Source organism: Camelus dromedarius, chromosome 14, assembly GCF_036321535.1.
Source record: "Camelus dromedarius isolate mCamDro1 chromosome 14, mCamDro1.pat, whole genome shotgun sequence".
NCBI lineage: Eukaryota > Metazoa > Chordata > Mammalia > Artiodactyla > Camelidae > Camelus > Camelus dromedarius.
The window spans coordinates 4,415,787-4,487,875 of NC_087449.1; the positions used below are offsets into that span (position 1 = coordinate 4,415,787).

At 40.2% G+C, this 72,089-nt stretch overlaps 1 long non-coding RNA gene across 1 annotated transcript; it reads left to right on the forward strand.

Annotated features, from left to right (window-relative positions):
- The first annotated feature begins 22,661 nt into the window (after positions 1-22,661).
- On the forward strand, positions 22,662-32,158 carry LOC116156949 (uncharacterized). Its single transcript, XR_004140910.2, has 3 exons — positions 22,662-22,687; positions 28,689-28,970; positions 29,811-32,158. It is a non-coding gene; the product is annotated as an uncharacterized LOC116156949 (long non-coding RNA).
- The last annotated feature ends 39,931 nt before the right edge of the window (positions 32,159-72,089 follow it).

Sequence of the window (72,089 nt, forward strand, 5' to 3'; positions counted from 1 at the left end):
TCGTGCAGCAGAAATCAAGAGGATCCAGGTAGGAATAAACACATCGCCCAGCTGGGAGGACATCAGTTTCAGAGAAAGACGAGACTCTGTTTCATGCACTGCAGTGCAGCTAGGAAGCACATGATGCCCCATGACGTGTCTTTATGCTGTTTTCTGGGGGCCTGAGGGCCCTGAAATGACGTGTCGGAAAAGGGAAGAGAGTAGCCCCTTTGTGAGAACTCAGGGGCAGAGTTACCTCTCAGTAAAGCTGTGAAGTAAGGTGGTATTTATTTTTGGCACCCTCTGACTTCTTTTTTTAGTGCCCCATTTCTCTTTCTAAGGGTTCTCCTTTCTACTTTCAGCTACAATCAGTTAAGGTCCACTAAGATTAGCTGAAAATGGATTATTCTGCCTTTTTGGAGGGATATTTGCAATTTAGTTAAAGTGTTTTGATGACCCCAAACTTCAAAGTAGAAAAAATAATGCATTTCTAATGGTAGAGTTTCAAACTTCATGCTTGACACATAGGTAGAGAGGGAGATAATTTTCAGATGAAATAACAAGTTGAAACGGGCTCTGCTTGGGCAGGACTGCCCCCGGGAAACCCAGCACACATGCCCGAGAATAGACACAGTGACCAAGGGGGCCAGAGTTGGTTTCTTCTGTGTTGATTGTGGTGGGTCTTAGGTTGGGTGACAGGCAATTTATCATGCAAATTTATGGAAATCTGGCCATCCTGGCGCACCTGGAGAACTCTAAGGGCCATTTTAGACCCAGAGCCCTCATGGAGTCCGCTGCGGTTGGCCAGGTCTGCATCACACCTTGACTTTTCCCTCTGCCCACAAGTCCCTTCCAGCCATTCTGGTCCCTTGGACACTCCGTAATCAACACCCTGCACACTAGACTCTGTCTCAGGATCTGCTTCCTGGAGAACTGAGCTGTCCTGGACCAGAAACTGATCTGCGGACTCAGAAATCCTATTGTTTCCCTGAAGTGTGAGGTGTTGGGTGACAAAGGGAGCCCTCAGAATGGGGCAAGGGAGGCCGTCAGGGCGACTGCTGGCTGCCCAGACAGGGGCCTCAGGAGAAAGAAGTGGGGGTGCCACGAAGTCCATTTAGAAAAAGCAAATGCCGGGTTAAAAACTGGCTCTGTGACTTTCTGGTCTGGTCACTGGGTAAGTAACTTAGCCTCTCAGTGCCTCAGCTTTCTCATTAGTGCAGTGGAGATGAGAACAATGATGATGATGATAACAGACTTGAATTAATACAGAGATAAAGAATTTATAATGGCCCCTGGCATAGAGTAAGTGCTAAATAAAAATCTGCCAATATTTAATATTGTTATTTCTCCATAATGGTTCACATTAGGAAAAGTTCCACAGAAGGAGAGCAATTCTCAGGGGGTAGTTTAGATTTCTGAGCTTTTTTTCTTGTTTCTCTGACTAGATCGCTCACAAATGTTACCACTGCTACTTAAATCTGTAAGTTTTGAAGACACCTTATGAGGATACAGTGTTGATAACTCTGATGCTTTTCTCAAATACTACTTCTCAACTATTGATAGACTTTAATGTTAACTTGACCAATAATCTGTGCTAGAAAAAAAGAAAATCAATCAGTGTATTTAAGTCTTAGGCTCATTTCAAAAGATTCGGGAGACTTGTGAATGCACACTTTTCTTTTTTTTAAGCTAAAGTCCATATTCTAACCAAACTTCCTCCCTTTTTTACCCAATGTCCTTTTTGCGCTCTGGGATCCCATCCATTTTACCACATGCATTTGGTCATGATGTCTCCCTGAGCTCCTCTGGGCTGTGGCAGTCTCTCAGACTGTCCCTGTTTTTGACGACCTTGACAGTTTTGAGGAGTGCTGGTCAGGTATCTTGCAGACTGTCCCTCAGTTGGGATGTGTCTCATGTTCTTCTCATGATTAGGCTGAGATTATTATGGAGTTTTGGAAAGAAGACCAGAGAAGTAAAGTGCCATTCTCAGTACGTCACTTCTCAGGGCGTCGCCTCAGAGGTGCATACTCTCCGCACGACTCATCACTCTGGACGTTGACCTTGGCTGCCTGACCTGGCTGAGGAAGTGCTGGTCAGATTTCTCCATCGTCAAGTTACTCTTTGGTCCACTTCCTGCACTGACTCTTCGGAGGGAGGTACCTTGCGTAGCCCACACTCAAGAAGTAAAGAGTTACATTTCATCTCCTTGTGGAGGGAAAATCTGTGTAAATTATCTAGAATTCTTCTGCAGGGGAGACTTGTCTCCCCCCCCCCATTTATTTATTCAATCAATCATTTATTTACATCCATATGGGTATCTGCTCTCTATGGGTACCTGCTCTCTATGCTGGATTATAATCCAATGCTACTTTATTTATTTTGTTGTCAAATTTATTTTCATTTTTGATTTTTGGTTTTAAGACACAGATGTTTAAGTGAGAATGAGATGATTTATTTTCTCCATGGCTTGTGGATCTCAAAGAACCTGGAGAGAGAAGGGAATGCATGCGGCAAGTTTTCCTTTTCTCTCTAGACAACTAGCACTTTTAAATAAAGACGATGGCTTCTTTTAATTAGTAATATTTCTTACTGAATTAGAAACGATTTGTTTTTTCTCTTTCACAACCCAAGGTTCTGCCTATTTGATTTGAATTGTATTGCAAGTAGCTTTGCTGGTGTGTAGACATTTTTATTATTTGGAAGAATTAAGTAGCTTAGGCTTTGGTAAATATTAGGGCGACGATTATGAAATAGCATGATTGAATTGGTTGCCACCCAGGGGTGACTTAAAGGTAAATGTTAAGAGGGATGCTTACGAATTTAATTATGCTTAGTACAATTAACAGGTTTAGGCTGCTACTCTAGAAAGTGTATTATGAACACTTAATTCTAGTTGCAGTGGTGCAACATTTCTGACATAGTCTATAACCTTGAATGTTTTTATGCTGATAATGCAGAGAACATGCATGTTTATAAATGACCTAACTTACTGATAAATTGCCACCTAATTAATACCAATTTTTCACTGCATATCTGCAAAGTTTGTAGAGCACCTTTCAATGCTAGTTTTTATTAACATGTTTGGAACATGGCAGACATATATTCCTGGGTATTTAAAATTAAAAGACATACTTACAGGTATTTGAAATTAAACATGAATATCTGCTTCTACGAGGTGATATAAGCAAAACTCAGTGTTGACACTTTAGATAAGCACAGTTTGCTGGAATTACTTGGAAATTATCCATAATTCTGAGTGGTTTTATGGATATTGAATTTCTTATAGTATTTCAGTGCCCCAAACATCAACTATAATGATAATAATAGCATTTGCTTTTTTTGAGTGTCTGAGATGTACTGGGCATCATGGAGGGACTCTGCAAACAAAATCTCTAACAACAATCCTGCAAAATTGGCATCATTATTACACCCATCTCACACCTGAAGGTATTTGCCACTCAGAGGGAGTAAGTGCCATGGCCTTACTTCTTTTCTTTAAACACACCAGACTTGCTGCACCTTGGGACCACTGTCCTTTTCCCCTTTGCTTTAAATAATCGGCCCCATCCCAGCCTTGGTGTTACCGGCCCTCCACGTCACTGGACCTCCAGTGGGGGCATCGTCTGCTCCTTGAGGCCCTCCCTGAGTTATCACACATCATCCCACACCAGCAGCCACTCCATTCATCCTTTACAGACTTAACACCATCTGAAGTGGTTTTCTTCCTTTCTTTGATTATTTTCTTCTCCTCATCTAGAGAATTTAACCTTCACGAAATAGGGATTTGAGTCTTGCCACCACCATTGTAATCTGCAGCCCAGAGTAGCTGGTACAGTACATATCTATTGACTGAATTAATAGATAAACCTTATAAAGCTTGTGAAGGATTGTGCTGGGATTCGAACCCAGGTTTGGCTTTCTACTCTATCACTTTGTTTTCCAGCTGGGTCTAGTAGTTAATGTCTGAATAAATATCAAATATCCAGCCTTGATCCATGATATTTGATGAGAAATACATTTAAGTTTTAGCAAATAATTAATTCTACTAAAAATAAAAGAGCTGATTGCTTCAAAGATTCCACATTATGCTTCTCTTTGCTGGTGAGGATGTGGCCCTAGTTGGCAGTCAATTGCCATGATAATGCTAAGTATTTGTTACATTTTTATAAACATACTATATATTTCACAGACTCTGATTCAAAAAGTGACTCTTTGTTAGCTTGATTTGAGATGTTATGGATGTATTAAAGTGGGAAAAAAAAACCAGTTTGTATTTTTTAAAAAAAATCTTTCACAACTCAGAGCTTTCACAATTTGGGGTAATCCCTGCCAAGAGTTAGGTGGAATTAGTGAGGTTTCACTTAATTTCTAACCTCTTTTTCTCACCAACAGATGTGTACAAATGTCTCTTTGAGGGGAACGTAAACCCTCATGGTTTCAGGAAACTAGACCATGGTTGAGACATTTGAAGGAAGACAAAGTGTCAAAGAACAGCTGACAGCGTAACTAAGAAATCAATCATTGTCCAGGCTGCTTTATTGGCATAATTGGCAATGATTTATAGAATGATGGCAGGAGGCCAGCTGGGCATGTGTATCCTTAATACCATTATAGTTCTCTGCCATGGGATCTTAGTTAAGAAGACATAATCAGACTGGGCAAGAAGTTTTAGAGATACCAATTTAAATTAGCTAATAACCAACAACAAAATATTTCCCATGAATTTATTTTGTCTAACAGTGTGAAAATTTGTGAGATATTTTAATGAAACCCTGAAGCAAATGGTACTTAATGCTAATAAATCAGACAATATCTCTCAAGTGCTTGCATAATATCTAGTGTTTTGCATGCATCTAGTGTGAATTGCTGTATTAATCAATATTGTCGTACGAAGAAAAGTTATGTACAGAAGATAATTATGTCTGCTGAGTGCTAAAGACACGAGAAGGGGCTGAGGGGCCGCGAGTGTGCAACTGGCCAACAGATAGGTGTGGCTCATTTAAAAGGAGTAACGTAAGGTTTATCTACTGTGCTGCATCTTGTAACTTACTTGTTACATTTATTCCGGAAAGATAGCTTTAGTGATTTTTCTGGAAACTAACGAGTGGGTTGTGAGAGGTAATTAACAACACTTCCTGTTTCTTCTCTTGGAACAGATGGATATTTTTGAAATGCAGCAGAACGCTGAGCTCAGTTTGAGGGCATGCAGAGTTGAATCGCTTCTATTTGTATAATGAGGTGCTACTTGCTTGTATTCCAGAGGTCTGCAGCCTCTCATCTGCACAGTCATACAACTGGTTTCCACGGAACTAAGCAGCTAAATGCAGCAGCCAACACTGGCTCCAGAACTAGACTTTTAAGGATATTGCCCCAAACAGTTTTTTTCCTCCCTGTTGTTTTATTTCTACCTGATAAAACACATCTCGTCTTCCTTATTATCTTAGCTCTGTGGGTGCCAGCAACTCAAAGTGGCCCCAGCTCTCTGGGTTAAACTTACTGAAAGGACAGACGTGAAACAAAGGTTCATTGCCCAAGTGCCGGGGATGTGAATCTAGAATCAGTAAAATAGTGAGAAGGCAGGGAGCACGCGAGGGAGGACAGACCAGGCAGGAAATCCTGTTGACTGAATATTCAGATGGTTTTGGCAAATGTGGGTGATTATGGCAGAAAGCAGGGGCTTTGAATGGTCCTCTGTGTTTTTGTTATTTTTTTTTATAACCAAATGGCTAATGTAGGTGTAATTTTAGTGCTAAGTCTTGAAAGTACATTGCATGTTTGTACACTTGCTCTTCACAAGAGGAGAATTTACCACGAAACTAATAAAGCTCGGCCCTTCATTTGTAAGGAAGCTTGTAAGTTCTTCCAAGGAGCAAAGCTAGGAATCTATATGCATAAGTTTGTATTCTGCTTTCTTCAGGAGTCCTTCCCTTCCCTTAAATGAGTAAGGTCCACGTCCATGTCCACACAACCTGAATCTGCTCATGTTTATGCGAAGGAGGTAGAAAGGGCTTTTGGGCTTTTAGGAGACAAATGATATTTTAATAGTTTCTGTGGGAGAAGAAACATGGGTTGCCTTAAGCCACTGCCTTTAACTTACTTGCCAACTGAATGAGAAGCCCAGGGAAGGGGCTGGTGAAACGTGGAAAAGAATCCAGGGTTCCCATGAGACTGGGTGCCTTTTCAGTTTCACCTTCCTTGAATGATAACAGAGAAAAATATGATAGGGCTTGTGACTTTAGACTGCGAGCTCCTTGAGGGCAAGTGGAACAAATGTTGAACTGAATTTGGAAAGAGTGCCGACTAGGAATCCATATTTAAAATAAGCCATAGCGGCTCATTTACATAACTCAGGTCCTTAACTGAAAGAGAAGCAGAGCTGAGGTTGCTTCAAGCCAAGTGACATATTTCCTGACGTATTCAGTACAATAAAGAGTAGGAATCTACATTTTGGGTAAAGCACACGTATAGTCAGGTCTCTTCCCTGCTCAGAATCTTGGGTAGTGTATTTATTGTTTAAAAATGCAAGTCCTTACTGTGGTGTCAGGCTGTGACATACTGTTTCAGTTTTATCTTCTACCACCCAGAGCTTCTTCTATATTGTCCCCTTCTCATCACAATACACAGCAGCCCCAAATATTCTGATTTATTTTCACACTGATTCCTGAGGTTGAATGCCTTTGCTTCCTGCCTGCCAAGTATGCGATCTTGCACACAGTAAACCTGCAATGAAAGTTTTTGTCACATTATTACTTCATCTGCAGAAAAAAATCAGAACTTGCTCCAAGAAGGTGTAAAGGATTAGCTCCCATACTGCGCATAGTTCCCTCTGCTGGTTTCAGGAGAAAGTCCACTTTCTTTGACGCAGTAAGTTGAAAATGTCTTTGAATCTGACCTTGGTTTCCTTCTTCTGTTTCATCTCTTGCCCTCTTCATTTGTGGTTCATGACAGGTCCAGCCTCCTGGTCTTCACACATCTTGTTCCGAACACCCGGAATATTCTGTTATCCTCTCTACCTCACCTTCCTTCCCCTGGCTGATTTGTGCTGGTCCTTTGAGTTTCAGCTCAGAAGTCACCTTCCCAGGAAGCCATCTCTCACCTAAACTGCCCATCCTTTTCCACGGGGTTCACTTTTTCTTTTATATGAACTTTTGGCCTCTTATGGTTATTCCATGATGGTGTTAATCATGTTTTTTGGAAACTGGCTGTTTATTTATTTAGGGCATGCTGTCTTGTTCGCTGTGGTATCCCTGGGCAAAATGTAGTGCTCAGCACAAATGTCTGTTGAATAAGTATATTTCAGTCATCTGTAAACAGCTAGTAATGGGAGTTATAGACACGTAGAAATAGGTTTGCTTACATATCCCTGAGTTCATTAGAAGCCCGCTAAAGTGGAGAAACGTCGCTGCAGCATTTACTCTGCCCAGAGTGTAAGCTACATGTCAAGGAGACGCTCTTACAAAGTACAGGCACACATCCCTTCTCGCTCTCCTGAGGAAGAGAAAGCCTGTCTCCTGCTGTTACAACTCTCACAGTAATACGTTAATATCAAAGTGGGTAAGATGTCTTAAAAGAATCAGAAATGGTCCAAGGACACAAGGAAAATTGCTACTGAAAATCATTTAAGCTTTTTTTTTTTTTTTACAGCGAAGCTTTTAAGATATCACCTAAATTTTAAAAAATGTTTCTAAAGCAATGTAAGTTCAAGAGCTACATTCTACATGAAAATGAAAAATAACAACAGAAGAAGAAGAACACTCTATTCATTCTTTTATTTTTTAAGAAAAGGAAAACCTGGATGCATTTTGCCCTTTGTATCTTATTTTACAGTGGTAAAATACTGAAATATTTACACTTGTGTTTTGGTGTTACTTAAGTTGTCCAACATATTCTTGTGTTTAAAAGTAGCATTGCCGAGATATGGGTGTGGCTGTTTTATTTCAACTCTGTCACCCAAGGGAAACTTCAAGAGTTCTGGTAAGATGGCAGACTGAACACGAAGGTCTGGAAATAAAAGAAAATATAGGAAGTACAAGGGAACACAAGAAAAATAGAAGGATGTCATTTGTGAATCTGGCATGTCAACTAATTTGTGGAAGATGGAAGCCTGTTGATGGACTTTTTCTTTTTTAATTGAGAAAATACCAGTCAAGGAAGCAGGGACTCAAACAATGGAAAGAACTGACCTGCCAGGAAAACCTCTAGAGGAACTTCAGTTCAGATACAGTGAATCCATCCAGATACTTAACCTTAACTAATCAATGTACCAGAAAGCCAGAGCAGTAGGAAAAAATTGATCAAAACAATAGAAGAAAAATATCCAGAGCTGAAGAGAAAGGCAAGTCTTTCTCACTGAAAAATCCCACCTGATGTTGAGATAAATGAGCATGAGAAGACACATCTAAACACAGCATCATGAAACTTCAGATGTCAAGAATAAGCAGTATGTTGGAGAAGCTCCCAGAGCAAAAATCCAGGTCAAAAAGGAGGGAACGCCAATCAGGCTGACATTTGGTCATCCCAAATGTGTAGGATCTTCAAGACAAGAGAGCAAAACAAAGGCTGCAAAATTCTGAGAAAAAGTTACAACCAGTCAAAGTAGGAAAGGGGAAAAAAAAAACTTCTTCAAATATACAAGGACTTGGAACATTTACTTGCAGGCACTTTTGCTTAGAAAATTAGTTTATGTTGTACCCTGGAACAATAAGGGTAAAATCCATGGAAGAGAAAAATGGGGCATAAAAGGAACTATGGAATTCAACCAAGAGTGCAAGGAAATGACACTGCAGCAGGACAGTTGTCCTAGAAGCTTCTGGGTCTCCCCTTAAAGCATGACTCAAAAAGAAAGAAGAAAGGAACAGATTCCAAAAATTAGAATAGATTAAAAGTTGATGTCATGAATGACAGGATGAAGCAGGAATGTTTCTTCTCTTAAGATAACAGGAAAGAAAATTAGAAAAGGACAAACGAAAAGCTGTACAGGGACATCACAATACAAACAGAAAGCAAACTAAAATGCAGCATGATTCTGAGCAATTACTGTAGAGTTAGAAAACGTAAGGCTTTGACCTTGGTGCTAGGACTGTTTTCCTCTGAGTTGCTGGGGTTACAGCGTTGGAGCCTGTATCACTTAGGATTTGGCTACAAGTAACAGATACCTCCAAACCACAGAGGCTTAAGATAGATTTTTTTTCTCCCACATGAAAGAAGGGAACTTCAGGGCTGAGATGGTGGCTTTGAGATCATTGAGGAACCCAGGACCTTTCCGTCTGTTGCTCTGTCAACCTCCACCTATGGCTTTCATATAACGATAATTGTTGGAAAAACAAAAATCATAAACTATTAAAAGAGGATGCTTCTGGAATTAGAGCTAGGATGGAGAGGGTTTGGACAGCAGTTTTTTTGTTAGCAAATATATTTACCACATACAGGTATTATTTTGATTTAAAATAATGTAAAGGATGAGGGAGATTGTAAAGGAAAAGATTCATTTCATATTCTTTTAGTTCACATGTCACCTTCTCAAAGCAATTGTGCTGATCACCTTTCTAAAATTCCACAGTCACTCGTCTTACCCCCAAGAAACTCTCCAGTTCATCATCTTATTTTTGTTTGTCTTCATTAGCAGTTATCATTATCTGCAAGCTTGACATTTATTTGTTTATGTGAAAATTGATACCTCCTTTAACGAAATGTAGGTTCCATAAGGCAAGGGACCTTTAAAAAATTGTTCACTTCTATGTCTCCAAAACTCACAATAGTACGTGGAAAACAGCAGGCAGTTGGTAAGTATTTATTGAATAAATAAAGTCCCAAATAGATAGACATTATTAGAATCCAAGAAGCTTGGACAGGAGCTATATCATTAAGAAACTCAGAGCTTACATTTGTATTAAGAAAATATTGTGAGAAATCCCTTAAATCCGACTTTCACAAGTTGTGTTCCAGTTTGTTGAGATATTTTTGCAAAATGGCTTCCATGATTGAAATAGCTTTGGGAAATACACCCTAAGAGATTTATAATGTGTATTGACAAACAAAAATTCTGATGAGAATCACAATAAACAAATTTGCTTAATGCAGCATTGACATGTAACTTTTATGTCATAATAATTTTATTGACATCTCGTAGGGCTAGACTTCTGGAGAGCACATTTTCAGAAATGCTGCTAAATGTGTTCACTTAAAGATAATATAGAGCAAACAATACATAAGTTTTGAGGAATTCAAAGAAATCGGATTTGAATGTGGTTGGATGAACTGTTGTGACTGGAGAGAACATTGGGATGGAATTACGTGGCTGTGTGTACAAAACAGCGTGTCTTCCTCAGGCGCCCAGAGGGCCATGCTGCTGTCTACCTGCTGCACTTGGAAGAGAAGTGTAGAGTCGAACACTGTGCATATTAAACTCAATGGACTTTTTAACCTTTTCATTGTTAAGTCACTCAGCTAGGAGCACATCAAGTAGAACTGAGGCTCCAGAAAGACATGAGAAAGGCTAACACTTAGTCAGAAACCCTTAACCATTCTGACCAACTTTGTACTCCTCCCAGACAGCCACAAAAGCTTTGTCCTAAACCTATGTTTATTCCTAAAGATATCAAATGAAGCTAATGTATTTTAAAAGTATACATTTCTTTGATTTTAATTTTCTTAGCACATGGGAATTGGCTTTTTTTCCTTTTTCTTTAGCAATGGAAATAGGTGGTTACCTTCTAAACTCTGCCAGACTTCTTGCTGTGCTATATTAATCATAATTCCCACTCATCGTGGTCGTACTTTCTGTGGATACCCACTTTACGAATACTAATTACAGCATTAAGTACTTACTAGGTACTGCTCAAGGACCTTTTCCTTGCTTCTAACTTTTGGGCTAAATCAGGATTAGTTTTTCCACTTCACAGTAAGGAACAAAAATCTTCGAACATTCCAGTTAAATTTGGTCCATTAAAAAATCCACAGAGGCATTATCTAATAACATCAAACCTATTCTTAAATGCTGCCATGTTTAACTGTTATTGACTAATTTACAAGCAGTGGAAAAACAGTGTAGATTAAAAAGGGCTTCTTATTTTTTTCCCCGTGAGTGGACTCCGCTGGTTGACTCACTGAAGAGTCACTGGTACCACCTTCTTGGCCTTTTACATCAAAACACTGTGTACATGGAAATGCAGTTTGAGTCTTCAGTTAGGGCTCACTCTAGACCGACCTGGAATCAAATCTCTGACTTCTTGGGTCACTTCTCAATGTGACCAATGCATATATATTGAAAAACCTGAAATTCTCATTTTTTTGTTGGCCAACACTGGTTGACTCTCAGCAGTCTAACATAGGTCAGCACAATAGAGGCAGAGTCCAGGAAGCGTTTTAGTCACATTTGGCCCCAGGACAAACTGGTCTCGCTTGCCAGTCAGCTCTAGGCGGGATCCGCTCAGTTGGCACACTCAACAACAGCAGCAAGGAAGAAGTGATAGAACTCGTTCTGGCATAAAATCGTACTTAATTTTCCAGTTTTGCTAAAAAACAAGAAGGCAATGTGTTCGTTTGGTGGGTAGAGTGAAAATGGAAACCTAATGGTGTGACCAACTAGCGGATCTTTGAATTGACAAATACCACTTTTGACTGTTGAGCGAAAAAATCCAAATCAGTAAGTTAAAGAAAGAACTTCAAAGAGAAATTGTACAAGGCCTATCCTGTCTTACTCTGGGTTAAGAAAAATACTTAAAAATCTAATGCAATTGATGACATTCTGTTCGAATGTCTAGAGTATGGCAGAAATACTGCTGTGTGAACTCCTCCAGATTCAACTGGGTTGCTGATATGTGTGCACGCGGGCTTGACGCCAGGTCACGTGAAATACGAACGTCCTGTCACATTATTCAGCTAAACTCAAGGGGAAAAGCATCTGAAACATCAGTATTTTTGGTCAATCTTTCCTAAGCTTTGGTCATAGAAGAGAATGTTCCATCAATAACTATTTCAATAACTATTATATACCTTCTGGCTCCATGAAGATTTGCAAGATGGCGAGCAGAGAACCATCTCCTTGTTGAACAAGAGAATGGTACGATCAGATCTCTTTCTGGGAGCAGTGAGAAAAATAGATTGACTGTGAGAGAGATTTGAGCTATGAGGTCAGTGTGGCAAATTGTATTATACAAAGATAAATGCAATAATATCTTCCCACCCCAAGTTTTACCACCATGCTGCTCCCCTATCAAGAGGTGAAGTGTACGCCCCGTCCCCTAGAAAACGGATAGGTCTGTGACTCTCTGGACAAATCGAGCCCAGTGGAAATGACACTCTGAATTCTGAGGACAGCATTTCTAAAACGCTGTGCACTTGCCCCATGGGACCCTCGCTCCTGGAATCCAGACATCACGGTGTGAGGACGTCCAGGAAGACCCTGGAGAGGCCCCACAGGAGAAGGACTGAGCACCCTGGCCCACAGTCCTGGTGCAGCTCCAGCCAATAAAGAGCCAGCACCCATTTGCTGGCAGGCCAGGGAATCCTTGAGAAAGTGGATCACCCAGCCCCAGGCGAGCTGTTGCAGCTGAGGCCACGTGGAGCAGCAAAGAGCCATCCTCACCGAAGTCCTACCAAATCACAGACCCAGGAGCGAAATAAATGATTATTATTGCTTTAAGCCATTCTGTTTTAGAGTGAATTGTTAATGTGGTAACAGATAACTAAAACAGCTAATTCAATCAGGCGCTAGTTGAGGCACAGACGTCAATATAAAAGGAGCAAACTGTGAATCCTCCGCAACGTATTTTCCCCTTTGCTTTCTGTCCCTAATCTAAACACCCCAGCTCCCTTTGCCTTTCCTTATACGCCTACTTATTTTTCATTGTTTTGATTACAGTTCCCTAAATCCCCTCTCAGGTTTTAAGACCCCAAGCTAGACACATTATGTTAATAAAGGCTTGATTAAAGCTGAGAGTAATTAGAGGATTAAGTATAATTCTTACATTCTATTATCTTATTTATAGAACTTGATAGCAGACTCTAAATTTTAACAGCAAGTGCTGAATTTAGGACTTAAACTGACATTGAGTTCCTTCTAACTTCAACAGACTTCAGTATTTTTTATTTACATTAAAGGATGCTGGGCACCCAGAAAGTTACCGAGAGGACTGCAACAAACACTCACCCAGTCTCTCTCGTATTAACTCTTAACCTTTTACCGTTTTTGCTACAGATTAAAAAATTACAATACTCAGTTGTGGATACAATTGACTAGCCCTCCCAATGCTGTTCCCTCCCACCAAAAAAACTCCTGTCCTAAATTGCTTGTTCATCATTGCCGTGAATGTTTTGTGCCATCTTGCATGTATGTGTCAATAAATAGTGTATAATATTGCTTTGCTTTAAACTTTATATAAATGGAATTCTTACATATCTCTCTGCTTTTTATTGTATAAATTATTATAGCTTCTATATGTATTTTATCATATGAGTATAACCATAATTAATTGAATTTACTGTTGATGAATACTTAGGTAATAACCAGATATTTGCTGTTACAAATCTAACTGCAAAGAACGCTCTTATACACGTCCCCTTGTGCACATGTGAAGGTTCCCTGGGGGCTGTACCTAGAAGATGAATGGCAGAGAGTAAGGAAACACACAGCTTTGACTTCAGTGTTCTGTCAATTCAATTTCCATCAGCAGTGTTAAAAATTCTTTTTCCTTCACATCTTTACCAAAAATTGGAATTACTGGACTTTCTCTTTTTTGCCAATGAAATGAACATGAGATGAAATTTAATGAGTTTTGCATTTCTCTCGTTACTAATATGGTTGAGTATCTTTTGTACATTCATATTCTTTGTCTATTTTTCTAATGCACTTTGTCTTTTTCCTATGCATTTTGAGGATTTCTATACAAGTATTGTATGTTAACTTTTTGTTACTTGTGTGTGGCAAATACGTTCTCCCAGTCTTGTCGATTGCATTTTAACTTTATATAGTGTCTTTCATTGAACGGAAATTTTAAAATTTAATGTCAAATTTATTAATATTTTCTTTTATCATTTGTGCTTTTTTCTCTTCTACTAAGCAGATCTGTCCTTACCTGGAAATCATTAAGGTATAGTCTCCATTTTTTCTCAAATGTTTTAACATTTGCTTTTTGCATTTGAGTCTTTCATTTAGTCCCAATTTATTTTTGATATGATGTGAAGTAGGGGTTCATTTTTCTCTACCTGGATAACTTACTAGTATTGACCACATTTTTTGAATAGTTAGTCCTTTTTCACTGGTTTGTAACATAATCTCAGACACAAACAACTTTTCTATATAGGTTTATGTCAGTTGTCGTCTTTTCTGTTTTCCTGTCCTGTTTGTCTAGCTTTGTGTCCAAATCATGCTATCTTAACTAATATAACTTTATTTTAAGTTCTAATACATGGTAGAATAAATCTATGCACCTTATTTTTCAAACTTATTTAGTGATTCTTGGTCCTTTACTTTTCCCTGTGAATTTTAGCATCAGCTTGTCAAGTTTCTCAAAAACACCCCTTGGGATTTTGCTGGAATTAATTTGTGATAAAATCAACATCTTTGTAATTTTATATAATGATAATTTTTTACAATTATAATATAATTTATGACCATATTTTATTTCCATTTCTTGTTTCTTTCAGTTTTATTGAGATATAATCACCATATAGTGCTGTATAAGTTTAAGGTGCACAGCACAATGATTGGACTTACATACATCATGAAATGATTATCACTGTAAGTTCAGTGAACATCATCTCATAAAGAGACAAAATTAAGGCAATAGAAAATACATATTTTTTCTTGTGATGAGAACTCTTAGGATTTGCTCTCTTAACAACTTTCACATATGGCATACAGAAGTGTTAATTGTATCTATCATGTTGCACATGACATCCCTAGTATTTATTTATCTTATACCTGGGAATTTGTATCCTTCAACTGCCTTCATCCATTTAGGTCTTTTTTTTTTTTTAGGTCCTTTTATAAGGTCTTGTAATTTTCTCCGTAAATACAGCTGGTCCTCTTTATTCACAGATTCCATATTTGTGGAATTCCTGGATTCACCTACTTCCTAAACTGTATTTGTGACTCCAGTGTCAGTACTCAGTGTAATTTCATGATCATTTGTGAATGTGTGGAGTGGCAAAAAAAATTTGAGTTGCTTGACACGCATGCATGTGCTCAGCTGAGTTCCAGCAAACTCAGTTCCAACAAAGTGAGGCTGTGTCTTGCTGTTTGACTTCTCGTATTGTAAATATATGTCTTTTTTGTAGCTTATTTAGTGCCATGTTTTTCACATATTTGCATATTTGTGATTTTTTTTGTTGTTCGTGATTCTACCTCCAAGCAGAGCGCTGAACTGCTATGTGATGGCCCTAAGTACAAGAAGGCTGTGCTAGCCTTATGGAGAAAATACATATGTTAGATAAGCTTTGTTCAGGCATGAGTTACGGTGCTGTTGGCTGTGAGTTCTGTGTTAATGAATCAACAGTATATATTAAATAAGGTCCTTTAAAACAGAAACACACATGAAACAAGCTTATATATTAATCAGTTGGTGAAAATGTTGTGACCAGAGACTTGCAGGAACTAAACATGCATTTCCCCTGGGAGCAATGGTTCACTATTTGCTCCTTGAGCATTTGCCATAACTTTATAGAACATAATTATCACCAAGAATGAGAATTGACTGTACTGTGAACATTTTTTATTGTGTTTATTTCAAGGCACCTTGTAGTTTATGTATCTGAATAGCATCTGTTTAAACGTTACGTTTTGCGACTTATTTGTAGTGAGGGCGAGTCTGTTGATTTTGGATGCTGATCTTTGTGGCTTTACTAGCTGTGTGATCCTCGGCAAGTTCACTGCTTTGCTAGGGCTGCTAAAGGGGTTTTAAAGTTAAATTTGGATGAGTATTAAATACTTTTCCCTTGCATTTCTTAAGATAATTATGTTTCATTCTCCAATATTGAGCTCCTAAGGGTAGCAATCAGCAGCAATTGAACGTTCAGGCTGTGGGTGAGGAGGTGAGTGGCAACCAGTTTGGAATCAGACTGGGCTGGGGACCAAGGGAGATGCACAAATTACATCCAAAGACTGTTTGCCTGTATTGTTTCGTGGATGAAAACGATGTGAATGTGGAGGACTAGCTTAAAGTTTGAAATAATAACACCACCACGATCACTAATAGTTAACAATGACATTCCCCACCACACCCTCCCAACACAATACAAAGAGAAGGACATAGATTTCCTTTTGTACCTTATAAAGTGCAGTAATTTTGTGAACTTATAGGAAGCACCAGCATACAAACAATCCTGAAATAACGAAGGGAAAATGTCCATAACAATTTGACCCAGAAGGCAGTCTGATTGCAATTTCATGCTTAGTCACAAAACCACACGAAACGGTTTGTTGTTTTTCAGCCTGTAACGTGGCGTGTGTTCCCCGATGGGCCAGCCTGTCCCACTGCTCGGGCTCTGTGTGCATCATTGAGAGGTTGGTCATTTCCTTTTTCTCTTCTTTCTGATAATCAAATAATTTTCACTGTTATTTGAAAGCTCCTGGCCCTGGGACGGATCATCTTTTGGGGCTACGGACAAGGTAAAAACCCGGCTCAAACAAAATATTCTGGAGCCTGTTTGTAATGAGTGTTTGGAACGGCTTTGGAGCTGATGTCTCTGTTTGGATGACAGTGGGGCCTGGCCTGGCGCTCTGTACTCATCTTCTGTTTAAACCGTCTGTGAGGAATCCTTTATCGTTTACACCTGAGGGCTTGCCTCTTGACTTCAAATCTTCAGAGCAAAGGCGGAGCAAGGAGCTGATGGTAACTGGATCCCTTTCAGAGCTTCTCTGCAGTGAGGAAAATGGTGTTGTGTGCTTCTTTGCTTCTGAGCTATTAGTCTTTGTTGTTGGCAGCAGAGTTATTCATGACTGAAGGCTGGAAGTGCAAAAATCAAAAGGCAACTTGGGCATGTTTCTGGCCAGGTTTGAGACCTGCTTCAATACATCCCAATGGAAAAAAAAAAGGATATTTCCACTCGTTCAACGATTTGTTTTTCAAGTTCTTAAAATGACCAACCAAAAAGTAAATGCTCAATAAAGGTTGTAAGTTATAATGAAGCTTTCTTCCTTCCCTCCTTCCTTCCTTTCTTTCCTTCTTTTACCCTCCTTTCTAGTAACACACATTAATAAGCATCCATTGTGTATGTCAGAGATAGATGATGACAGTACTCAGTAAGTGAGTACTGTCCCTCATGAGCGCAATGCAAGTCTTGGTGCCATTTGCTGTCACCTGCGGTGAGCACCTTACTAAGGGGAGCCTTCGTCCTGGTGCCTTCTGGTCAGTAGCTGACCTTTGCGATAACAATCCACGGGTTGGAAAAATGACAGCAATGGTGACGACAACCACAACGGAGGTATGCGGGGTCCAATTTCTAGTGACATTTCTATAGGGTTAGTGAAACAAAATCTGTCTGAAAGCCTTGACTCAAACATTGGGCTGATAAGGAAATGTGGCAACAGATGATTTGAAGGCTGTGTAAAAGGTTAATGGGTTACTATTTAAATAACATATGTGAAGAATTTTTTTCCGGTTTTGAGGGCTGCTTTTTCTAAGTTCGCACACAAATTCCTTTTTATAATGGGTAGGCTGCCTTTCTCAGCTGCATACTGTCATTCCTAAACAGTCCTGGAGCTAAAAATTTTAAGTGCTGTCACCCAAAATTGCTAAACAGAACGAACTCTCTAATTTGTCTGTCACTCTTTCTGTCACTCCCCTTGTACTTTATGGCGAGGGATTGGTTCAACTGTCATGTCTTGAGTTTCTTTACAATAAAAGGAGGGGGCTCATTTTACCCTTGTGATGGCCAGAGAGGTCACCTACAGCTGCCCAGAGCAATTTTGACCTAGGACTTTGGGAATGAATCCTGCTGGTAAAATGCGAGTAACAGATCTTGACTTTTTTTTTTTTTTTAAAGATAAATTATCTCTCACCTAAAAACTGTCAATAAGCAGCAAAGACTGGAAAATTGAGAGGCAAAGGATGGAGCTAGGTTTAAAAACCGGTCATCCCAAACTGATGATGACAGTAGTTTAAGCAAATGACTGGCTGCAGAGCCATGCTCCGCAACGCTTCACGAAGGCAGGTAAGAAGCTGCATTCGGCTTCCTTAACAGAAGACGGAAAGAACTTGCACGGATCAGTGGGTAGGAGAGACCATTAGATGGCTGTTTACTTGATTTTCACCTGTTGAGTCTCACTTTCTGTGGCTTCAGTTACCTGTGGTCAACCATCATCTGAAAATATGAAATGGAAAATTCCAGAAGCAAACAATTCATAAATGTTAAATTGCACACCCTTCTGAGGAATGTGCTAAGATCTTGCCTCCTCCTGCTCTGTGCCTCCTGGGACTGGGATGCGAGTTGCCCCTTTGTCCGGCATAGCCACCCTGTATATGTCACAGGCAGCCGTGGGGGGTCCTGGGACAGATCCCTTGTAGAAAGGGGGGAATACTACATACCTAACTGAGGGAGAAACATTTGGAGGGGAATACTTTACTCTGTTCACCAGACTTTTTCTCACTCCAGGGGCACTGAATTTCTGGGAGTAGTGTGTTGGTTTAACTGGGGATTCTGTTTGGACTCCACATTTCAGGTTGAATGCTCAGTTAGGTGTCGTTCAAGGATGCTACGTGTTAGCGGCGAAGGAGGGCATGCAACGTGAATGTTCTGTGTCACACAGTCAGGGTGTGTAATAGGGTCCCAAGAAGAGTCAAAAAGTACATTTCAGTTCAAAAGTCTCTCCACTCCTGCTGTAAATCCTTTCTGATGATTGAAGGAAGCCCTTGGGTGGGGATGGGGTGAAGGAAGTGGACTTCCTCTACTCCAATGTCACCGCCTGCTCCCAGCTGGCACTCCGAGGCCTGGGAGGGGACTGTGACACCACCACGCCGGAGGTGCTGCTGTAGCCGCGCAGCCACGCCAGCTCCTCGACCCCGGACAGAGGGGGCGTCCGTCCCCCGCACCCGTGCCAGCCCCGGCTCTAGGTCGCGGAGCGCTCTGCCGGTGCGCTCTGTTTCCTCCAGAGACTTCAGTAATGCAGGGCTTTGTTCTTGGTATGTGCTCTTCAGTAGAGTGTCCTTATATCTGTGGCTTTGGCTTTGGCCCAGAGGTAAGGGTGGAGTGCAGGCTGAGGTCCATCCTGCTGCTCTTCACATGCTGTTCTAAAAACCGCCTTCTTCTCTAGCCCCTTCCCTGAGGCTGGGACTCAGCCCGACCCCCGTGCCGCCCTGACCCTCCTCCGTCCACACTATCCTGTTCTCCGCTGAGCTCACCGGCTACATTGTGGGGGTCGAGGGAAAGACGGGGCTTATCTCCAGTCCCACTGCCCGTCAGACGGTGCCCCAGACGGGTCTGATTTTAGCTTTTCAAATGAACGACTTGATTTTAAAGCAAACTCATTCAAGGAAAATAATACCAGGAAAAGCTGGGGACATACAACACTTCAAACTCTCCATCTATTAATGATTGTAATCTTTTCTTAGCATGTGAGTTAAGTTTGGGAAAAGTGAATAGAATGACTCTTTTTGGGTCTTTATCAACAGTTGGAGAACACATACCCTGCCCTTGTGTGGAAGTTATCTTCTGGGCGACTCTGTAGGAGTTGGTCCTGTTAACTTGATGCTGATTTCTTGTGTAGCAATGTTCCATAACAGCGGCTGCCTCTAGAATTCAGCTCCCTTTCGCACCCTGCTGCAGGCCCAGTCACGCCCCACCCCTTCTCCCATGCGAGGAGCTAATGTTTTTTTGACTTGTTTCACTTCTGTCCTCCTCCTCCACGAATTTTAGTTAAAATCCATTTTGGGAACTTGTGCTTATAGTTTAAAAATCTTTATTGATGAGAAACTCTGCTCTAATATATGAGTTAGAACTCTGTGTCCAAGACACTTTTTAAGCGCCAACAGTGTTTTAATTTATACGCTTGAGTCTTCACTTTGTTCTTAAACCTTCTGGACTTGTGTGGTTCATTTATCAAGTATGATTGTGAAAGTTCTTACATGGACAACGTGCAGTGCGGGCTTAATAGATACTGGTAATAAACTCACACTTAATAACAACACTAAAAGCCCTTCCATCTGGATTTACTGGCAATAAAAACAGACATTACCGAACTTTGGGAATTTGATCAAGGCGCCAAATACTAATCTTACAAGACTGTGGAATCTAACTACTTGGGAAAACAAAGCAGTCAAGGGCAGGCTTTTGGTAAAAGCTTTGGACTGTGGATTAATCATTAATGTGTTAAGTGTACTTTGCAATGAACTGTATCATAATGGATTACTTTTGATCGGCAATAATAACCCAGCATGGCTTCTGCACTGACTCAACCTTTCAATTTTACTTGCTAGATTTATTGGGTTAAAAGACAATGAACCTATTACAAGCCTGTCTTAACTTGTTTAGAAATCATAGTTAACTAAACAATCTTGATGGAGACCAAAAATTATATAAAAGTTGGCAATGTTACAAAAACAAATAATAAAGTTTTTAAAAGAGAGAGAGGCATAACCTACTTTTAAGGTAAATAAGCAGCACTGAGTAGGGAAAAACTTTTCAAAGAAACCAAAGAATATTCTTCCTTCAAGAAAATGTTGAAGTTAGTGCTGAACCGTTATTATATGTGGATAATAAAGATGAAATACTCAGCACGCTCATTGGTCTAAAAATAGTCGAATGTTTTAGAAACAAGCAGCAATAAGTTATAATTGACACCAACTCTGAAGCTAGAAATGAGAAGTAGACATAGGAATTAAACATTTAGAAGACTGAGAAAATGACCTGGTTTGTCCTTTTTTGAGTCCAGGGCTCTCAGCAGTTTTTCAGAAATTGAATATAAATCCCACCAGAATCCCCTCAGAACACACGGGGATGGCGAACCAGATAGGCTGTCTCTGAGAAAAGTGAACTTTATCTCCTCAGTCTTTGCCTCAACCTGAAGGAAGTTGCATTTATTTCTATCTTCATAGAGCACTTTATTTTCAGAAGAGGTATGTTTAAGGGTCATGCTGGAGTTAAGGTACGGGGTTACTGCAAAAGTCTGTAATTCATCACTTGTTTTGAGAGTCCCTTCACCCCTGCTCCCAAGTAACAATAATCTCACACACATACAGAACTTTCCATGTTGTAGAGGATGTTTGTTTTTCAATACTGTGATACTGTTCACTATTTTAAAAGCTTATATTAAATAATACTGTGTTTTAAGAGTATATGTACATAGATTAAAGGAAAAAAAATGCACCACTGGTCCATTGGTGCCTTTTGTGGAAGGAATAAAGATCGGGGTATTGGTTAAAGAGGACTTTGGCTCACAAAGCACTTTCACACACACTGTTTCATGTACCCTTAAACCAGCCTCGGGAATACTTGCAAACTGCAGTTTGTGTAGGAGCCCCCTCCATTCATTCACAATTAGCTGAGAAGCGACCATATTTCAGCCACTTGGGATATATTGGTGAATAGATTCCCTGACCTCATAGAGCTGACACTCCAGCGGGGAGTATGCACAATAAATCATAGACTAAAAAAATGAGTAGATTATACAGAATGTTAGAAGGTGATAATTGCTAAGAAAAAGAAAAAGAAAAGCGTTCAGTGTGGTGAGGGGTTGTCCATGGGGATAGCCGGGCAAAGAGCGCTCCAAGATGAAAGCTCAGTCAGCGCCAAGACCCCGAGGCAGGAGCCTGGCCGGCCGCTTGAGGAGATGCAGGTGGCTGGCGGGGTCAGAGCAAAAGAAGAGAGAAAGTCAGAGGGATGATGCAGACCTTCGTAAGGTCTTTGATTCTTTCTTGGGGGGAAATGGGGAGCTGTGGCAGGCTTTTGAGTAGACAAATGGTAACATCTCACCTGGGTTTTAAAACTTCCACCCAGTTGTGTTGAGTTAGACGGCAAAGAGCAAGTGTCATCAGCGAGCCCAGCCTGGAGGTTCAGGCAGCAGTCCAGGCGGGGTGGCTCAGACCAAGGACGGGGCAGTGCAAAGCTGAAGTGGCAGGAACTTTGTTTGTCAGGGACGGGTGACATGAGATGAGGTTGAAGGGGACAGGAGGGACCAGACCGAGCAAGGCGCTACAGGCCATGTGAGGACTCTGAACTTACGAGCAAGGGAAGCCATTCAAAATGCTAAGAATAAGAAAAAAAAACCTATAGAACAATGCTTTAAAAGTCTTTAGCTGGGAAGAAGTTAATAATGAAGCATTTCAAGGACAGTGTAATGGGAGTTTCTGCTTAAAATGTATGTGAAAGACAGGAGAGAAAGCAGGATGAATGGCAAAGTTGCAAAACAAGCTTTTGAGGTGCGATGATTTCAACCAAAGCCAGGCAGGAATGTGAGTAGTATTTAATATTACCGTTACGCTATTTTAAAAAGATAAAGTAAGAAACACAAAAGGCGGGGAAGGAATAATGGAAACCAGGGATGTTGGTGTGATCCTCAGACTGAGAATTACAGAGACTTTTTGAATCAAAAAGAAAAATAGAACCAGGCATGGAGAATAATGAGTGATATGGAAAAGACCAGGAGGCTGGTCCTGTTTGTCCCGCATTGCGCTGTTAGGACAGGTCCTGGTTAATGAGTGGCGACAAGCTGTTTTCTATCTACCCTGAGACTCCAAAAGGAAAAAGTGCACCTACTAAGGATTAAGGAGAGGTAGGTGGACACATTTTCTTTTTTGATTTTTTATTACAATGTAATATATTTGTAGACTTGTCTCTTCTGAAAGTCTTTAGAGGCTGGACAGACTGAAGGTTGACAATGTTTAAAATAAGTAACTATGATGAATCTTAGTGTATTTTGCTGGTTAGACTTTGCTGTAATTGCCCCCAAGTAGGAAACCATTCCAGGAGGCTGGGAGCGATGAGAATGGCAAAGTTAGCACAGAAGAGAGGTAGAAGGGAGAGGCGGAGATCTGCGGTGTTTTGCAGGAAGAGTTACCTGGGGTAGCTGCAAAACAACAGGGCACCGTTCAGGGAGTTCTGCGGGCTCTCCTCACAGGATGATTTAAGCCTACGAGGCAGAGTCTCATCTGTTCGGGAAGCTGCACAGATGGAGAAGGACATGATTCTTCCAGCCTGTGTTTTTGTAAATACAATGGACAGCTAATCTTGAATCAAAGGGAATATCTTAAAAACCTTTTAAGAAGTCTAAGATTTCTTGACAACCAAGTACTGAATTATCTTATAGAAATGTTTTAAAGAAAAATCACATTAGCTTGCTCACTCATTCGTTCAAAAAAATGGTAACTGATCTCCTAGGTGCTTGGAGCAGAGCTAATGCTTGACTGGTCCCACGAAGGAAACACAGCAGGTGGGGAGGTAGGAGTGATGGGTGGGGCTGGGGCAGGGGAGCCATCTGAGACCAGGGGTTCAGGGAGGACTTCTCTGGGGAGGTTGCATTTGACCTGAGACCTGAGAATGAGAAGGTTACAGTCTGAGGGCATCTCCAGTCACATGCCCCGTGTTAGGTCAAGTGGCTTCAATTGAATGCTGCTCTTTTCAAAAATCTTAAATGGTGAAGCCTTTCTGTCAGTTTATGACAACTTCTAGAAAGCCTCACTATCCTGCTACTAAAGTTATAGCTTCAATTTATTTACAGGCATAATCCTTTATTAACGTGAATTTGCATCTATTTTAATGCAACGTAAACTTGATACCTACACCGCTATAATTCTTAGTACAGGCTTATAAGAGAAGAACCATTTGTTAAATAAAATGTTCACAAACAATTTGCATGTTCAACTGTAGGGGGAGTGAATATTCATAATAAGAAAATTCCAGTGCATAAAGTGAATGTAATGGTTACTAGGGACTTAGAAATTTGGAAATATCATCAAAATATAAATATTTGTATATTATCAAGATTATATATTATTCTGTATTATTATATTAAATCATAAAGTCTCAACTTTTCCTACAATCAGATTTGAATGCTCAACATTGTCGTGCCATTTAACTAGAACACAGTTTTCTAGATACAAATGGATATATTCATTTCCATAAAACTGTTGTCTTTTTACAGTATATTCAGTTCAGATCCAGTTTCTATTTCCACTAAAATAATTGCTTATAATACACAGACTCGATTTTATATGACTAATTAGAACAGTGTATGGGAAAAAATAGGTTTGCAGGTAATATTGAAATTAAATATGTTAATCTGTACCTCTGTGTGCACATTTTATATGAGCTTTAATTTGCCAAATAAATTATAGTTCTGTGTTTATAAGGTGCCCTTGAAAGAGTGTCCTATTTTTGAGCACTAATACCATGGGGAAACAAATATACAAAGCTTTTAGCTATAGGCTACACTTGCATAAATTAAAGCCAGAGCAGCTGGCTGGTAAGTAGGGCTATGATATCCTTAGCTTTTTAAACACTCTGAATTGTTAACACAAGTTTTTTAGTATGGTTACTAATATTAAGATAATAAATAATATTTAGTTTCAATATCGCACCCTTCAGCCGGGGCATAAATTCATTTTGAATGCTGTGCTGAATTAATGTATAATAAACACACTGCGGTTTGCTATCATGAATTCTCGATGAGATGCAGGAAGTCGGTTCTTTGCTGAAGCATTAATGCTGCCAGTCTTGCTCTGCTTAATTTTGGCTGTTTATAAAGTCGCTCTACTGACAGTCCTCTATTTTAACGTGATTGTTTTAAGGTTAACCAGAAATGGTATGGCGTGTTTCCTGAAGCAGGTTGTAAGTAATGATGTAAGAACACGGATCCTTAACAAAAATCCCTTTCACCATTTAGCTACCTGCAGCCAGGACGTCCAGCTGCCTAACTGGGGGGACTGCGGTGGCCCCTGAGTGGCAAGGACCTGCAAAGTCACTGTGTAAAGCAGGAGCTGTTGAGTGTCTCACAAGGGAGGTGGATCTCAGAGGGTTTGTAAAAACAACACTGCAGGTGGAGGTAGACTCTGATAGCTGTTGCAGCAATTGCCCCTACTTCTAATATTTAAAATGTTATTTAGTGTTGTCGAATAGGTTGGTTCTTCTTTGTGATATTTATTTAAATAACACCTCATAGGAGTTTTGGCTTGAAAGTGGCTCTCAGTCCTGAATCCTGGTGAAGCAACACAGTGAATTCCCCAATAGCACCCAGGTTTGCAACTAAAGGAAGTAGCAAGGAAGTTTTCAAAAAGGAAAAATCTAGTATTGATTTGTATCAGTTTGCTTGAGCTGTGGTAACAAAATATCACAGACTGGGTGGCTTAAACAACAGAAAATTATTTTCTCACAGTTCTAGACGGTGGAAGTCCAAGACTAGGTTGCCAGCGTGGTCGGGCTCCGGTGAGAGCGCTCTTTCTGTTTTGTAGCTGACCATCACCTTGTATCCTCACAGGAGAAAGACTGACGAGCTCTGGTGTCTCTTCTTAGAAGGTCGCTAACGCTATAGGGTCACCTCTCCACCCTTCTGGCCTCATTTAACCACAATTACTTTCATAAAAAGCTCCTCTGCAAATACAGTCACACTGGGGGTTGGTGTTTCATATGAATGTGAATTTGGGGCAGATACAGGTCAGTCCAAAGCATACTCTAACTTATTTAATATGGGTTTTAAACAGGGGTTCATAATGCTTTTCGGTGCCAAAGATCCCTTTGGCAGTTTGATCAAGACTCCTCAGAATAAAGTTTTTAAATGCGTAATGAAAATTACATAGCATTATAAAGGAAACCAGTTGTATGGAAAGGTGGTTAGCAAAATATTAGAACATTGTGATCTAGAAATATATGTTTCTTTATTACTAACACATTAAATAACATGTTCTAGTAGTTTGTCTAATAACTACCATAATTGTGATGTAGTTATGGGTGAAAATGGTATTTTAAAATATTGGCAGTCATTATAATGTAACTTTAAATGTCTGTGATGTTTATTGGTGACAAAATCACAGGTACTGCTAATACTATTGTGGTTGGTTCCTGGAATTCATAATGGAAGAAAACACAGTATTTTAATCAGAGGTTATGAAAATAAAAATATAATTTTTATTTCTATCCAAATTCAAAGACTTTTAAAATTCTATGCATAGATCACACGTTAAGAACCCCTGAATAGGTCACTTTTTAAAATGTGTTTGCAATTTTAAAATCTGTTTTTATATTGGCAATGCTTGTGATCATAAAAAGTATGTCAGCTATTATTATACTTCATAACAAAGAATTATTCATGGTTTTTGTTATAGTGAAATTTGGTTTTAAAGAATATTTTAAAAGCTGTGGGTTTCAGCTGGGGCCGAATGGACTACTAATTGGTGTAAGGTAAGGTTAAAATGGTAAAATTATTTTAATAAGTAATCCCACTTATAAAGGGATTATTACAACATGAGAATCCATTTTTAAATTCGCTTGCCAGATACAGACATACTTCCTTTTTTTGTAACTGACTGATTTAGGAAAGCTATAAATTTTGTGGGCATTACTAAAATTCCCATCAAAGAAAAAATAAATCTGGGCTCCCTCCACGTGAAAGAGTGTATCCATAATTTGATCTCGCAATCGTTTGTGAGCTTGGCCTTTCAGAAAAGGAAAATATGCCAAAAAGCAGAACTGTTTTCTTCACTGGAGACAAAAGACTGCTTCTGGAACAAGCCGGCCTAAGAGGAGGCAGTGTCCTCAGGAAGCATGGGCTGGAGCGTTGAGAAGGCCTGCTTGAGTCAAAGCTCGAAGATGCCTGGACAAAGACTGGGTGCACTGAAAGGTGATTTAATAGCCAGCCTATCCTAAGGGGCAGAAGGCTGATGGCCTGACTCAGTTATGAAGTGCTTGAATCCCAGAGGTCTGCCCGGGCCGCCGTTTGCTTCAGAACCAGTACTGGCAAGGGGGAGGTGACAAGAAAAGCAGCCAGGTCTGTTGAGGCCGAGTTTGAGGACAGTGGGTCTTTTCGGTGAGATGGTCACTTAGCATTCGTGGCTTCCTGTTTTGTGTTCCTGTCCCCAGAATCCACATGAAAAGATTTGGCTTCCTTATTTGTATCTATCTTTTTAGATATTTCATCATCAAATAGACGAACCCACAGCTATAAGAACGACAGTTTGTATGGCACCAAAAACTTGCTTTAGAAATGTTGTTTTTATTGGGTTCCTGGTTAGATGATAAAACTGAGACTCCTGAGGCTTAGGGGCTCGTCCAGGGCCTCCGAGCCGGGATGCTGCGGTGTTAGGACTAGAACCGAAGCTACTGGGGACTGAATCCCACGTCTTTTTTTACTAGACTCTGTGGTCTTACGTAAAACCACCCTAAGGAATGGGTGGTAGCTCACAAGAAATCACATTTCAATCAATAGCCACTACATCTATTTATTAAATGTTCAGTCAATGAATACTAATCCAAAGGTCACAACGTGACAGGTAAAATGCTAGGGACTGACAGTACAGTCATGAACAAAACAGACAAGATCTCTGTCCACGTGATGCTTACAGTCAGGTGGGGCAGGGGTGACAGTAAAGGGGGCCCATGTAAGAGGCTGCATGTGTGTGCGCAGGAGGGGCTGGGTCTTCTCAGAGTGTGGGTTGGTAACTGGGCGTGCTGAGTTGTGGCCTCCATCAGGTCCTCCACACCGCACATACACACTGCCTCGTCCTTCAGAATATGGCTTTGGGAGTCCTTCTGCCTCGGTTTGCATCCTTGCTTCCTCATGTACTTGCTACGTGATCTTAGTCAAGATTCTTAACTTCCCTGTCCATCAGCCTCTTCATCTGTAAGATGTGGTAACAACAGTGTTGTTATGGTACCAAAACTTATGGTAGACGTGTGGTGAGAGAATCTATCTAAAAATTGAATAGAGTGGTCCCTGGTACATGGTAAGTACTCAAATAAATGGTAGCTATTATGATTGATGTTGTTCATTCTTGCCTTGTTTCTTCGAATATGCTCTTTAGCTTGCCCTGGCCACTGTCCACAATTAGTCCTCGCTAATCCTGACCCCACCTGCCACCCTGTCCAGGCCCTGATGTTTGACTTCAAAGTGGGAAGTGTCTTTGTAAATCTTACATCAGTGTGATCGGGTCCATTTTATAAAGCTTTGCCTAATACCCCAGTTAAGACAGCTTTCTTTTTACCTTTCTTTTTTAAAGGAAGCAGAGATGGGCCTCGTATCTTTGTTGAAATTCTGCAATATGCAATTTGAAGTCAGATTGACCTTCAAGCTGACAAAGTAAAATAAACAGTTTTAGAAATGAAAATTGCTAATCTGAAATAGATCATAGCTAAGAACTTCATTTTTTATTCATTCTCTTCATACAAGGGTGATATCATACAAGTGAACATCTAATATTGTACTTCATTGTGGGGCTCACCAAGATGCAGTTAGAGGAAATTAAGGACACGATGAACTAGCAGAAACGAGAGACTATGCCTGTGGTCCCTTATTTCAGAGAGTTATTATGTTTAAATGTAGGTATGCCTAATTAAAAAAAGTTACTACAATTTTACAGTTGGATTCTTTTTCTTTTGAATAGTTACTAAAATTTTACTGTTGGTTTCCTAGAAATCAACTTAAAGCGACAGTTTAATCTGTTTTTATATACAGCAGCACACCACATACTTCAGGAAAACCTCATGAAGGTGCGTAACGTTAGATGCTTCAAACTCATTCCTCTTAAAAAGTACTATGTAGTAATTCCAGTTTTTTTTCCCCCCAGGAAAGAACATGTATTAATTGAGCCCAAATATTTACCAGAAAATATACTGAAAGAAAAAATGAAATTTTGCAGTAGCATGAGAAATAAATCACAGGATCTAAACACCTCCTCGTACTTGCCTGACAGCTAAGTCTAGGGCCTCTGGACAAAGGAGGTGCTTGGAGAGTGATCTAAGGGCCCGAGGCTGTGAGCCACTGCGCAGTCCGGGCAGCTGGCCCTTGTTCTGGTTCTGCATCTCAAGTTCAGGGAAGACCGTGGACCAGGCTGCGTTAGCGAGGAAAGGTGAGTGTGATAAATAAGCACTGCACTCACGCCTGACTAGACTGTACTGAACTGTGCAGTCATATTATATATGGTATGACACCGAGATTGATGGCTCAGAAGAGGTGGTCCCCTGCACATTTCCAGAGCAGCCCCCATCTCTGTGCAAATACACACACACACACTCTCTCTCATGCACAGACAAGGCTGAGCCTGTAGGAGGGCAGTTGAACTTTCTAAAGCTCTGATGAGACCCTCTCTCACTCATGTGTTGTCATCTTTGTTCTGGATTTTTGGGTCCAGAAGCGTACAATAATGACTGTCATGGGAGTCACTGTTCCTCTCTTTGTTCTAATTTTCCTCTGTATATTTTAGAAAAGTGACTGTTCTTGCTTTACCCAAGTGGTGTCCCGTCCAGTCTTTCTATCAAGCTGAACACAGCAACATGTAGTAAAAGTTTATTGAACGGAATTATACAATCTAAGGTAAAAAATAGTGTGCTTAAATGATGCACTATTCAAATTTAAGCACTGTTAGACGTATATCTAACTAAATTAAACCTCAAAATGCACGGCAATTGAAAAAATAGGGGGAAATTCCGGAAATGGTATTCTAATAGAGAGATAGCTAATACACGGTAACTGGACAGTTACTGACCTAAATTCATAGCAGGAAGTCCTACCTTCTTACATATGCTTGGTATTCTTGGAACACTGGGTTCCTGTGATGTGTTGTTATTTCTTTTCACTTTTTGTGTTCACTTTCCAAAAGGGAGACAACCAAAATATCACCGTTGATTTAAATCTCTCCAGAGACACCCAGTCCCACTGATCGTCTCTTCCCTCTGATTCTTCTCTGCAGAAATTCAGTGTCCAGATGTTTCAGAATCCAGATGGCCTATGAATCCTCTATCACCCAGAAAGGAAGAAAATGTGCATGAAAGTGGAACATTGAAAAGAAAAAAAAATAATTTAGCACTGGCGATGTAACGGCAACTTATACAGAACTCAAGGAAAAGCTTTCTTTCCCCAAAGCAGCAACTTAAGGAAACACAGAGGCTCTATCAGCAAGCCAGATTTTCAGCCTTGCCTCTTCTTTCCATCACCATTAAGAAAAAAGAGGCTTGCAGAGATCCACACTGTTTAAAGGGCAGACAGCATGGAAGAACTATCATGTACAATTTAAAGTAGCAGCTAAAATTGGAATGGTCACAAGAAAGCCTGTTTCTTTGCAATTAAATTGACAAGCTGTCTCTGATTACCCGAGGGAACTTGGCAGCTGAGTGATAAAAAGACTGCAGAGTGTTGAAAGGGCTAACTCAACTTACTAGATGGACAAAGACCACATCTGCTTAATACACTGACCTGGGGGGGCCGTGGAAGGTACTTGGCTAAGTTAGCCGAGGAGGGACACTACTGATGCGATACCTTTTCCTCTCTAAGGCCCTCTGCTCGAAAGGTTTTAGAAATTACCCACAAATATTTGGAAGCATGCCCTGGAGTATAGTTTACTACAATACCTGGTGTTATTTGGCACGAACCTGCCACTACGAATCACTAGAAGTATAGAAGTTTAGGAAGAAATGAAAAAAACCCCAAACCTTTCCATTAAATGTTGATGCAATTTGTATACACTTGATATAAAAACTGGGTAACCAATAGAAGATTTATAGTGACGTCAATGAAAGTGTTGAAAGGACATGGATGATTTGATGCAAAATATTAGACAAGAATTACATGGGGTTTTCATTGTTGGGGGTCCCTTGGGTTGAGCAAAGCTGAAACTTCGGTTATAAAGGAAAAAAACAATAACCAGATTTTGGGTGGTAGCAACTTGTGAAGACTAACCCACCCACTTGAGCAACATCTTAATTTTAGTGCATTCCTTAAAAGGGCAAATGTACATAAAAATGTGAGGGTTTCTTCTGACACAGTTCACAGCTATTGGTAACATCCTACGCTAAGTGAATGAATGACGTCTATGTCTGCTGCCTATCTGTTCTTTCCGAAGGCTGCGGGCAGGGTCATTCAGCAAACGTGGCAAATGATTTGTGACTATTTCCAAAGTAGGATGCCCTGAGCAGGATTTCTGGAGCAGAAGCGCATTGTATGCTACCTTGGCGTTCACTTCAAAACCAGAGCTTCTTCTCAGTTAGTTGACCAGTGTTGGCTGGTCTTTGAGATTGTGTGGTACTTCAACAAAATTATTCAAAGCTCAAAGTCATTCAAATGCTCAATGACTTCAACATGAGACAAAGATTCCTCAATGGTTCATTTGGATTAATGAAACCATACCTTACATTAGTATAGCACATTACATTGACGGTAATCTTTTTGCATCCAAAGTCACCTTTTTTTCTTCCCCATAACAACCCTGCAGAGTAGATTTTGTTGCCCCCATTTTAAAGATGAAGGAAGGTAAGCCCATTAAGGTTACGTGAACAACTTGCCTGAGGTCACGTAGTAACGGGCGGAGCAGAGCCTTTTTGCAATGCAAGCAAAGGAAGACAGGGAGCAGGGTCTGACATGGAGCAGAGCCCGCGATGTTTAAAGAAAGTCCTTCATTTGCAAAACCTAAGTCAACACATTTGTGTAAATTGAACGTTCAAACTTCCCTTTTGGGATAACTGGATGAGACGATACACGTCTGCAGATGCCTTCGGCCAGACTCCTAAGAATCTGAATCTAATTATTGAGGAAAAAAATACTTGTACTTTCCCTCCCATCGTGTAGCAGGTTAGGCACTCATGTGCTCATTACTTGCTTTTTCTAAGAAAATGTGCACATGGTAAGGGGGCTGCTATGACATTGCTTTTTCCAAACGTTCCCACTGCTACCAGCTAGTACAATGCCTGGTAGAAAGGCAGGGAGGGATAAATGCTTTTTACACAAATTATGATTTCTGACAGGTAGCAATCAAATCTTGCTCCAAAATAACAGTTTTCGATTCATCCAACTCTTGATAATCCACAGAAATAGGGACTAGGAATAGCCTGGATAATTGAAATCCGCAGACAAACGCACACTTCATTTTACAAATAGCTTCAATCTCCTCCCTCAGCAAACTTTTAACTACAACTAACAACATAATTAGGTTGACTGGTTTGAGGTTTGTTGCCCCCCCCCATCCCTAACCCCCACCCCTATTCTGGCTGAGGTACCGCTGAGTGGAAAAAAAAAGTTTATGAAAAATAGGTAACAGGATAAATAAAATCAAGAGTTGATTGAAGTAAAACATCTCTTTGTTTTATTTTATTCTGTGATATGTGCATGTTGGTGCTTAACAACGCTTTTTAATGATAAGGATATACAATGATAAAAACACATTGTTCATCCTACTCATCCTTTTGCATCACTGACTCAGATCCCAATTCCTGAGGTCGCTCAGATATCTTCATACCTGTCTTGTGTATTAAACCATCACTGTGTGTTACCCATGCATTTATTGTAAGCCCACAAATAAACTTCCAGCAGTGAGGATGCAAAACCCTTTAAAATATTGCGTAGTGTGAGATTAAGATCCAGCATGAAGTGAAGTATAATATCTTTGGTTATAGTAACATTGGGTGTCTTGACAGCTTTTAAAAATGGCCAGGCCACTTGAAACATTTACAAATATGCTACCTCTTTACCAAAGGAAAGTATGGAGATGTCATATCTCATATGGAGATGAAAATTATTTGACACCTTTATTTTACGGCAGTGCTACGTTGCATGTAAATACAGGGTAGTTGCACGCATTAGTGTGTGGGCCAGCACCTTCTAGAACTGCAGACCCTCAGCACTGGTCCTCTCCCCAGTATCCAGTTTTCCTTTTTAACTAACCAAGGTAATTGGGATTTGCTTGGGACAGCTATGTGTCCAGTAAAAATGTCTCACCTCCTCAGATTCTTTTATAGCTAAAGCCACGAGACCTAGTTCTAGCCAATGGTACGTATGAAGAACTCTACTGGGTGAGGCTCTTGGCAAACTGTTGTTTTTCTATAAAAAAGGGGCAAACTCAGCTGGCACATACTTTTTGCCCTTCCCTTTTGCTGCTTGGAATACACAGTGCCTTGGAGTAAAAATCTCTGTTTTATTTACAATAAGATGGTAAAGGGGCCACCTTGTGACCATAACAAACAACAAAGAAAAACTAGATGACAGAAAAGAGAGGAAACTGAGTCTTCTGTAGAATTGCAGGGTGACTGGGCCAGCCCTGGCCCACTAAGTGAAAAGCAGATTCCTACTCGGTTAAGCCAGTTGAGTAGTGTTCCTGGTCCAAACAGGTGAAGGCAATAAAGTCTGATCCACCAGGTTTGTCAGAGTGCAGTTTCTGAGAATACAGATTCCTAGAACTCTGCTTAAGCTGTGACTCTTACGCTCTCTCCACATCCTTGAAGTCATGACACACTCCAGTCAGAGTTTCCTCTAGCTGCTGGTCATTCATTTGTTGGCCAATCCTCTTAGGCTACAGTGATGTTTATAGTCTATTCATAAAGTCCAAGAACTTCCACCAGTTTCTAATTGTCTGATAATTTTTACATTTGATCTTAGACTGATCTTTCTTCCTTCCTCCCTCCCTCTTTTTCTCTTTACTTTCTCTTTTCTTTCTTTCTCTTTCTTTCTTTCTTTCTTTCTTTCTCTCCTTCCTTTCTTTCTTTCTTTCCTTTTTCTTTTTCTCTCTATCATTCTCTCTCCCTCTCCTTCACTCCCTCCCTTCCTTTCTTTTCTTTTTTGCACAAAGCTTTTTTGAGTTTTATTTTTTCCCTCGGTTTGGAGAGTCATCTTAACATTCATGCATTTGAAAACAATAACAGGATCTCGAATTGTTCCGAGAAGACATCAGACAAGCATGTGGGGTTGAAAATTCCTATTTAAAAAATGGAAATTGCAGTGGGAAATTTGAGAAGTCACAAATGGTGGGGTGGTAGTTCATCCTGCTCCCCTAAAACTGAGTCTAAACTTCATTCACATTTTTTGATCACAGTGGTCTGACCTGCTGCTGGGGTGTGCTGAGCAGCACCAGGCTGTCCCCGGAGGTCCTCACCAAGTGGCTCTGAGCATGGGGAAGGCACTCCTTTGGTGTTTCCTCCCCAGCCCTCAAAGGATCTCAGCATGACTTGCTGGAGACAGCTGTCTCCCCTCCTCCTTTTGGAGGCTCACCTGGTAAGTGGCACATTTCAGAAGAAGGGCAGGGCTGCGCGCAGGCCCCTCCAGGTGGCTGAGGGATCTGGAGGCGGTCTGAGTGTGTTCTCCCTCGGTTCCTGTGCCCGGGACCCCTCCCCGCACTTCTGCCAGTGAGCAGTGAGGTCCCCGGGGCCAGGGAAGCCACAGCTCTGAGGCCAGAGCCCCCTGGGTTGTTTGAGCACACTGTCCCTGCTGGCCCCTAAAGTCGGAGCAGCTCAAATGCTGGGGATTATTGCTGATTTTTTTTTTCCTTTCTCCCAACTTGAATTGGTAAAAAGACAATTAGGGGAGTGGGATTGGCTACTGAGAAAAGCCCTGGGTCTTTGGTTCTTAGACCAATATCTTAATGGCAAGTCATCATAAAATTTGTAATATAATATCCAGAGTGAAACATCTATATATTTAGGCGTACACATACACACATTTAAAATAGATCTCATATATACAGCACTCTAACAAAGCAGTTTCCTCCAGCTCAGTGCTAAACAGAGCATGCCTGGGATTTTTTTTTTTTTTAAACGTAAGCCGTATGAAAGAGTGTGTTCTATGGAATCATGCAGAATTAAACTGTGATTGCCAACAGCCTCCTGGAACTGGGAGTCAGTGAATTTTCTACTACCTGTTGGAGATGGGGACTATTGTAGGACGATGGCTGTGACTGGAAAGGTTCATGAGGTTCACGAGGTCAGGAATTTAGTATCAAACAATTTTCCCCACTTTTTCCCTCTTCTTATGAAACATCCCAGAGTTTTGAAGCTGGTCTAAGTGCTTATAGCACTAACTACATTAAATATACACTATCTGTGTCCACGAAGCATCCTCCTGGTGGCTGTAAGCTGGAGGGCTGGGCCCATGTTCATTCACCTGCTTCCTCAGAGTCTGCCACGTGGTGGGTGTTCTGCACATGATGATTCAATTGCACACGGTGGGCAGAAAAAGAAGTGCCAATAAGGCATTTTGAATTGCAGGCTTTTCTCTTTAGTTCCTTTTCCTTATGGCTAGAGACAAAGGTGAAAAAGTGAACAGAAATAGGGCAGATGCAGGGGTTTTGACACTGTTTTTTGGGGATTGTAAATCCTGGAAAATCTTGACCAAACCAGGAAAGATAAATAAATTTGTGCTTTTTAGCTTGAGAGGAACAGAGACAGCAAAACCATCATTAAGAAGAATTAATAACCAGTGGGGGGGGGAATTCCTAATTGTTTAAAATATCAAGATAGCCATAAACTATGATTTAAATGGCTTATGGGCCTCCTACTTAAATATTTTAAATATTGCCTTTTTTAGTTTATATGCTAATTTTTAAATGATTTCTGACTATTTTAACAAACTTTCTGTTTCTGTAAGAAAAGCTTAGTTGAATGGGAGAACAGGTAAGACTTGTAGATAATCGTGATTAGGGAAAACTTGCTCTTTGGGCCCTGGACTCACAGCAAAGACATCATTATTCATTAGAGAGAAATATTTGTGAGGAAATGATAACTCTGGACGGTGTGCAGATTCAGTCTCTGAACAGATGGTAAACATCACAAGGTATGAAGACTGTCACTTGTCAGATTACCAACACTTTGTGCCTGTTGCTGTATGTAAGGAGAGCTGGCATCTCCTTCCATAGCCTTTAAAGTTTCTAAGAATCAGACACTGGTTTATGTTGGATGTAGTCACCACCGGTTAGCAGGAGTAACCAGGCAAACAGAGCATTACATTTTTCACCCACATAGAACTCAGCTGGATTCCTGGCCTCGTAAGGACAGCCCCTGAAGGGCCGGAGGTTCCATCAAGTAACCCAGAACCCAGGGTTTTAGAAACACAGCTGCACACTCTACCTGCTAAGAGCGTTAGGCCCTTGCCCAGACTGGTTAGTCCTATTTAAAAAAAAAAAAAAGGAAAAAAACCAAGGAATTGGCTATAGGACCTTACCTACTTTTCCACCTCTTCAATGTTAGCCAGGAATAACTAGAATGAAGTACGGCCGTCGGTTTACTTCCGGTTCCGACCAATTGAAATAAACGTTGTCTTTATTGCTTTCAGGTAGCCTGGGCATTTCCAAACTGTGGATGCTTTCAAGTGACAATGAGAATCTTTCCTCTCTTACAGGAGAGCTGATAAATAGAGGAACACTGCAGAATACAGTTTTACTTTATACGTCAGGGTGATCTGAAACAGGAAACAGCAGAGAACTGTGAGGGCCTCCCTTCAGAGCCCCACCTAACTGAACAATTCCAAACCCTAATAAAGGAAAGTGGTGTGACCAGGGCAGGTTCGCATGGGGGTCAGAGAGCCCGAGTTTTCTCTGCCTGCCGGGGGGCCGCTGGGTGATGCTGGACACCCTGCCTCTCTCTATGCTTCTTCATCTAAGGGCTGACGGGGTTTAGGACACTCTCCACCTCCGGGTGGATGAAGCACCCTCGATGTGGGTCAGGCCCTGGCGTTCTCATCATGCTCCCGGGATGAAACTCTCCCAGCTGCCTACAGTTCACCTTGACTGCGACCATTCCGGTGTCCCCGGGCCCCCCTGCTAGTTCATTCTCACCAGGCGGCGTGTCACCCTTTCTTCCTCAGAAGCAACGCGCAGAAGGAACATTTTGGACATCAGTTCACTTACTCCCTCCTGCCTGTCAACACACGTTCCATGGGCTTCGCCTTTCTTCTCTTGATCTAATTTTGATCCCATGTTTGACACATCTTAAAGACCACTTCCTTTCTCTCCACACTCCTTATCTTACCAGATTAATTTTTTTGCACAGCCTCCTCCCGTCCATGGCTTCTACATGACCATATGGCTCCTGATTCTTTGAAAGTCATTTTATCACCTAAATTTATCATTCTAACCTTTCTCATGTCTCATTAATTCTGTTACTGCGTTCCCTTGGTTTCCTTGTGTTTCCTGAAATACTGCTATTGAGCCCTTTTCTGGGTTCCTTGCTTTGATTTCCACCAGAGGCTGGGAGCAGGGAGACCTGGAGTGCGGTGGTGGAGATGGGGTAGAGTGGCCAGTACTCAACTTCTCTGTCTCCATGTCTTCCCCTGTATAGTGAGGTCGTTGCCTGTGGCTCACAATTCCATGATTTTAGGATTTCTTTGTGCTTGCAGAGAGGAATTAGGGAAAATTACATGGTGATTGTTGCACCAGAAAAATGGACTGTCTGCCACCTATGAGCTATTTGTTTAGCAAAAACAAGGGAGTCACGGGTTTGCCTGACACTGCACTGAGAAAGATGGGATTTGGGGCTCAGGGTGGCATAGTGGCTTTTTTGAAGCAGAAGCAAGCTCTAGTGGTTTATTAGATTGGATTGAAACTGGTCAAGTTAAATAGAGTCAATCACACTTCACAGATGAGGCAATCAGGAGCATCTCTGATTTTCCCAACCCGGTACTGGATTTTTAAGATAATGTTAGATGTCCAGGATGGAAGTTTCCATTCCATAAAAATGGAACATAATCACAGCCTTTATTTTAAACAAAAACCATTGCTGAGGTGGACTCAGGATGCGAACAGAAATAATGCATTATTTTACATAGCTGACATAGTGCATCCGAGGCATAAAACACTGCACACACTATAAACAAATGAAAAGCCCGAGTCAGTTCTGTTAGGCCCAAGCTATGATAGACTGCAAACCGAGGGCTGTAAAATGAGTAAGAACCACGCTTTATCAACAGTTTTTATTTTCCTGAGACAACTTTATCCCAGAGAGCTGGGAAAGTGCTGCGCTGCCCGCCGTTGGGAGAGGAGCGTGTGATTTCTCCAAGTAAATTCAGTTTCACCGTCTAGGGTTTGTACCCGGCAAAGTTGCTTTCACAAACTCCCACACAACATGTATTTGAGCCTAGCAGCTCTCACAGATTTTGTTAGCCCCTTGGGTTGGCCCGGAGAAAAATCCACTCGGAAATGTAAGTCGCAAACTGGAAAATGTTATTTTGATTCTTCAAAGAAAACACGTAAATACAGCAAAACCCACAAAATCTGAAAATGCTCAGCTTACCTTTGTGGGCTGTTTCTCTTTCTTTTCTTTTTCTTCTTCAAGGGAAGGGAATTGGTGGGGTGGGGAGCTTTTTTTTTTTTTTTTTTTTTTTAATTGTGCGTCCTGATCTTTTCTAGTAGTTGTTTAAAAGTGCTTAATAAACTCATCCCTTTCAAGGCCCTCTCCTTTCGTGCATGATGGGGAGCGGGGAGGAAGAGGGCGCGCGCATTTCACGGCGCCGGTCCCGTTTCTCCGAGCGCGGCCGCCCTCGTGGAACTCTCGCCTTCTTTCCCAAATGGAAACTCCCACCTGCCCAGGCTCCCAGCCCCACGCGGCCGCGGGGGCGCGCAGCCCACCGGCCTTCCCCACCCTGCTCGCTAATTGTTTCCCAGTTTATCCAGCATACGGAGTGAACCGGGCCGCCGGCGCATCCATCCCGGGCCTCCCCGCACCGAGGCGCAGGCGGGAAGCCCCCGGGGCGGAGACGCGGGAGGGACCGGAGGGGATGGGGGCGGGGTGCGGGTCGGCGGCCATCGCCCCGCAGCGGCCGCGACAAAAGGCAGCGGCGACGCGGTGGAGGCGCGACCCGCGGGCGGCGGAGGCGGCGCGCTCGGGGGAGCGGCGCCCGGGGCGGCCCCCGCGGCAGCTGCGGCGAGAGGCGCGCGGGCGGCGCGGGGAGCGGGCGGACGCGCCCAGAGACACGCGGAGAAAGGGCAGCGCCGCCGCCTGCTGCCGGCCTCGGCGCGGTTAATCACGCGCTCCCCTCTCGCTGCTGATTTGCAAGAGCAGATTAATCAGAGTGCGCGGCTTGATGAAATTTGCTGTTATTGTGCCCATTTTTAGCAACATCTTTTATTATCTTCATTATTCATTTACAGGGGACCGGCATCAATTATGCAAATGAGTTCGCAGACTTTGCAGATTACTTCATTTGCCGCTATTGTTTGTGGAAATTTAATTATTAAATATTACTAAGCTTGCGTTTTCTTCAATTTTCCAAGGCTTAGTTTCATTTGATTTTTCCTCCAGCTGCTCTTCTTTCCTTTCAGTGCCAAAACAGCTCCTCATCAAAGCGGCTCTGGCATGTGAAGACCAAATAAAATCTCCTCAATTTAATAATTTTGATGTTAGTCCCTTGTTCTCAGCTGCTTGCTCAAAGCAATGCAGAGAGGAACGCAGAGCACATTCAATTTAATGAGCAGAAATTGAATTCAAGTTTGTTCGGAATTGACTTCAATTAAGCAGAGTCTTAATGATAAATTAATCTCTTTTCTTTATTCCCTAGAATTTGTTTTTCAAAGTAGGAAATTGGAGTACATTGAAAGACCGAATAAAGAATACCAATTTTAACTAGATGGTGGAACTGATAGCAAATTTAATTCTTTATAGTAACGGACTTGGACAAATAGCATTCTTTCTATGGCATGTATTATAATTTATATTCATTGTTACCACTTACACTTCCATGGCGTGGATAAAATGGCAGTTGAATTAAATATGGGCTTGTAATAGACTTCAGAGTTTTAATCTTTATTAAGAAACTCTAATTGAATGCATAATTAGCTTTTCAGGCTTTAGGAAATTCAGTTTAATATCTATGTGAACTGAAAACATTGATCAGGAATTTTAAAGCAATTTTTATGCGTGTATTTTTGAGGAGAAACGCTCAGGCTGTATATAAAATGGCATTTTGAAACCGAAGAGTAAGAATCTGAGAGGCAAGGAATTAGGTTCATTCCTGTTTTGTTACGGACACGGAGCCAGGGCTTCCTTGGAACCAGGGCCAACGCTGGTAATTTTAAGTTCCTTTTATTAAAACCTCTAATGTTCCTCCAGGCCACCAAATCCATTATTCCTGTCCAGACCTGCTGAAAATCAAACTCACAGCTACTTGGGGATTTTAATGAGGGCGTCCATATTGGTTGTATGTTACACTGTTTGGGTTTGTTGCCACTGTCAGAAATGTACCTGACATTTTTTTTTTTTTTTAACCTGAATCCTGGATCATCTTTCCTGAAACATGGAGAGCATAATTCTCCATGCTCCAGTCTGCAAAGCACTCTATCTACATATGCCAAATGTTATTACTGCAGCTCCTTCAGGAGTGACCTTAGAAGAGACGATGTTTGTTCCAAAAGAACTTCAAGCTGTTCACTGTGGTATGTTCACAGCCACAAATTTAAAATACATCAGTGTGAGAAAATACATTTAGGCTGTGTGCTGTCTCCCGGAGTGCATGGGTCCTCTCCCCCCTGCTTCCTGCTCCCTCCATGTATGTGTTTTATTACTCTTGGCCTCTCAGATGTAGTGCGTGCAAATTTGACTTCGCCGTGAATTTTACATTGAATTGCATGTGATGGAGATAATCTTCTTTGTGTGACAGTACAGTATTGTCATTTCTAGTACATTTCAGGGTCCACCTGCTGTAGGTAAGAATTAAAGATTTATATGATAATAGAATTTTAAAACTGACAGGGTGCTTAAAGAGCAACTGGTCCAACTCCTATGTTTTATAGGTGAGGCAACTGAGGTCCATGAATGTTAGGTAATTTCCCCAGGGCCACAGGATCAGCCAGAGGCAGAGCCAGGACTAAAACTTGCAGGTGTACTAACTTCTCTAAGGAATCTGTTTTTTTCTTTCTTTCTTTCTTTCTTTTTTTTTTTTTTTTTTCACTCTTCAAAGGCTGTTTCCAAGTTGTGTAGTGCCATCTTTGAGTAAGTGGAAACTAGTTTAAAAAAGACAGGAATTAATTTATTGTCTTGTTCAAACTGGGGAATATATTGATTAAAGTGCATAAAAGCACACACAAACTCGGTAAGCCTGTTTATCTGGAACTTGGACAGTAGGGAAGCCCTGAATACCGGGATTGTTTTGTGCTCTTTAGTGAGATGAAAAGTTAATAGGCTAGTTTTCGGGATTTTTTTTAAACTAAAAAAACCAGGAAACTTTGTAGGGCTCTAGGCTCAGTGCATAGTAAGTCCTATATTCTCCAGTGGAGGTTGACAACATTTTAAATGAGCATTTCCAGCATTTAAAAAATTCCACCCCCCATGAAACAGCGGTATCCCAAACCTCCTTCGTTTTCTTGCCATCTTCCATTTGTTCAACCTTAATGCGCTGTGAGTCCCCAGCAATTTGCTAGGCGCTGAAAATAGGAAGACTGATAAGGCTGTAAGGAGGTTACAGTCTAGCTAGTGGGAAAAACAGAAAGGAGCCAATAATTATCGTACGAAATGGTAAGCGTTCTAAAGCGCGTGGAGCACCAGGGGTGCCTGGAGGAGTGGACTGGCAGGCCTGGGAAAGCTTCTCCCGGCAGTATTTACTTGAGCCCTACCTCCAAGGGCAAGTCATTGAGGTGAAGAAGGTGATGCTGGGATGGGATGGGGTGGCGTGGGTGCAAGGGAGGCTTCACCAGGTAGAAGGTAAAGCATGTGGGATGCCAAGGAGGCATGGAACGGAAGGAAACGTGGCCACAGGTTTGTGCCAGGGAGTGCTGGGAGGTTGAACTACAAAGTTAGGAGTCAGACCAGGAAGTGCTTTTGTATTAAATTAAGGATAAGTCATTTCTCTGTTTAGTCTGGGGGGCACCTATTTAAATAGTTTCCAGGAGAGGACAAATATCCCTGGATCATGGTAATCTCATCTTCATCCCTTATTAACTAATATCTTATTTATTACTTCAGCAGTGATTACCCATAACATAAAGCAAGTTAGAGGAATTTGGGGGATGGAATGGGGCAAGAATGGGAGGAGGAAAGCAGAAAAGAACGGAGACATTGATGAGGGTGGGAAGGAGGTACCTGAAATGAACTATTCCCAGCTTTGTCCAGGACCCGGGTAGGTCTCTTCCAACAATGCCAGCCCTCGGGCTGTTAAAATAATCTGTGCACCTTTTGTTCATGGATAATGGCTAGGATTTTACAACTTCTACCCTGGTCACACTGTATAATGAGAATTTGTAATGACGATTTGTAATGTTTGTAATAATGACATTTTAAGAACTCAACACCCTGATGAAGTCAAGACAGATAAAATCTTACTACGTCTTGTTAGAATACTGCACAAAGTTTTGAGAATCAGTCTTTTTCTTATGGTGACTAGGGATAGTTTAGTTAATTAAAACACCGAGTTAACCAAAATACCACATTCTCCCTCCATTCTAAATAAATTATCTTTCTAAATCCATTTTATTCTGCAGACCTATGAAACTGGGTTTTCAATCTTCTGTGCTAGAACACTAAGCATACACAAAAGCACAGCACTGCACAAAAACATAGCATACACAAAAACATTTCATGTGAAATCAATGACATTTTCTTCCAAATTAAAACAAAAAAAAATCTCTGGCAGAATTACATAATCTCAATGATAAGAGTTCATCACCTGTGTTGACAAAATGTTGAGAAATACTTCAAAGTAGTAGGAATCCAAACAAAAGCCATAAGACAAGTGATGTCACTTCATAGTGAAGGTTGCATTTGTTATCTACGATTGATTCAATTCAGAGAGCTTTAAAGATCTTCTCAAACTTCGGTTAAGTTGGAAAGGGTGGGGACTTCAGCCCTGTGAGCTTAAGCTGAATTAAAACATCAGCTAAGATCATTCACCATAGCCAAGAATTGGAAATAACCTGTGTCTATCAACAGACGAATGGATAAAGAAGTGTTTTATGTATACGTGTGACTTATTTCAGCCTTAAAAAATAAAGGCATCTTGCCTTTTGCAATAACATGAATGTATGTTGAACGCATTATGCTAAGTGAAATATGCCAAATAAAGACAAATACTGCATGGTCACTGATCTAAAAATGTCAGACTCCTAGAAACAGTGGAAAAGCAGTTGCCAGGGGCTGAGGCGGTGGAGGAAACGAAGGGCACAAACTTTCAGTTATTAGATGAGTGAAGTCTGAGGATCTAATGTGAAACATGCTGACTAAAGTAGATAACACTGTATTACTTAATTGAAATTTGCTAAGAGACAGTACTTTAATGTTCTCAGCACCCCTCCAGATGTAAGTGTGAAGTGAGAGGTGTGTTCCTTAATGAGATGCTGGGGACCTTTCACAACGTTAGCGTGTATCAAATCACCACGATGTATACTTCCAATATCTGAAAATACTGTTTGTCAATCATACCTCAGTAGAGTTGGAAAAAAAAATACTGGCTAAGAAAAATTCTGTCTGTCTCTGGGGGGGGGGCGGTCTGTGTGAGACATTATAGGCTTTTTTTTTTTCTTTTTCAGTTTTATTAGGTAGAATTATTATAGTTAGACTGCACATACATTATATTGCTTATAAATACATGTATACAGTATATTGCACATTTTTTTAGTTTACATATATGTACTAATTATTATTTCTAAGGACAGATTAGAGCTTTAGCTTTTTAAACTTACATAGTTATCAAGGGAATAAGGCCAAACACAAAGTAAGAATCAACAGAATGCAGTAATCCAATCATAAAGGGCAATCAGATGTGCTTACACATATTCAAGAAATCAAAATAATAATTAGCTATTTATAGGCCTTTCAGAGGGCCAGTTCATTGGACATAACTTTAGAACTGTTACTTAGCCAGGTTTGTGTTGCTGGACGCCCAGCAAGCAGAAACTCCAAAACACGGAAATTGGCAGCAGACAGGAGTTATTAACAAGGCAGGCAAGCGAGGAGACAGGAGAACAAATCCGAAGTTCACCTGGTCAAGGCAGGGGGCTTGGGGTATTTACAAGATGGTCAATAAAGAAGCAGGGCGGTCCAAGGCGTGGGGAGCGTCGGGGGAGGGGAAGGTGATTGGGCAAGGCTGTGGTAGCTGTCCGTGGGCAGGCGTGGGCAGGCAGCGGCACGTTCTGAGGGTGGAGCTTCTGCCCTCTGATGTCAGAAGGCCGCCTAGCCGGCACCGCGCATGCCCAGTTGAAGCCTGGCACATCCTATCCAGTCTTAACCAGTGCAGCTGGGCCAGGCAGAGCTGATCCTCCGCTCAGCTCAAGTTAGACTCTGCTGACCCTGGAGGTCCTGGAAGATAACTTGGGCACACATCTACCTTTTAGGCTACGAGCAGCTTGGAGGACAGGGATGTAACCAAGGGTTCCAGGGCCCCCGCGGGTAGATGTTGTTCCAGAATCACCGATGAGAGAACGTCTTCCCCACCTTCCTCCTGGGCTTGTTAGGCTTGAGCAGTACACGACTTCCGCCTTCTTTATCAACTTTACAATCCAGGTCAACCAACCAGATTCTCGACCTTGTATCTGGTGGGTTTCTCTTGAGAAATTGTTGCTCTTGACAGAGCCCCACAGTCTGAAGCAGCGTAAGTGATATTTTGGGTTGTGTCTTCCTTCTGTGGTAATGTAACTGCTTTGCCTTTTAATCTTTGAGAATAAGGTAGGTTTTCTAAATCCGATATCCTTTACCATATTTTGGTATTCCACTGGATTCGATGAGGCCAACATTTATTAAACCCCCTCTGCATGAGGCGCTCCATGGAGGGTCTGGGCGCTGCAAAGATGAGCAAGACGGTTACTTTGCCCTGAAGAAGTTCAGAAGTGAGTGGTCAAGAAAGTGAGGTGTAAATAACTGTCATCTGTAGTAAGTGATGGAAGTAGAGTCAGCGATCCGAGGAAAGAGAGTGAAGGAGCAGTTGAGTGGGAAGGAAACTTAATGGAGTGTTAAGGAACCGGGCGGAGTTTGTGAAGGCAGAGGCGTCAGCCGTGGACCAGAGTGGAACGAGCGTGGGCCTGGCAGTCAGATAACTGCCTTAGAATCTGCTAGATCCTTGCTGAGCCACGTGTTCCGTCTCCCTGAAACTCAATGTTCAAGAATGAGGACATCCACCTGGCAGGGCAGGTGGCACAGGTACCTGTCAGAGTTCCGCCAGCTAAGTGCCTATCTGCACCTTTGCCCGAAGTTCTTTAGATTTGGGAAGGAAAGAATCTGGCTATTCCCCTCGCCTCTTCCCCCCCCCCCCCATTTTTTCCCCTTCAGTGTTCCTAGAAGAAAGGCCAAGTCGCAGGGTGAGGAACACAGGGGCTGGGGGAGGGAGGAACGAGCAAGTCCTCCTGCTGGAAGGGGGTGTGTGTGTGTGTCCACGGCGGGGCGGGGTGGGTGTTCCTGACCTTGTGTTTCTTTCTGCTCTGGTTTTCTCATAAGGAAAAGGAATAAATTTGGGAAGAGCAAGTAGAAAAACCTTCCTCATTTCCTTATAATCCTTCCAGCAACCTAACCTATTGTTTGAATGCTTAAACTTCCTGGCAGACCTTAAGTACTCAATAAATACATGATGATCAAATGTTAAAAAAACAAAAAACATGGGAAACAAAGCAGATAGAGTAAAAGGAGTCTACTTTGAAGAGTTCCTCAGAGCCTTGGCATTTTTGAGGATAAGGATAAGGTTTTATTCTGTACCTCCTCCGCTTCCCCGTCGTTTTACGAGAGCTTTTCAGGTAGAGAGGCGTGAAAATCAAACGCATCTTAACTTGGTTTCCTTTTGGACGCAGAAAGAGTGACATAAAATAATTAATTTCAGCTGATTAAAAAATGACATTAGGGAACCGAGCTTACAGTAAACCTCCAGCACATGTCATTGGCGGGGGTGGACTAACGAGACGTGTGGAAACGGGAGACAAAAGGAGCATGGAGGAGGGAAAGACGGGAAGGGAACGAGGCAGCGGAAGTCGGGAGAGAGAAAAAGAAACTGGAAAAATGAACACAGAATGGGAGGAAAAAGGACAAGGAAAGGGAGTGATGGGGAGAGAGGGGGTCATGAGAGAAAAAGGAGACGGCTCAGGACCTGCCCTTTAGGACACAAGTCTTCACACTGAGGGATTCACTTCTGCAATGGGTTTCACAGTGTTGTCACCTCTTCCTATGTCCTGAAAATCCTCGATACCCACTCTTTATAGCTGTTTCACTGCTGCTTACCTTTGCAGTTTCAACGGCTTGACTCATAATGGGAGAGGTGATCATAGTGGCCCATGTTGGGGAAATAAGGATTCTCCTGGCGGATCATCCCTGGTACGTCTCTGAGCCCTGGGAAAGGGCGTCCATGTTCCTACACTGGGAAGCTGGAAGGTATGTTGCCATTGTCCTCTCTCAGGAGCAGAATCTGGCTTTTTCCCCTCTAAGATATGCTTATGTCTCACAATTAGGTAAGCATCATGTTTTTAAATTTAGTTGCACTTTTGAAAAGATGAATCTTGTTTAGGGTTGTATTTCCTTTTGGGGAAAACTGTTCTTGAGTCATTGGAAAGCAGCAAGGCCACCAGCTCAGAAGACTCCACAGATGAGAGCCAGGAGCAAGGGCCTTGGCAGGAGAGGTATTTATGGGAAGTTACCAGTTTTTTGTCTTAAAAAATGATCCTGTTAAATTAGTGAATAAAGTAAAGTTGACTTGAGAAGGAAAAATAATAATGAAAAAGCAAAAGTCTGCACTTCCTGTTTTATGGTTTCATGAATTCTTAGGGAATGCCTTGCGTTGAGAGGAACTGTGGCTTTAATGCAGCTTTGAAATGTAGGATGAAAACGGGGAGATTTTTTTGTTTGTTCTTCTGCTTGTTTCCATTTCCATGAATAGCTTTCTGCTTTGGGGACCTTTTCCCACTACAGCTTGCTGTGCTGTTTCAGTTTGGCTTTTGAATATCGATACCAAAGATGTTTACTGTCCTTTAGTGGAAAAAAAAAAAATCTTGTGTTTATTTCTTAGGTGGGGAGGGGAGGGGAGCCAACACACAGTTTTGGAGTCTGTATTTTTTAAAAAAAAGTCACCCTTCTTATTTAGCATTGTCCTTCATAATACAAATTGCAAATAAGGCAGCGTGCCAGTGCAGAAAAGTAATTTCAATTAAAATTCCCAGGGCTTTTCAGGGGTGACACAGGAGTCAGTCTTAACACATTGTCCTTGAGTCTGGGCACAGCTTACCTGGAAAGCTTCAAAGAGGGACAAGTAATTTCACTGTCTCCTCCCTTGTCCCTCCTGCTTCTCCTGACCCCCCAAGCCGTAAACAAAGCAGCGGCTGCCCTTTCCACAAAAAAGGAGGTTTGGTGACCACTTGTCTGGAAAAGCTGGTAATGGACTATTAAATAGTGGTTTGTGAAATCACTGCACAGAGCAGTGTTTACTTGTTTCTGCAGAAGTATTTCTGTTTACCAGTTCTGGATACAAAGCAGATCATTTGACAAGGCCCCAGAGTAAACAACGTCCTGATAGACCTTCCTGTCTGTGTTCTGGGCCAGGCCTCTGCATTTCCTGTTGTTCTGCAAAGGAGGGAGGGGATGTGTGGACACACTGTGGGAACCGCAGCTAGTAGGGCTGGTCTGGGGTGTTGGACTCCCCTGCACTAAAGGTTGGAATAGCCTGTCTCAAGGGACCCTTTGCCCTTAGCACCTTGTCATGGTGTTTTAGAAAGCATACAACCATGCTCTCCTTTAATTTAAGGCTGCTGGTAAAGTCAGGAGATGCTTTGGAGGAGTGACATTTAGCTGATGCCTATTATGAACATTTTAGATCAAATAACACTTACACTGATTAAGTGTTTATGCACGAGGCACTGGGCCAGAGATGCCAGCCTCCTTACTTACCTTCACGCGAGTGCTATGGAGCCAATGCTATTAGGGTCTTCAGGTTACTGTGAGGAGGCTCAGGCACATGGGGCCAAGTTATTTGCTAAGTCTCAGAGTTGACAAGCAGAGGAACTAAGTTTGAAAGTGGGTTCTTTGATTCCTGAATGGGGTCCAGAATGGGATCCAGAAAAAAGAGGATACTGGACCGTTCAGCTCTGATGTGGTGATTTGGGGAGGATGTTGTCCTACAGATGAGGGAATGTGCATGAAGGGAGGACTAAGTAAAGGGAAGGTGGATATCCTGAGCCCCTGATCACCTCTGGGGGCTTGGAAGGGAAGGGCTGGTAGAAATGATCCTGGGAAAAGGGGAGGAGCTAAGGAGGCAGAAGGTTAATTTTGCAGATTTGCTTGTGACTACGCTGGTGGAATCCTTTCCTCAGATGTCTCCTTGATTGTGAATTTGCAGGATTTCTGCCCTTCTCCCATGTTTGTCATTACATGGTTTACATGTCATTCTGGAGAGATGAGGTCTTTTGATCCTCACGGGCATTTTAATTCCATTTTGCACCTGAGGAACTGAGAGGCAGGGGATGGTTTGGTGACCAAGCCAAGAGCAGAACTCTCGTGGTTTGCCCTGAGCCCAGGGCTCTCTCCAGCACACCCTGGGCAGCCTCCCGTTTGTTGCCCAGGTTGTCCTGCAGGCCACTCCTCTCTCCTCTCACACAGAGCCCTGCCATTTTGATCTGCTCTTGTTTTAGCCTCTTTCATTTCTAGGAGATGGCACAAATTATACTCACTACTCCAGTCTTCATCTGATATTTGGGTTCTGTTGATTCATTGTTATGTGGAGAATGCTTTTCAGTAAAACACAACAAGCTGCAGAAAATATAATTCTCCCTTAATGTATATTTACTAAGTGTATTTATTATTCATCAGGATGTGCATTTTAAAACGTGAGTCTAGATTCTCTCTCTTTTAATCCCAAACAAATGTTAAAAGATTTATTTTTATAATAATCCCGGAATGAGAGCTAAGTAAGCCTCCCTGACCAGGGCTTGCCAAGTGGTGGATGTGAGCTCTGTATCCGCACTGGATGCGCCATGTGAGCTTGCTTGCTGTCTCTTCCTGTTTCTGGCGGTGATGCACAGACGCGTACGGGCACACTGGGGCCTGCCAGTGGTTGCAGTTTGCCGGCACGGACTCCAGGGAAGGAGGACTGTAAGGGAAAATGTGAAAGTCCCATTTCTTTGCAAGACAGAGATAGATATGGTAGGAGAAATAAAGGCAGATGGATGAAGAAAAGGGAATATGTGGGCCCAGAGACGACAAAATGCACAGAAATAAATTTCAAAGACCTCAAGGTGCTATCAACGTGCAAATGTTTGAATAGTACATGAAGAATTAAACATGAATGCAGTAAGCATCCGAGAATGAAGAACTCCTACTTTCCCATCCTGTGAGAAGGGAAGACTCTGGGGTGCTGGCGCAGTGCAGGATGCTTTCAGCAGTAGTCGAAGGCCAGCTCACATGACGACGCAGCAGTGTGCGACTGCCAGCCCTCTCTAGCCAGCTAGGAGCCCATGTGAACAGCCTGCTTCAGCTGACTTGAGTGAGGTTCTTCACTCATTAGCGTTACAGTTCTAAATGGTGTCCATTTCACACGTTATGCCAGTTCCCAGGATGTGGACGTGTCCTGGTTTTCTTTTGCTTTTCTTATTTGTAAGGACTAGTGAAGAGCTTCATTTTTGCGCAAATTATATTTTTGGTTTTTGGTTTTTTTTTTTTTGAGTAAATTTGTAATACCCGTGAGACATTAATAATAGTCAATGTTGAAACATGAGTTAAAAATAGTTCAATTAAAAAATAGTTCAATTTCATATGTAAACACCCATGAAACTATCACCACAAACAAGATAATGAACATCTCCATCACACAAAAGTTTAAGGCTCCTTTTTATAATCTGTCCCTCCTGCCAGACAACCACTGATCTGCTTGACGTCACTAGATTGGTTTGCATTTTCTAGAATTATATATATATATATATATGGATCATAAAGTATATACTCCTTTTTTTGTCTGGCTTCTTTCACTCAACCTAATTTTTTGGGGGACTCATCCATACTGATGAGTGTGTTGCTAAGTAGTGTTCCATTGAATGGATATATCATTGGTTGATGGACATTTGGGTTATTTTCAATTTTTGCTGAGTTTTAAAAATTTTCAGTTTTGCTTATTTATTTGACAAATGAAGCAACTATGAACATTCAAAAAATAGTTTAGTTTAAGATGTCATGTGATACAAATTTGGAATTCTTCCTTCTCTGAGGTTGAGCGTCCCTGCATGTAAAGCACCAGGACGGCCAGTTCTGCAGCTCGAGCTGTAAACATGGTTAAGAACAGATGCTAACGAGGGAGTCATACTACAGTTCTATCCAACAACTGTCGTCTCCTTATACTGGGTGGAGTGAGTGAGACTAAAGCAGAGTCTGATGCCTATGGTTTTGAATATATACTCGTGTGAGTAGTGGCAAACATGGAGGAAAAAACTTCTGTTGTCCAGCAGACAGACACGTAGAGTCCTATAAACTCCATTTTGTGATAAGTTCTTCAAATAAAAATTCAAATGGAGAGAAATAATTTGGGGGAAATATTGCATTGCGTTGAAACTTGATGGTGTGTGGTAAAGGGAGGAACCCTGAACATGGTGTCTTGCCTGCATTTCAAATTGCATCCCACCTTGTGTGTCACAGTATGCCAATTAGATAATGATTGAGGTTGAAGGGTCGGACTTATCCAAAGAATCACTTTTACCCATGTAACGTAACAGTTTGGAAAAAAAAAGTAAAACAGTTTTAAGGAAATAATGGAAAATAGCCACTTTCTGAAATTAAAAAAAAAAAAAAGACATTAAATCAAATCAACTGTTTGTACTGTGGTTAATCTCTGGCCTCTGTCCAGTGCCTCTCTGTTCACTGCCACCATTCCTTTTCCTCTGGAAGCTTTCCTTTTGACCAAAGCCTTCCAAGTTCGCTCATCTGACTGGGAACAAAAGTGTCCCCCTTACTATGAGACACTGAGTGACATGACCTCTAAATTCTTGCCATAACCTTAGCATTTGATAAATGAATTAAATAGAAATAATTGGGCATCTTTTGCTGAACGTGACACCTGTAATAAATGTCACTGGCGTCATACAAAACAAATGGTAAATTATTTTGAAAAGAATTTTTTTTTAACATTTTTTATTGATTTATAATCACTTTACAATGTTGTGTCAAATTCCAGTGTTCAGCACAATTTTTCAGTTATTCATGGACATATACACACTCATTGTCACATTTTTTTCTCTGTGAGTTATCATAACATTTTGTGTATATTTCCCTGTGCTATACAGTGTAGTCTATTCTACAATTTTGAAATCCCAGTCTATCCCTTCCCACCCTCCACCCCCCTGGTAACCACAAGTCTGTATTCTCTGTCTGTGAGTCTATTTCTGTCCTGTATTTACGCTTTGTTTTTGTTTGTTTGTTTGTTTTTGTTTTTGTTTTTTAGATTCCACATATGAGTGATCTCATATGGTATTTTTCTTTCTCTTTCTGGCTTACTTCACTTAGAATGACATTCTCCAGGAGCATCCATGTTGCTGCAAATGGCATTATGTTGTCGGTTTTTATGGCTGAGTAGTATTCCATTGTATAAATATACCACCTCTTCTTTATCCAGTCACCTGTTGATGGACATTTAGGCTGTTTCCATGTTTTGGCTATTGTAAATAGTGCTGCTATGAACATTGGGGTGCAGGTGTCATCCTGAAGTAGATTTCCTTCTGGATACAAGCCCAGGAGTGGGATTTCTGGGTCATATGGTAAGTCTATTCCTAGTCTTTTGAGGAATCTCCACACTGCTTTCCATAGTGGCTGCACCAAACTGCATTCCCACCAGCAGTGTAGGAGGGTTCCCCTTTCTCCACAGCCTCTCCAGCATTTGTCATTTGTGGATTTTTGAATGACGGCCATTCTGACTGGTGTGCGGTGATACCTCATTGTAGTTTTGATTTGCATTTCTCTGATAATTAGTGATATTGAGCATTTTTTCATGTGCCTTTTGATCATTTGTATGTCTTCCTTGGAGAATTGCTTGTTTAGGTCTTCTGCCCATTTTTGGATTGGGTTGTTTATTTTTTTCTTATTAAGTCATATAAGCTGCTTATATATTCTGGAGATCAAGCCTCTGTTAGTTTCACTTGCAAAAATTTTCTCCCATTCCGTAGGTTTTCTTCTTGTTTTACTTCTGGTTTCCTTTGCTGTGCAGAAGCTTGTAAGTTTCATTAGGTCCCATTTGTTTATTCTTGCTTTTATTTCTTCTAGGAGAAAATTTTTGAGATGTATGTCAGATAATGTTTTGCCTATGTTTTCCTCTAGGAGGTTTATTGTATCTTGTCTTATGTTTAAGTCTTTAATCCATTTTGAGTTGATTTTTGTATATGGTGTAAGGGAGTGTTCTAGCTTCATTGTTTTACATGCTGCTGTCCAGTTTTCCCAACACCATTTGCTGAAGAGACTGTCTTTATTCCAATGTATATTCTTGCCTCCTTTGTCAAAGATGAGTTGACCAAAAGTTTGTGGGTTCATTTCTGGGCTCTCTATTCTGTTCCATTGGTCTATATGTCTGTTTTGGTACCAATACCATTTTATCTTGATGACTGTAGCTCTATAGTATTGTCTGAAGTCTGGGAGAGTTATTCCTCCAGCCTCTTTCTTTCTCTTCAGTAATGCTTTGGCAATTCTAGGTCTTTGATGGTTCCATATGAATTTTATTATGATTTTTTCTAGTTCTGTGAAATATGTCCTGGGTAATTGGATAGGGATCACATTAAATCTGTAGATTGCCTTGGGCAGTGTGACCATTTTAACAATATTGATTCTTCCAATCCAAGAGCATGGAATATCTTTCCATTTTTTAAAGTCTTCTTTAATTTCCTTCATCAATGGTTTATAGTTTTCTGTGTATAATTCTTCCACCTCCTTGGTTAGATTTATTCCCAGATATTTTATTACTTTGGGTGCTATTTTAAAGGGGATTGTTTCTTTACTTTCTTCTTCTGTTGATTTATCGTTAGTGTAAAGAAATGCAACTGATTTTTCAACGTTAATTTTGTAACCTGCTACCTTGCTGAATTCTTCAATCAGCTCTAGTAGCTTTTGTGTGGACCTTTTAGGGTTTTCTATATATAGTAACATGTCATCAGCATATAATGACACTTTTACCTCTTCTTTTCCAATTTGGATCCCTTTTATTTCTTTCTCTTGCCTGACTGCTGTGGCTAGGACTTCCAGGACTATGTTGAATAGGAGTGGTGATGGTGGGCATCCTTGTCTTGTCCCAGATTTTAGTGGGAAGCTTTTGAGTTTTTCACCGTTGAGTACTATGCTGGCTGTAGGTTTGTCATATATAGCTTTTATTATGTTGAGATACGTTCCCTCTATACCCACTTTGGCGAGAGTTTTTATCATAAATGGGTGTTGAATTTTATCAGATGCTTTTTCTGCATTGATTGAGATGATCATGTGGTTTTTGTCCTTTCTCTTGTTGATGTGATGTATTACACTGATTGATTTGCATATGTTGAACCAGCCTTGTGTGCCTGGGATGAACCCCACTTGGTCATGATGTATAATCTTTTTTATGTGTTGTTGGATTCTATTTGCTAAAATTTTGGTGAGGATTTTGGCGTCTGTGTTCATCAGTGATATTGGCCTATAATTCTCTTTTTTTGTAGTGTCTTTGCCTGGTTTTGGTATCAGGGTGATGGTGGCTTCATAGAATGAGTTTGGGAGTATTCCCTCCTTTTCAATCGTCTGGAAGAGTTTGAGAAGGACTGGTATGAGTTCTTCTTTGTATGTTTGGTAGAATTCCCCGGTGAAGCCGTCCGGTCCTGGACTTTTATTTGTAGGGAGGTTTTTAATTGCTATTTCTATTTCCTTTCTAGTGATCGGATTGTTCAAGTGTTCAGATTCTCCTTGATTCAGTTTTGGTGGACAGTATGTTTCCAGAAACTTGTCCATCTCCTCTAGGTTATCCAGTTTGGTTCCATATAGTTTTTCATAATATTCTCGTATGATATTCTGTATTTCTATTTTGTTTGTTGTAATTTCTCCATTTTCCTTTCTTATTTTGCTAATTTGTGCTCTCTCTTTTTTCTTCTTTGTGAGTTTGGCCAGAGGTTTGTCGATTTTATTTACTTTTTCAAAAAACCAGCTTTTGGTTTGGTTGATTTTTTCTATGGTCTTGTTAATCTCTATTGTATTTAATTCCTCTCTGATCTTTATTATTTCCTTCCTTCTGCTGCTTTTTGGGGCTTTTTGTTCTTCTTTTTCTAATTCATTCAGGTGGTGGGTTAAATTGTTTATTTGAGATTGTTCTTCTTTTTTGAGGAAGGCCTGTATCGCTATAAACTTCCCTCTTAGCACTGCCTTTGCTGTGTCCCATAGGTTTTGAGTGGTTGTGCTTTCATTATCATTTGTCTCAAGGTTTTTTTTTAATTTCAGCTTTGATTCCTCATTGATCCATTGTTTTTTCAATAACATATTGTTTAATCTCCATGCTTTCCTTTTTTTCTCCTTTGTTTCTCTGTTGTTGATTTCCAGTTTCATGGCATTGTGGTCAGTAAAGATGCTTGAGATAATTTCTATCTTCTTGAAATTGTTGAGGTTTCTTTTGTGCCCAAGTACATGATCGATCCTGGAAAATGTTCCATGTGCACTTGAAAAGAATGTATATCCTATTTTTTGGGGTTGTAACACTCTGAAAATATCCACCAAATCTAGTTTTTCTATTGTAGTATTTAATTTCTCTGTTGCCTTGTTTATTTTCTGTCTGGAAGATCTGTCTAGTGATGTTAATGCAGTGTTAAAATCTCCAAGTATGATTGTATTCCCATCAATATCCCCCTTTATCTCTGTTAGTAATTCTTGTATGTACTTAGGTGCTCCTATGTTGGGTGCATATATATTAACGAGTGTAATATCCTCATCTTGTATCACTCCTTTAATCATTATAAAATGTCCTTCTTTATCTTTCTTTATGGCCTTTGTTTTAAAGTCTATTTTGTCTGAAATCAGTACTGCAACACTTGCTTTTTTGGCTTTTCCATTTGCATGGAATATCCTTTTCCATCCTTTCACTCTCAATCTATATGTGTCCTTCTCCCTAAAGTGGGTCTCTTGTATGCAGCATATTGAAGGTTCTTGCTTTATTATCCAGTCTGCCACTCTGTGTCTTTTGACTGGAGCATTTAGTCCATTAACATTTACAGTAATTATAGATGTGTGTTTATTGCCATTTTGAACTTATCTTTGCAGTTGAATTGGTATATCCTCTTTGTTCCTTTCTTCTTCCTTTTGTGGTTTGGTAATTTTCCTTTGTATTATCATGGATTTTATTTAATTTTTGTGACTCCTTTGTAAATTTTTGGCTTGTTGTTACCCTTTTTTGTAAATCTGTCAATCCATTACTATAACTGTTTTTATTAAACTGATAGTAACATGATCTCAAACCCATCCTACTGTGAAAAAATTTTAAGAAAGAAAAAAATATTCTATATTTCCCTGCCTCCCTCTCCCACTCTCAGTGATTTGTATGTCTTCTTTTATAATTTCATGTTTACTTTATTTGTAATTCATGAGTTATCAGCTTTCCAGTTGTGTGTTTCTCATTTCTGTAGCATCCTGCTGCTTTTCTATTTAGAATAGCCCTTTCAATATTTCTTTTAGCATGGGTTTAGTGTTGCTAAACTCCTGCAGCTTTTTTTTGTCTGTGAAACTCTTTATTTCTCCTTCGATCCTCAAGGATAGCCTTGCTGGATAAAGTATCCTAGGCTGCATCTTTTTTTCATTCAGGGCTTTGAATATATCTTGCCACTCCCTTCTGGCCTGTAGTGTTTGTGTAGAGAAATCAGCTGAGAGCCTTATGGGGGTTCCCTTGTAACTTACTCTTTGCTTTTCTCTTGCTGCCTTTAGAATCATTTCTTTATCCTTGACTCTGGCCATCTTGATTATGATATGTCTTGGTGTGGGTCTATTTGGGTTCTTCTTGTTTGGGACCCTCTGAGCTTCCTGTACTTGGATATCTGATTCCTTCTTTAAGTTTGGGAAGTTTTCAGTCATGATTTCTTCAAAAACCTTTTCAATCCCCTTTGATCTTTCTTCTCCTTCTGGGACCCCTATTATGTGAAGATTGGGACGCTTTATATTATCCCATAGGTCCCTTATGCTATTTTCATTATTTTTTATTTGCTTCTCTTGTAGTTCTTCTGAATGGGTGCTTTCTATTGCCTTCCCTTCTAGATCACTAATTCGTTCCTCTGCATTATCTAGTCGGCTTTGCACAGCTATTAGATCATTCCTCATCTCTGTCAATGAGTTTACCCATTCTACTTGGCTCTTCTTTATAGCTTCAATTTCATTTTTGACATATTTTATATCTCTAAACACTATCTCTCTTAATTCCTTCAGCAATTTGATCACTCCTTTTTTGAAATCTTGATCTAGTAGGCTATCGATGTCTATTTCGCTGATCTTTCTTTCAGGGGATTTCTCTTGTTCCTTTACTTGGGAAAGGTTTTTCTGCTTCTTCATCTTGCTCATACCTCTTTGGCACTGTGGTTTATGGAGTATCAGTTGTTTATTTTGGTCCTTAAGGATTTTATCTATCTGATGCCTATTTAGGAATAGAACTTAGGAAAAAAAGAAAAAAAAATAAGAGAGAGAGAGAAAGAATTTTAAAAGAAGGGAGAAAGAGGGTTTGAAAACTGTATAATGAATAATAGAAGAGTGAGTTGAAGCAGAGTATTAATCGGGTTGAGACGTCCTTTTAAAACCTTTACAAAAAAAGGGGGGGGGGGAGATGAATAGATGTATTTGAAACCTGTGTCTAATCAATAGCAGGACATCAAACCCCAAGAGAAATAGAAATGAATTAAGAAGTAAAGATTAAGAGAGTAATAGAAAATAGAACAGGTAAAAACAGATTTAAAAGTAAAAGGGGCGGGGGTTTGTCGGTGTTCTCCTGGAGTCTGTGTGCTTTTAATGTGAAGTCTTTCTGTCTTCGTCCTGTTTTGGAAGCTCAGCTTGCTGTTTTCAGAGGCCCTCCGTTGGTGCCCTCTTCTGTGCTGCTCCCAGCACCTGTCGGCAAGCAGATCGCGCCTCCTCCTAACACTGGGTCAGGTGCAGCTCTCAGCTGTGGGCGGGCGGGTCGCTGCCCCTCCGGATGCCGCAGTCAGATGTTGCAGACTGGCCGGGTAGGAGGGCGGGTCGTGCCCCCTCCCAGCACCTCGGTCATGGGCTGTATTCCTGCCCGAAAGGCGGGGGGCCGCTCTCGCTCTACCTGCGCCGCCGGTAGCTCAGCTGCTCTGTGCGGCTGCGCGCTCCGCCCTGGTCGGCGCTCCGCAGGCGGGCTCGGGGAAGACCGAGGGACAGCCCTGTCCCTGCTCCGAACCAAAACTCAGCTCCTTGTTTGTCTTTGTGGAGCAAGTTCTCTGAGGGACCAGGATGGAAGGATCCTATCTGCCCCGGGCTGCAGGCCAGTCTCAGTCTGGCCTTTGAGGCTGCTAAGCCCTTCGGTGCGGATGCAGGTTTCACCCCCGCCCCCGCCTGAGTGCTCAGCGCGGAGGATATGGCGGCTGTGCCTGAGCCCCGCCTCTCTTCCCCCGAAAACTTTCCGCGGGTTTTCAGAGATGGGGGTGTGCACCCTTCCCCCGAGAGCACATCAACCTTGCTGTTTTGTGGAGGGCCCAGGTTGTTCTGCCCTGTGCACCCACAGCCACGGCGCGCAGCCCCCTGCAGTTCCCCCGGGGCTGCCTCCGTGCAGCCACTTCCGTCCTCCACCCGGCTTGTGCAGCCTGGCCCTGCCCGCCGCTGCCGGCCTGCATCTCAGGCTGGGTGTCGGGGGGACGCTCTGTGCCCGTTTAACTCAGTTCTGTCAGTCAAGGGCTGCTCTGTACAGATCTGAGCCTTGGAGGCTCCCCCTCCGTCCCACTGGCCTCTCAGTTGGAGAGGGGAGACCCAGCGAGCGAGCGCCAGTCCTCCTTTGCCGCTCCCTCCCCGCGGGACCCGTCCCGCGCTGCTTTGCCTTTTGTTCCCTCTTTCTTCCTTTTCTCCAACCAGATCTTTGGCGTCTTTATCTTTTGAAGAGGGCGATGTTCTGTCGGAGTTCCACAGGTGCTCTGGTTGGCTGAGTGGGTCTGTAGATGTGGGTCTTGGTGTATTTGTGGGAGAGGGTGACCTGCGAGCGTCCTTCTACTCCGCCATCTTCTCCATCTCTAAATTATTTTGAAAAGAATTGTTTCAACTACAGAGCAGGCAGTGAAGGAGACAAATGGGAAGGATTTGCAAGATGGCATTTCTGTAATGACATCACGAGAGCTAAGAGGATTTCAGTAGCAATGTTATACATGCCAAGAAAAGGAACAAAGTAGCAGGCCTAGTATTTCTATGATTTTTTTTAACCCTATATTCTTTACTCTTTAAAAATCCTTGCTTAGGTGATTGTGGAAAATACAAGGAGTGGTGGTGCAGAGTTCAAATCAGCTTAAGAATTAGTTTTACTTGTGTGAATTTATGCTTCCTGTTTATTAAGTTTCATGAAACCCCACTGCTAACAAGAAGAACAGTCAGGGACAAGATTACTTGGATTTTATAATCCTTTGTTTCAAAATAGTGCAAACGTGAAAATAACAATGGTTAGCATGCTGCATCAAACAGGTTTTACATTTTTAGTGAAATATCCAAATGAGCATTGTGTCATTGAAATGTTGTCAAAGGTTATGTTTAGTTCACGAGACAGGCTCAAGACAGTGAAGTTCTTCTCATATACAAATTCCCAAGATGAGGACAAAAAATTTAAAAAGCAAATTAAGTGGAGAGAAGTAAATGAGACATTATTTCTCCAAAGTTGTTTTATTGCCTGCCAGGAAAATATCTTCAGGAGATGGACTGAAAAGGAAAAGACTTTTGTAGTGAGCATCTGAGCCATAGCAGATTTGTGGGTATTATTGGTTTTTTTCAGACATCAAAAGCAAACTGTGTGAAAGATGATGGAGGTGCTCAAACAGGAATGGGGAATGAAAATGAGCAAATAGAAGATCATGCTCAATAAAAACACAAAATGATAATCAGAATAAATGAGACTATCAGTGCACAAGTGGAAGGAAATCAACCAGGAACATCTGTTCAGGTGAGGCTGAAATTAAGAGAATAATCAGGCTGTGGTCGTGTGCATTTGGAAAAAGTCTATGAAAGATATGATGAGTAGAATCTCATCCTTTGCCCGTGTGGAGTGATCATATACTATCTGTACTTCCATTAAGACTGGGTTTTGTGGCTGTGGCTGTTACACATTCCAAGAAACATAGGTTTGCAGTGAAAATGCAATTGGATGTGCATTGCAGATTAAGAAAATGTTAACGGGGCAATGAAAATTTCTCAGAGAAATGTGCAAAGAAATGCTATGAAAAATATTTCTAAGTGTGCCTCCAAATGAATGAAATCACAACAGTATCAAGTTATAAAAATTTTCAGAGAAATAACATACATATAACATATGGAATATTAGAATTAAATACATTGGTTTCTGGTTCTGGAAAAGGTAGGATGCATGTGCTTCTTGTTCCTCCGGCTGCATACCATTAAAACCTCTGGAAATTACCTATAAAACAAAGGTATGCAAATTCTGAAAGATGGACAGAAGAAGGCACACCAGCTGGGAACCTTGGGCCCTAAGGAACAATATGGGGATGAGTTCCCTGGGTTTTATTTTTGCCACATACATCCCAGACTGGGTGCTGGAGAAGCCCAGAACCTAGAATAGATAATATTACAAACAAACAAAAAAATCCCCAACAAGAGTCTGCTCTCTCTAGCAAAAGTCCCAGGAAGGGTCAGCCTAGCAAGACAGAACTTTTAAGAAAATAACCCCCCACTCCAGCCAAATACCATGGGAGAGAATGATGGCCTTACTCCCGCTCTTGCTGGCAAAGCTGGGTGGGCAGCATGGACCCCCACCCTCCCATGGAGGAAATGAGGCGCCCCTCTCACTCCTCACTAGGGTTTTGCCAGAGCGGCTGAGTGGGGACCTGGGACTTGCTCCTCCACCCGGAGGTCATGGGCCACTCTCCATGAACTGTGGTGTTAGTGGATGCCATGTGTGGAGCAGTGATAAAGCACCTAGTCTTCTCCCAGCTAGGGTGATGTCTCCCAGCCTAGTGGGGAGCCTGGACTTCCATTCCCACTTGGAAGAAATGAGGCAGCTCTCCTTTAGCCTGCTGGTGCTGTGTCAGAGGAAGCCCAGTAAAGCAGAAGACTTAAATTAGATCCAAAATTTTCAGAACAGAATACCCACAATATCCAGAGTACAATTTAAAACATCATATTTAATATCAAGAACCATGAAAATCTCGGCTTGAATGAGAAAATGTAATGAACAGAAGCCAGCAGCAGGATGGCATAGATGTTGGAATTACCTGACGGGAGTTTTAAAGCAGCCACCATAAAAATGCTTCAGTAAGCCATTAGGAACACACTGGAAACAAATAAAGAAATGAAAAGTGTCGGCAAAGAAATAGAAGATATGAAGAAGAACCAAATGAAAATGTTAAAATGGAAAAATGCAATAACCAACACGAAAAACTTACTGGATAGGCTTAACAGTGGAATAAACAGGACAGAAGAAAGACTATGAACTTGAAAACAGAAATCACCCAATCTGGAAAACAGAACATATATTACAAAGGAACGGAGAGAGCCTCAGGGACCTATGGAACCATAACAGAAGATCTGACAGTCACATAAGCCGAGCCCCAGAAAGAGTGGAGGAAAAGTATGGGGCTGAAAAAAAGTATGCAAAGAAATAATGGCTGAAAATTTCTCAAGTTAGGCAAAGGACAAACCTGCAGACTTAAGAAGCTGAGCTAATCCCAAACAGTATAAATCCAAAGACATCCACGCCAAGACACGTCAGTGAGCAGGTGGCTTCAATGCTCACGTGATTGCAGGAGCACATGCAGGCGTGCTTCCGAGACGTCATGAACTGCAAATACTGCAAATGCCCATAGGCAGGTTTCTGAATTGTTTTATCTTTTTTACCCCTAGTTGTTAATCCCATAAAATGGTGCATAATCTATGTTGATCACATTTACACAAATCAATATATTTTAATGATTTTTCACGTGAAAGACCTACATTTACAATAAATAAGACATTTACTTATTTTTTAAGTAAAAGACCTGTTCTTGTTGAAGAACAAAACCAAAACACTCGAATAAATCATATTAAATTTTTATGTAGTCCTATTATGTGCAAGGCATTGTGATTACTCTCACCTGAGTGTTCAGTCTGTCATTTTGGGGGAATGTATATCTCTCCAGGTGAGATGTGAATACGGGTGGTGTTTTGTACTAGAAGCCCCATGTTGTGAAGAAGAAGGAAGAGGGTAGAAAGAACAGTTTTGGGAGAGAGATCACAGTTTCCAATTTTGCCCAGCTGTCCTGACTGAAAGCTCCTAATACTGACTATGACTGCTGCAGGGAATTCTATGTGAAAAAATGATAACTAGTACACATGTCTTTGAAAAAAAAATCTCTAAACTGTTCTGCAATAAATAATTTGGTGAATGAACACATAAAGGAAAGAATAAATGGCACACTTGTACCTAAGGATTTAATTTTCTTTTTGACAATATATTTGTGAAAAACAGACTTGCTTAACCCTAAGAGTACCTATTAATCTTGTGTCTTTTGTTTAAGGATATGTGTGTGTTTTAAGAAAGATTTTCCTATCCTAAAGTCATAGACCTCCTCTTCTATATTTTCCTTTAGTTGAGTATTTTGATTGCATACCCGCCCAGTTTCAGAAGAAATCTTAACTGGCAACCTTTGGAAACCTCACAGAGACCTTTCAGAGCCCCACGCGGGGGTTGCGTCTTTGAGTAACCACACCCTCTCGACAAAGGTGGGTTTTTCAAGCCAGTGCGGTGAATTATAATTTCAGTGATACTAACTTACATTGCAGGGTGCAGTGTTTTCTAAGGCCTGTTCTGAAAAACACTAGTTGTGTGGGATTAATGGATGTTACTCAAAACAGTATGTGAAGTCACAAGTTTAAAAGTTAAGCCCATGTATTATTAATGTAGAAATTCTTACCTTTAATAGAGGAGTGTTAAACACTCTGACATGCTCATATTTCAGAAGCTCTGAGATACCTTTAAAAAACAGATTTAAAAACAAATGAATGTATATAACAAAACAGAAACAGACTCACAGACATAGAAAACAAACTAGCGGTTACCAGTGGGGAGAGGGGAGGGTGAGAGGGGAGATGGGGTAGGGGATTAAGAGACACAAAGTACTAAGTATCATACGGATAAGCACCGAGGCTATATTGCACAGCACAGGGAATTATAGCCATTATTTTGTAATAATTTTAAATGGAGTATAATCTGTAAAAGTATTGGATCACTATGTTATACAACTTAATATAATATTGTAAATAAACTATGCTTCAATTAAAAAACATTTATATTCCTGACCCAAAAGTGTATCCTCACCTCCAGGGTGAGTCCAGATCTGGTTGCTGGGTGGGGTTGGGGTGGGGATGAGATTATTGCTGATTCTGTTAATGTTTTCCAGGTGACTCTGAGATAGTTCTACCCCTCTCCGCCGACCTCCTTGCCAAGCTTGAGAATCACAGGTTTAATGTGTTAAGTGGCTAGTGATTCTCCAGTGCAGAGATAGCTTCCCAAGCTCCCGTGAGCACAGAACCCTGTTTTCATGTGGACCTGTGGCCAGTAGACTGTAAACATTATTTGGGAGCCTCTAGTGCCGTGGTTTTCCCATTGGGTGTATTTGATCTTCTTAACTCTCTCTGTGATACAAATATTTTATCTCCATGTTAAAAATAAGGAAACGAAGTTAGAAGTGAGGGGGTTAGGACTCAAACATAGCTCTTTGAAATCTAAGCCTGGATCTCCTTCAAAAGTCAAAAGCTCAGACTGAGCTAGGCTGTTAGCACAAAATTTGTTGTGGAAGAATCAGTGGTATTAAAGAGATTTTAAACCCACTTTTTCAAGATTTTCACAGAGATATAACTCCATGTGTTCTATGGAGAAAAATGATATAAAAGATACAGTATAAGGGTTTAGTTCAAGTAATTCGAAGCCCTAGGTCAACATGAACTCTATAAAAATACATGGTTCTTTTCTCAATAATTTAAATTTGTTTTTGAAAGTTCATATTTATATAAAAAAGGAGAGGAACACTAAAGCTGGCATAATACTGTCAGCTGTTAGCCATATGGAAAAATTTAGATTGTCATAAAAGCTGGCCAGTTATAAAATGTTTCGGATAGATTTTTTAAAAATCACATGTTAAGCATTTGAGCAATATGCTCAAAAATACACCGCTGAACTGCATTAGCGATTGCCTTGGCTCTGATGTCACATGGCCCTCCCAGGTGTAATGAATGGTTCTTTGAACTGACCTGTGTAACAGGCAATGAAATACGTTTTGATGGGGATGTAGATGTTAAAAAGGGACAAATTTCTAAATACATTTCTTCATCTTTAGCTATAGATCCTTGTGTGTAATATTAACTGGATGTAGTTAATATTCGCTATCATTTATTGAGCATTTACTATGTGCAGGGCCCTACACCAAGCCTGCGATGTAGATGGCACTATATAGAAAAAGAGGCAGAATGAGGACATTTTGCCTAAGCCTGTTTTCAAACCTGGAGCTGTCTGGTTTCAGACGTTTTTCTTTTTGTATTTTGCTTTTAAATTAAAATCATCTGACCTCAAAAGTAATGTCTTTTCACATTGTAGAAAATTTGGAAAATATTGAAAAATAGTGATAAAATATTGAAAGTACATATCACCTGTAGTCCCACCAGCAAGAAATAACTAAAATTAGTATTTTGAAATGTTTCCCATTCTTTTTTTATGAATATGCATATTAAACTTTTTAAAAAGGGATTATGCTATTTTCTGAATGTTTAAATTAACAGTATTTCTGGGACATATTTTTCATGTTATTGAATACTCTGACAATTTTTAATAGCTATGTTGTATTCTATTCTATGGGTATTCCATATTTTAATTAACTACTCCATCGCTTTTGTTTTGAAATTCTATTTATTTATTTATTTATTTGTTTGTTTCTTTTTCTAACTGAAGTACAGTTGATTTAAAATATTATATTAAATTCGGGTGTACAACAGTGATACAGTGTTTTTATACATTATGCTCCATTAAAATCACTATAAAATCATGGCTATAATTCTCTGTGCTGTAAAATACATCCTTGTTGCTTATTTATTTTATACATAGCAGGCTGTATCTTTTAATCTCATAGCCCTATGCTGCCTCTCCTTGCTTTCCTCTCATTTGTAACTGCTAGTGCATTTTCTATATCTGTGTCTTCTGTTTTTCTGTACACATTTGTTTTATTTTTTTAGATTCCACATATAAGTGATATTATACAGTAATTTCTTTCTATGACTTATTTCACTAAGCATAATATTCTCTAGGTCCATCCATATTGCTGCAAATGGCAGAATTTCATTCTTTTTAATAGCTGAGAAATATTCCATTGTATATATATACCACATCTTCTTTACCCATTTATCTGTTGGACACTTGGATTCCTTCCATATCTGGACTATTGTAAATAGTGCTGCTATGAACATTGGGGTACATGTATCTTTTCAAATTAGTATTTATTTTTTTTTCTGGATATATACCCAGAAATGGAATTGTTGGAATATATGGTAGTTCTTATTTTGGTTTTCTGAGAAACCTCTGTGCTGTTTTCCATGGTAGCTGCACCAATTTACAGTCTCACCAATAGTGTACAAAGGTTCCCTTTTCCCTTCTATTTCACCAACATTTGTTGTTTGTAGACTTTTTGATGATAACCATTCTGACAGATGTGGGTAACATCTCATTGTTTTGATTTAAATTTCTCTAATAATTACTGATGTTGATGCTGAGCAGCTTTTCAAGTGCCTGTTGACTATCTGTTTGTCTCTTTTTGGAAAATGTCTATTCAGGTCTTCTGCCTATTTTTAAATTGGGTTGTTTGTTTTTTTGATACCGAGTTGTATGAGCTGTTTATGTGTTTTGGATATTAACTCCTTGTTCACATCATTTGCAAGCGTTTTCTCCCTTTCAGTAGATTGTCTTTTTGTTTTGTCAGTGGTTTCCTTTGCTGTGCAAAAGCATTTAAGTTTAATTAGGTCCCATTTGTTTATTTTTGTTTATTTTGCTTACTTCTTTTGCTTTAGGAGACGGAGCCAAAAAATATTACTATGATTTATGTCAAAGAGTATTCTGTGGTGTCTTCCAGGAGTTTTATGCTTTCTGATCTTACATTTAGGTCTTTAATAAATTCTGAGTTTATTTTTGTGTGTATAATCTCATTGTGTTACTTTTAGCTGTCCAGTATTCCCAGTAGCACTTATTGAAGAGATTGTCTTTTCTCCATTGTATACTCATGCCTCCTTTGTCATATATTAATTGACCATAGATGCATGGGTTTATTTCTGGGCTCTCTATCTGTTCCATTGATCTGTGTGTGTGTGTGTGTGTTTCTATGCTGGTACCATGCTGTTTTGATTACTGTAGCTTTGTAGTATAGTCTGAAGCCAGGGAGGGTGATACCTCCAGCTTTGATCTTTCTTCTCTAGACTGCTTTGGTGATTCAGGATCTTTTGTGGTTCCATATGAATTTTAGGATTATTTGTTCTAGTTCTGTGAAAAATGGCATAGGTATTTTGATAGGGATTGCATTAAATCTGTAGATTGCTTTACCACTTCATTACTTTTAGATGCATAAATCATTTCAACTTTTTATCACTATAAAATGTCCCTATTATCTTTGTCAATAAACATTTGTGCCCACCTCTGATCATTGTCTTTGGATAAATTTGTAAATATTGAGTTTTTGGATGTAAAGCTTACAATGTATATTGTAAGTTGCCATCCAAAAATGTATCAGTTTACATTTGGATTAGCAGTAGATGATAGAAAAAATGTAAAAAAATGAAAGAGAAACTAACAATGAGTATTATATTTTTAAAAACTCACATTCTATGCTGTCTCTCTATGCAGTCAAATTTCAGGTATTTTATGTAGCATTTTAGATACAGTTATTAATCATCATGAATTTCATTTACTTATTAATTCACTAGCAAGTTATTTACTTAGTGCATACATAACGATCCCATGATATGCGCCAGACTCTGTTTTAGGTGCTAGGGATGGAGTGGTGAATGAGACAAAGTTTCTGCCACATAGGGAGTACATTCTAGCAAGCTTTGCTGCTTTTTATGAAGACATCACTGGCAATATAAAACAGTGATATTTTATATTTTGGTATACCTCTTGCCACATTAGATATTGGTTTTGCTTTAATCAGTGTCTTGCTAAGCAGAAAGATTCATAGCCAAAGTGAAAGGTATATAGATGTATAAAATTAGTGTGATACTTAGATTGTGCTTTGAGTTTAATATTATTATGAAATGACAACTCATTAGAAACAGTTTCACGTATGTTTAGTAGCTTCATAACATGATTCTGTGTTCAAGTTGTCTAGTACATTAAGTATGCAAGTTTAATTAAAAATATATGGAATTAAAAGGAGATTTTAGGCTCTTGCAAAAAGAGAACTTTTGGGAATGAAAAGGAAATAAACACAAAGTGTCTTGGGACAAGAGAAAGGATTTGTGAAATTTATGACCTCCTAGTGCTACCCATCAGAATGTCTGTAACTGGGTCAGAGCATTTATTATAAATAGTACCCCAGCATGAGAAGAAATCAGGGTATAAGAATGCCATGGCATTAGGCTAATGTTGTCTGCCTTACAGAAAAATTTCAAATTCTGTGTTTTAAATTTCTTTGTGACTGAAATCACAAAGTCAAAAAGACAGTGATAGGGTGAGTATGTTGATTTTTTTTTCCTAGTAAGGAAAAAAGAAATCATCATAGACAGACCTCTTTTGTAATTTGCTTTCTCATCATTTTCCAGAAATTTCCTTTTTTTCCCTAAGAATGAAAATTAGTTTATTTTAGAGAAAGACAGCTAACCTTAAGAAAATGTCCCAATGTATTAGCTACCTTAAAATGGAAAACATATTTAGCACTGTTTTCCTCCTTTCCTCTATGTGTTTGATAAATGCTAGATGGTAAAGTGATGTATTAACTTGGGACTGTATTTTCTATCCCAATGATTTGGCTTCACTCATCAAACATACTGTACACCAGATTTTGCAAACCACAGGAAAACTGGCACAAATTTTGAGTATTTTGCTTTATAAAATGAGACACTATATTTACTAAAGTTTAAAAAATGTTTTTTTGATATTGTTTCAATAAATCTCTGGCCTTGAAACAAATGCAAATAAAATGTTTAAGCTTTAAGCATTTGTTACAAGGAAAATTTGATATGCTTTTCAAATAATCAGAGAGAATATGAAGATGGAATTCATTAAAGCCCAGTTACGGCTTTAAAATTTCCAATGCAAAGACTGTAGTGGTCTTGTTTGCATTTAGAAAACATTCCTGAAGTGTTTGGTTTATAGATAGCAGTTATGAAAAGATTAGATAAAATTCTGGTGTTACATTTATGTTTTGAAGACATATCTAATCTGTAGTGGCATGAGAAATGTAGAAGAGGTACATGTTGCTGAAAGTCCCTGTAGCATTACACTTAAACACTTAGAAACCAAGGCAGTTAATATAATTTATATATACATAAACTAAATTATATCTGTCCTAGACTTCTTGGGTAGAAACACTTTTGCCCAGTATTTTAATCAAGTATGCTGCCGTCTCTGCTCCATTCAACGCATGTGGCACACAAATTTGCTGGTATGTGTTTCACTTTAATGGATATAATATGTGTAATGTGCTATTAACGTCTATTAGAAATACATATAATAGTGAGAAGGCACTTTAATCAGAAATAGTGGCTATTTCTTGAAATCACAAAGATCAAGGTAACAGTGAGGTGGGCTTGTTCTATTTTTTAAAGCGACAAGTGTTCTTTTCTCGGAATTGAAATTGTAACACACTCGTATTCTTATTTTGCATAAATTTGCATGACGAATTTCCAAAGCTCGAATTTGAAGTAAAATAAAAGGGTGCCATTGCTTATAACTGTATACATGCCCTGATATTTAGAGAAAGCACACATAAAAGACTTTTTAAAGAATTAATTTGATTACCCTTCAGGTCGAGGGACAAGGGAATAAAAATTAAAAAAGAGTAGGTGAGAGCAAGAGTGAGGTGGAGAGAAAAAGCAAAGAGGTGCTCATATAAGTGTGTGTGTGTAACAGCTTTATTGAGATATAATGCATATATCATAAAGTTCACCGTTTTAAAGTGTACAATTCAATGGCTTTTAGTCTTTTTACAGACTTGTGTGACCATCACACTATCCAAATTTAGAGCATTTTTATTGCACACCCATTAGTAGTCACTCCCCATTCCCTCCTCCTCCCAGGTCCTGGCAACCACTAATCTACTTTCTGTCTCTATTAATTTTAATATATTTTCAGGGCAATACCCAATTTTATTTCACTTCATAGCAGTTGGGTCTAAATTGTTTATGGATTGTATTTAGTGAGAGTATTGATCCTGTATGTATTTTGGAAATTCAGTTTTGAGAAGAATCTCAATTTTCTGATGTTTTTGGAACTAAAATAATTTCAAATAAGCATATAAAATTATTAATAATTATTTGAAAGGGTTTAACTATTATTTCTTTATTTACTTAAATAGGATGGGGTTCAGTTCAAATAGTTGATTTGTTATTTTAACCCCTAGTCTCAGCTGAACCTCGGAAATGTTATTATTAAGGTTAAAAAAAAAAAGCCTAAATTCTCATATTTTCCATGGTGCAGATTAAAATGTTAATGGAAAGTTGTAGCTGTTTGTGATTTTGTCAGTCAATCACAAATTATCATACCCACTTCCCTTCCAGGTCCCAACCGCTGATTCCTGTAATCATGCTACAGTTATGGGGGAAAAATGATTAAGCTCTCAAGAATTTTACTGTCTTGGTGAATCTGACTTTATTTTCATTCTTTAAGCATATTTTTGTAAGAATTAAAACATCTTTTCTAAATTAATTCTACTGTTGACTCTACTACTCTGAATCTCCTGAGCATTTATTTCTGTCTATACCTGTGACCAGATCAGGGAGAAAGAAGTTGCTTCTCTATTTCTCAGTTGCCTGTATTCTTTGATACTACATTTACATTTTTAAACTTTGTATTGTAAAATAAAAGGCAAGTACAAGAAATCACACCTAAATGTAAAGCTAGTAAATTATTATGAGGTGAAAACCATCGCAATCACCATCTGAAACAAGAAATAGAATTTTCCAGCCATCCCAGTGCCACATCACGGTCTCTCCCTCCTTCCAGAAGTGACCATTACTGACTGCTGTGGCCACTTCTTTGAACTTATTATTGGATTCATCATTTCCCTAGACACTATAGTTTAGCCTTACATATTAAAAAAATTGAAAGTCTTTCAAGTCTCTTTTAAGCTACAATTAACATTTTACAATTTACCATTCTTTTATTTATAATTTATCTATCAAAGAAACTGGCATTTGACTTGTAAAGCTTTCCACAGTCTGGATTTTCCTGACTATTATATACTCAAGAAGCATTTCTACATGCTTCCTTGTCTTCTGTATTTCCTGAAAACTGGCAGCTGGATCAAGAGGCAGCATGAGATTTAGGTTTGATCCTTTAGCAATATCATAGGTAGTATTATGTTTTTTTATCAGGAGGCACATGATATCCAGTTTTTGCTCTTTTTGTAGCTGGTTGTTAATGCCTTTGATGCCCAGTACCTGGATCTATTCAGTGGGGGTTGTAAAATGTTGACGTTCTAATTCTGCCAGGGTATTTTTATTTACTAGCTGTAATAATTTTATAAGGAGATATTTCCTCTCATCTATTATTGTCTAATCTATTATTGATGCAGATCATTTAGGAAGACAGAATTAATTCGTGGTATTTTCTTTTTATTTGTTCTATCTTCAAAATAATGAATTGATTTCTGGTCATTATCAGAAGATGACCAATTTTTTTTTGTTTGTAAATATTATAAACTCATGGATTTAAGCATAATTTATGGATTTCAATCCCTGTAAACTTATCCTTATTAAAGCTCAAGTTTTTCCTGTTTTGGACCATTGGCTTTTCCTTTCAAGTTGTCTTCTAGGTTATATATCTACATACAGCTGTATCTATCTGTCTATTGATATATATGTGTGTGTGTATATATATGTATATCACCCTTGCAGTCTTTGATAATTTTCTTGATATCTGGTATATCAAGATGTTCTAGGCCAACCTTGTACATTCACTCTCCTTGACCTGAAATTAGCCATTTGTCTAAGCAGTCACAGTTTCCATTAGAGGGAAATGGTATGCTGCGGGCAGAGTCTGGGCTTTCGAGGTGTCGCTGCTTCTGGGTTGATCACTGTTTCTAGAGCTTTTCAGTAGACAGATCTAGGGAATGTGTGTGTGTGCCCTTAAACTTTAAATACCTCTTGAATTTATAGTGATACTTCCCATTCAAATTTAGAACTTTTAAAAGATTTTTACTTAGACTCTTTATCTTACATCTGTATTTCTTCTGCACTGAGAATCCTGGTTCTTAAGGACAGAGAGAATGACATAATTAGAATGTTCCATAATCACTAAATGTGCCTAGTGTTGATTGTTCTCAAGTTGATATCCTCAGATACAAGAGTACTCTTTCAATCTGTAGTTTCAAGTCTTTTTTTTTAATTTTAGAAAAGCCTTTTTGAGTTATAGCATTTAATATTTTTTTCTATTTCCTTGTTTTGGTTTCCTTCTTCAGGGACTTTTATGTATATTGGATCTTCTTTGACTATTCTTAATATTTCTCACTCACTCTTGTATCCTTTTAATATTTATAAATTAAAGCATTTCTCTTTTTAAGTGATTTAACAATATCTAAGGCCTCACATATATCTTTTAGCTACAAAAAGCTCAGCTTTTGGGTTGGATTTGGCACCACTTGGAGTGTAGTTATTTTTGATGTATGGGATGGAAACTTTTTGCCACATGTACAGTTCAGTAATTCGACAAATATTTACAGAGAGCCTATGAAATTCCAGGCAATAAGCTAAACCACTTATGAGCAAGGCAAACTGGAAATACACTCTTTCTAAGGATGGAGACAGACATTGACCAAATAATTTGTGTAATTACAATTTTGACAAGTTCATCCAAACTTGTTCCATGAGAATTTATAATAAAGGGACGTATTAGTTTTATTTCACTGCTGTATCAAATTACCACAAACTTCAAGGCTTAAAAGAACACAGATGTATTGCCTTACAGCTCTGAAAGTCAAAAGCCCAAAATGGGTCTCACTGGGATATTATCAGAGTATCTAGATGCTCTAGGAGAGAATCTGTTTCCTTGCTAATCCAGTTTCCACAGGCCACCTGCATTCCTTGGATGTGGATCCCTTTCTCCATCTTCTAAGCTAGCAGTGGTGGGTTGAGTCCCTTCCACATTTACTCTGATCATCTCTCCTGATCCTTCTTCCATATTGAGGATACTGTGGCTTACATTGGACCCAGCTGGATAATCCAGGATACTTTCTCTATCTTAAGGTCAGCTGATTAAGAACATTCATTCCATCCACAGTTTCAGTTCTCCCATAACCAAGTATTGTAACAAATTCCCAGTATCAGCAATTTCTGAGGATTAGGATATCATTGAGGGGCCATTATTCTGCCTGCCGCATGATCTTAATTTGTATATAATGAGAGTGTCAGAGATTTTTTTGTTTGTTTTTATGGGGACTTACATTTACATTGAAGGCTGAAGAACGATTGGAGTCAGCTAAGTGAAAGGAAAACAGAGGTACAGATGAGGATGGAGGACAGCACATTCAAAGCTATTGCAATAGTTCAAATGGTAAATGAGCCTGGCATAGACAAAAATGGCAGCAGTGGGTTGGGGAGAAATAGATAGATCCAAGATAGTAATAGTCCACTTTCAAGCACGGAAATGAGACCTCACTGTTGTCAGTTAGTTGTTTTTTTGTTTTGATGTCACAACATTCAATTTTCTGCTCTTGTTTCCTAAGGACACCTAGAAAGTATTCTTGTTTTAGAGACTTTGATGAATCAAATAGAATCTTCTCCAAGGGAGTTATTGCAGACACTTCTGAATGTAGGTGAGGATATGAATTAAAAAAAAAAATCAAATCTCTCTAAGGTGACTGTGGGAGCACAGCTTGACTTGTGATGCCAGGGGACTCGGAGGTTTGGCTCTGTGAGCTGAATGTTCCACCTCTTCAGGTAGTAGTTTTGGTTTTCTTTGGTCAACTTGTGATGATCTAAAT